Source organism: Lemur catta, chromosome 13, assembly GCF_020740605.2.
Source record: "Lemur catta isolate mLemCat1 chromosome 13, mLemCat1.pri, whole genome shotgun sequence".
Taxonomy (NCBI): domain Eukaryota; kingdom Metazoa; phylum Chordata; class Mammalia; order Primates; family Lemuridae; genus Lemur; species Lemur catta.
Window position 1 is genome coordinate 4,325,077 of NC_059140.1, and position 72,089 is coordinate 4,397,165.

Sequence of the window (72,089 nt, forward strand, 5' to 3'; positions counted from 1 at the left end):
GATATGTGCACGGGACATATAAAAAAATACATAGCAGAATTTTTCAAAAGCATCAAAAACTGGAAATAGCCAGTTGTCTATCAAGAATTGAAGGAATAAAACAGCAGGATACTCATTTAAGAGAGAACTATACAAAAATAAATATGAAAGAATCAGAATCATCTACCATGGATGAATCTTATACACATAATCTTGAGCAAAAATACAAGACACAAAGAAATATAAAGGCACCATTTGTATAAAATTCAAAACAGACAAAACTACATAATATTGTATGAGTACATGCAAAGGTGGTCAATATAAGTGGGAAAGCAATTTTGATAATGTCAGGAAAAGGGTCATTTCTGGAAGAAGAAAGGTATTGTCAGTTGGGATGTGTTTCATCAACCAAATTCCATAGTTTACAGTAGGGTCACTCTTTGTGTTGTATAATGTCTGGGTTTGACAAACATATAACGACACATATCCACCTTTACACTACCCTACAGAATAGGTCCACTGCCCTAAAATCCCCTGTGCTCTACCTATGCATTCCTCCCTTCTCCTGAATGCCTAGTAACATTCATCTGTTTACCATTTCCATAGATTAGTTTTTTCCAGAATGTCATATAGTTGGAATAACACAGTAGATCATATTTACAGATCAGCTTCTTTTGCTTAGTAATATGCATTTAAGTTTCCTCCATGTATTAGTGTCTTCATAGCTCATTTCTTTTTATCACTGAATAATATTCCATTGTCTTGATATACCACAGTATATTTACCTATTAATATTTACCTATTATAGGACATCTGGATTTATTTCAATTTTTGGTAAGTATGAACAAAGTTGCTTTTTTAAAAAATTGCTATAAACATACATATGTAGGGTTTTTGTGTGGAAATCTTTTCAACTCATTTGAGTAAATACCACAATGAGTATGATTGCTGGATCTTCTGGATAAGAGTGTGTCTAGATTTTTAAGAAACTGCCAAACTGTCTTTCAAGTGGCTGTATCACTTTGCCTTCCTACTATCAATGAATGAACATTCCTATTGCTCACATTCTTGTCAACATTTAGTATTATCAGTGTTTGGGATTTTAGCCATTCTAACAGGTGTGTACTGGTATCTCATTTTTGTTTTAATTTGCAATTTTATAATGATGTATGATATTCTGAATCTTCTCATATGCTTACTTTCCATCTGTATGTCTTCTCTGGTGAAGTGTCTGTTTAGATCTTTTGTCCATTTTTTAATTGGGTTGTTCATTGTTGTATCATTGAGTTTTTGTACATTTTGGATAATAGTCATTTACCAGAAATGTCCTTTGCATATCTTTTTATCACAGTTTGTGGCTTTTCTTCTCTTTCTCTTCACAGTGTCTTTTGCAGACTAGACATTTTTAATTTTTAAAATCTTTTATTTTTTATTGTGGTAGAATATACATAACATAAAATTTATCATTTTAACTATTTTTAGCATACAGTTTAGTGACTTTAAGTATACACATATTGTTCTGTGAACATTATCTCCATCAATCTTGTGGGACATTTTTTTATCTTCCCAAACTAAAACTTCATAACCATTAAATAATAATTCCACATTCACCCCTTCCTCCAGCCCCCTAATCTACTTCTTGTCTCTGTTAACTTGCGTATTTTAAGTACTTCATATAAGTAAAATCACGTAATATTTGTACTTTTGCACTTTTTATGGCTTATTTCACTGAGCGTGATGTCTTCAACCTTCACCTATGCTGTAGCATGTGTCAGAATTTCCTTCCTTTTGAAAGCTGAAGAAAACCTCATTGCACACATATATAAGACTATATTTTGTTTATTCACTCATCTATCTGCTGATGGACAGTTGGGTTGATAGAAGTTTTTTTAATTTATTTTTTATTTCAGAGTATGATGGGGGTACAAACACTTTGGTTATATAAATTGTCTTTGCATCACCCAACAGTTCTTAGAAGAATGGGCTCCAGCTCCATCCAGGATAATACAATACATAGTTCATCATTTTTTGTGGCTGAGTAGTACACCATGGTATACATATACCACATTTTGCTAATCCACTCATGTGTTGATAGACACTTGGGTTGTTTCCACATCTTTGCTACTGTGAATTGTGCTGCTATAAATATTAAAGTGCAGATGTCTTTTTTATGGAATGTCTTTTTTTACTTTGGGTAGATACCCAGTATTGGGATTTCTAGATCAAATGGTAGTTCTACCTTTAGTTCTTTGAGGTATCTCCATATTACTTTCCACAGAGATTGCACTAGTTTGCAGTCCCACCAGCAGCGTATGAGTGTTCCTATCTCTCTCCACATCCATGCCAACATTTGTCATTTTGGGACTTTTTGCTAAAAGTTGTTCTCAGCGTACTTAAGTGATATCTCCTTGTGGTTTTGATTTGCATTTCCCTGATAATTAGAGATGTTGAGCATTTGTTCATGTTTCTTGGCCATTTAGTCTGTCTTTTTTTTTAAAGTTTCTGTTCATGTTCTTTGCCCACTTTTTCATGAGGTTGTTTGATTTTTTTCATGCTGATTTTCCTGAGTTCTATGTAGATTCCAGTTCTCAGCCCTTTACTGGATGTATGGCATGCAAATATTTGCTCCCATTCTGTAGGTTGTCTGTTTGCTCTTGTGATAGTTTCCTTGGCTGTGCAGAAGCTTTTTAATTTGATCAGGTCCCATTTATTTATTTTTGTTGATGTTGTGATTGCTTGTGGGCTTTTCTTCATAAATTCTTTGCCTAGACCAATGTCTATAAAAGTTTTTCCAACATTTTCTTCTAGAATTCTTATGGTTTCATGCCTTAGGTTTAAGTCTGTTATGCATCATGAATTGATTTTTGTAAGAGGTGAAAGGTACAGATCCTGTTTCAGTCTTCTACATGAGGCTATCCAGTTTTCCCAGCACCGTTTATTGAATAGGGATTATTTTCCCTAGTGTATATTTTTGTCTGCTTTGTCAAAGATCAGATGGCTATATGAGGATGGTTTTATATCTAGGTTCTCAGTCCTGTTCCATTGGTCTATGTCTCTGTTCTTGCACCAGTACCATGCTGTTTTGGTTACTATAGCCTAGTAGTGTAGCTCGAAGTCTGATAAATTGATGGCTCCCAATTTGTTCTTTTTGCTTAAGGGTGCTTTAGCTATATAGAGTCTTTAGAAGTTTTTAATGTTAATGATATCCAACTTGGTTTTTTCTGTAATGAACAGTGCCTTTTGTGTTCCATTTAAAATGTTATTGAGAACTCAAGATCATTTAGTTTTTCCCTCTTGTTATCCTCTAGAAGTTTATAGCTTTGTGTTTTACAGGTAGCTTTATGATCCATCTTGAGTTTTTTGAAGGTTGTAATATGTGTGTCTACATATTTTTTTTGCATGTGGATGTCCAATTGTTTCAGCATTATATATTGAGAAGATTATCCCTTCCTCCATTGAATTGCTTTTGCTTCTTTATTAAAGATCAGTTGACTATATTTATATAGTTCCATTTCTGGGCTCTCTATTCTGTTCCACTGATTTACTTGCCTATGCTTTTGCCAACACCACACTGTCTTAATTACTGTAGTTTTATAGTAAGTCTTGATATCTAATGTTGTCAGTCTTCTGACTTTGTTCTTCTTCTTCAATGTTGTGTTGGCTATCCTGGATATTTTGCCTCTCCATATAAAATTTAGAATCAGTTTGTCAATATCCAAAAAATAATCTGCTGGGATTTTGATTGGGATTGTATTACATCTGTAGATCAACTTGGTAAGAACTGACATTTTAACAATGTTAAACCTTCTTATCTATGAATGTGAAATACATATTTATTTAGTTCTTCTTTGATTTCTTTTATCAGAGTTTTGTAGTTTTTCTCATATAGATTTTGTACATTTTTTTGTTGATTTATACAAAATATTTAATTTTTTGGTACTTATGTAAATGACATTGCTTTCCTTTCAAATTCCAATTGTTCATTGCTGGTATATAGGTAATGAATAACTTTTTATATTAATCTTGTATCCTGCAGCCTTGCTATAACCAGTTATTAGTTCCAAGAGTTTTGTTTCATTTTGTTTTTTGTCAATGCTTTAGGATTTCCTACACATCATCTGTAAAATGACAGCTTTATTTCTTCCTGCCAAATCTGTATATCTTTTATTTCTTTTTAGTTCTTATTGTATTACCTAAGACTTTCAGCACAACATTGAATAAGAGTGGTAAGAGGGCACATCCTTGCTTTTTTCCTAATCTTACTGGGAAAGCCTCTCGTTTCTTACTATTAACCATGATGTTAGCTATATGGCTTTTGTAGATGTTCTTTATGGAGTTGAGGAAATTTCACCTCTATTCAGAGTTTGATGAGAGCTTTTTTTCATGAATGGGTTTTTAATTTTATCAAATGCTTTTTTTCTGCATCTATTAATATTATATGTGATTTTTTTTCTTATTTAGCCTGTTGATGTGATGAATTACATTAATAGATTTCCAATATTGAAAGAGCATGCATACCACTTGGTCATGGTTTACAATTTCTTTTTATATATTGTTAGAAATCATACTCCTTGGCATTTACCCAAATGAGTTGAAAGTGATGTCCACACAAAATTCTTCACATGAATATTTATAACAGCTTTATTCATAATTGCCAAAATTTGGGAGCAAATGTCCTTCAGTAGATCAATGGATTAATAAATTTTGGTTTTCTAGAACTCAGGAAGAAAAAATCAAGAATCCCAGAAAAAAGTAGGCAAAGGACATGAATAGAAACTTTTCAAAAGAAGATAGACTAATGGCCAACAAACATGAAAAAATGCTCAAAATCTCTAATCATCAGGGAAATGCAAATCAAAACCACAATGAGACATCACTTATTTCCAGTGAGAAATGGCCTTTACCAAAAAGTTCCAAAACAATAAATGTTGGCAGGGATGTGGAGAGATAGGAACAGCCATTTACTGCTACTGGGACTGCAAACTAGTGCAACCTCTGTGGAAAGTAATATGGAGATACATTAAACAGATACAAGTAGACCTACCGTTTGATCCAGCAATCCCATTATTGGGCATCTACTCAAAAGAACAAAAGACAATCTATAAAAAAGACATCTGTACCCGAATGCTTATAGCAGCACAATTCACGATTGCAAAGATGTGGAAACAACCCAAGTGTCCATCAATACCTGAGTGGATTAATAAAATGTGGTATATGTATACCATGGAGTATTACTCAGCTATAAGAAATAATAGGGATATAGAATCTCTTATGTTCTCCTGGATAGAGCTGGAACCCATTCTACTAAGTGAAGTATCCCAAGAATGGAAAAATAAGCACCACATGTACTCACCATCAGATTGGTTTCACTGATCATCACCTAAGAGCACATTTAGGAATAACATTAATTGGATGTCAGGCAGATGTGGGGGGGGGCGTGGAGGGGATGGGTGTATACACACATAATGAGTGCGATGCGCACTGTCTGGGGAATGGACACGCTTGAAGCTCTGACTCGGGATTGGGGGCAAGGGCAATATAGGTAACCTAAACTTATGTACCCCCATAATATGCTGAAAAAATAATAAATAAATAAGAAAGAAAGAAAAAAAGCACCCACAGGAAACAGACAATTCAAGGACAGAAGAAAACAGCCCCTAAAGTAGTTAATATCCTAAAAGGGAAAGTAAATGATAATGTAAGTATAGGATAAGACCAGGAACAATTTCAGAATAAAAGAGAGCCATTCAAAATAGCTATTATTTCAGAAAAAAAAAAGTGGAAATATGACACTCAATACAAGGGTCTAGAGGCTAGTGGATAAAATCACACTGAAGAAGAAGAAAATTAGAAAATCAGTTCAGGTGGTAAAAAATCTAATAACAGGAGCTCGAAAATGACACATATTTAATATTTATCTTATAGCATATTCTATTACCAGTGCAAATTTCTCTATTGTTGTGAACTGCAATAAAAAGTCAACTCAAAGTTATAATGAATGCAACACAATAAAGTTTATTTCTCATTCATAGAACAGTCTGGTTTATTACCGCCTTGAGCAGGAGTGGGGCAGACATCAATCCATCACTGATTTATTCATCAGGATGGAGGTTCTGCCACACTCCTAGCAGTCAGGCTGAGCCACACAGGGCATGAAGGGCTCCTTGGCAGGTTTCTATGGGACAGACCTGGAAATGACATTCATCATTCCACTATTCCGTTGGCAGAGCTTAGTCATGGGAGTAGACATAACTGTGAAGAAGGTTGGGGAATATAATATAGCTGTATGCACAGAAGAAAAAAAGCCAGATTTTTGTTGCATATTCTTGTCCATTCCTTCTCCGTGCTCAGAGCAGACAAACCAAGTGTCTCTTTGAATGTCCCAGTGAGTCTCTGCTCTTGCTTTACCAGCTTCTTCACCTCAATATTACTTGGTAATTCAGTGCCATGCATATTACAAGATCTTGGAAGTAGAAGAGAGATAGCAAGTTCCATCTTGTTCTGTATTATAGCCATTACAGAGCAGCCGGAGTAATGCTGTCAATTTGACCCATTCTAACCCATGTGGGGGAGGTGCCCATAATGCTAAAAGAAATGAATAAGACCAAGAACTACAGAATCCCTGCGCCTGCCAGCAAACCCATACTCGAACATCTCCCTCTGTCAAAGTCCTCAGTGTATCCTGGATCTGTCCATTTTGCCCTCCCCTATTACTACCACCTTAAAGCAAGCCACCATCGTTTCTTAAATGGACCAGAGTAATAGTTCCCTAACTAGTCTACCTATTTCTATTCCTGCCTCCAGTGCACTCCATACTCTACACTACAGCAAACAGAATAAACACTTTAAGTGAATGGCTCAACCAATCAATCAACCAATAAAACAGGAAAGTACAGAGATGAAATTAATTTATTTCACAACTCAATTTTGTTTGTGTTTATAAACACACACAGTCTTCAAGCTTTGTAAATTTAAAAATATGATATGTCTCTATATGTCTAGATCTCTGTCTGTCTATCTATCCATTCCCTTGAGTAGCACTCCCAAGTAAAACTGTGAATTGGGGTAATATCTTTATTATTTCAGAGTAAGAAAGCATTTCTCAGACACAAAACCAAAAGGAAAATTATAAAGACAGTGGTAACTTCATGAAATTAAAATCTTCTATATAACAAAAGTCACCATAACTAAAATCATATGTAAACCATAACCTGATAAATTATATTTTAACTCAACACTTAAAATCAATTAAGGAGTTGTTTCAGAATATATAAAAATCACATTCAAATCAATAAGAAGGTGAAAACCAACCAACAGAAATATGTACAAAGGATTTTGAAGGATAATTTACAGAAGAGGAAATATGAACTTCTAATTACTGTATAAAAAGCTGCTTAGCCTCACTAAGGATCAGGTAAATAAAAATTAAGACAACAGTAATATGCCATTTCACAAATATCTGTCTGATTGGTGAAAATGTAGAAGAGGAGTAACAGAAACTCTCATACATTGCTTGGTCTCTGTTGAAAACAGTTTGACAATAGCAATTAAAGATGAAGAAGCACATTTTAAAAATCCACCAATTTCATTCCCCAGTGTAGACTTTGCTGAAATACCTATACGTGTATACAAGGAAATACCTACACATTTTTCACTGCAACACTGTTTACAATTAGGAAACACTGGAAACCACCTAAATGCCTGTCGCCAGGAGCATGACTAAATTGAGACTCATTCATACAACATAATACTACAGGTCAGTTAAGATCTATGAACCAGCAATGCATTAACCTATCGTCCAGTTCTCTTTATCTGTTCACCTCCCATTCAATTAGTTTCTCTCCTATTACCTCTCTCTCTGCTAACTTCAGAACTGACTTCCTGTGTTAGGATTCTCCAGAGAATCAGAACCAATATAACAGGAATTGGCTCATATGATTACGAAGACTAAGCCGTCCCACGACCTGCCGTGTGTAAGCTGGAGAACCAGGAAAGCTGGTGGTGTAATTCAGTCTGAGTCCAAACGCCTAAAAACCTGGAGCGCTGAGAAGACGGAATTCTTAGCTCAAACAGAAAACAAATTCTCTCTTCTGCCTTTTTGTTCTTTTGAGCCTCTCAGTAGATTGGATGATGCCTGCCCACATTGGTGAGGGTGGATCTTTACTCAGTCTAACAATTCAAAGGCCAGTCTCTGCCAGGAACACCCTCACAGACGGACCTAGAAATAATGTTTTACCAGCTGTCGGCCCGATCCAGCTCACACGTGAAGTTAGCCATCACACTTCCAGTTCATGCACTATCTCTTCAGTGGGGTCTGAGCCACCATGTGATCCGTCCATACATTTTCTAACTTCAATAAAACTTACAGAGGTTGTATTTGGACTTTTTGAAGAGTACTATGCATTTCCTCACATTTTTCATTCTTTACTTACTCTATGTTCCTAATCATTTCAAGAAGAGTTTTTTATAGTCTCTTAGTATTAGGAAGGAACATCTGTGGGACTCCACGACTGATCTTGATACGGAACTTGAGAAAGAAGAGGGGTAAAAGGTGTCTCATATACTTCTGGTGGAAACAACCAAGCAGAGGAAGGAAACTACAACATTCATATATTTATTATTTTTTTTTGTTTTCTTGTCAATTTTACATAATATAAAAATTTTCACACCAAGGAAAGAATACTGGGTGGGAAAATGACGAATGTGCCTGCAGCAGCATGGGCAGCCTTCTGAGCTTGGAAAGGTCTCGGTGGCACCACTCCAACGCAGGGGCAATGTCGTTCATAATGACCACTGTTTGCTCCCCTAGGATGAGGAGCCCTCTTGCCCATCAATGGCAGAATGGTCGTTGCCCTTTCTGCACGAGCAGAGAGGTAAGGCCTGTAGGAACCTGTTGGAAATTAACCTCCTGATTTTAAAATTATGTTGGCTTTTAACAAAAGACACTCATGGAAATTAAAAGAAATCCCAGCCAATCCCACTATATCCCATATAAATCAATTTGATCAATAAAATTTATTTGTGAAACCCAGTTTAAAAAATTTGTAATTAAATTTAGAAAAATACCAGGATTTTGTGGATAGTTGACATCACGTTACCTAAAAAAAATAGTTTAAAGAATTATGCATTAATTCAGATAAGCTGTAATCTATTTCATACTTTGAAAATATTTAGGCAAATAGAATATTATAAAAGGCTATTTTGTCTGGCTCTGAAGGTCAAAGGCAAAATCAACAAGGTTGAAATAAATAATAGGCAGATTTCCAGCTTAATGTAAGGAAAAAAATCTTGTAAACATATCTGTTCACATATAGAATATTCACCTTGGGAAAAACAGAGTGCTTTGTTATGGGACAGTTCAACCACATCTGAATGACATGACCATTATTTAAAACTATTTTATGGGGAGTGTCATGCTGGGTGCATAAGCCAGATGGCCTCGAAAGTGCCTCACAACTGGAGGAACCACCCCCCCCCAGAAACAGTATGTGAAACTGTTCATACAGAATTTTGCCTTTGCAGACTATAAAACACTACTTTATCTTACTCTGTCTCCACAAGAACCTCTCTGTACGTTAGCTGGTTGTTCATGCTGTCATCTTTGCTAATATGCTGGCAGTAAGCGAGAGTACAAGTTGGCCAATGTCATGTATCTAGGTGGCCATCAGTAGAATCAAGATAAGTCAACTTTAGCCAATCTCTTTTATCTAGCCCTTGTAAATGAGATTAAAAATATGTTAACATGAAAAATATATTCTTACACATGAATTAGGCTACTCGGAAATAAAAGAGACATTACCATCTCTTCTTTTTTTTTTTAATTAAAAGCATCCCATGGTTTGCTTCCATTAAGGAATTCTCCGTTCTTCAGTCTCCACCATCTCATCAAACTTCTCCTTTTTCTTTACCTTTTCCCCATGATCTTCCACAGCGCCCCTTTCACATCTTTATTACGTAATGTATATATGAAAGGATTTAGAGTCGGAGTGACGATTCCGTAGAGTAAGGCCATGAACTTGTTCCGGTCCTGGGAGGTGGCTGAAGTGGGCTGCAAATACGTGGCCATAGCTGTGCCGTAGAAGAGAAGCACCACCACCAAGTGGGAAGAGCAAGTGCCCAGAGCCTTTTGACGTCCTTCAGGTGACCTCATCCTCCAAACGGCCTGAGAAATGCAGGTGTAGGAAATGAGAATGAGAGCGAGGGGCACCAGGAGTAAAAACGCACTGACCAGGAAGAGTTCCATCCGATTGAAGGTGGTATCCCCACAAGCGAGTTCGAGGAGAACTGGCACTTCACAGAAGACATGGTCTATGACATTTCTTCCACAAAGGGGAACCTGTGTGATGAGCACAGTCTGCACCAATGAGCTGGCCAAGCCAGTCAGCCACGTCACGGCCACCAGCTGCAGACAGATGCGTGGATGCATGAGAGTGGTGTAGTGCAAAGGCCGGCACACAGCAACATAACGGTCAACGGCCATGACTGCAAGAAGGATGCATTCTGTGGAACCCATTGCCAGGGACACGTAGAGCTGGCCAACACAGCCACCATAAGTTATTGCCTTCTCTGGGCCCTGCAAGTTAAACAGTAGCTGGGGGACTGTGCTGGCAGTGTAGCACAGGTCCATTAAAGACAAGTGGCTGAGGAAGAGGTACATCGGGATGTGGAGCTGGGCATCCAGACGTGTCAAAACAATAATGGCTGTATTGCCAAGCACGGTCAGCAAGTAGAAGATCACAACGATAACAAAGAGTGCCATCTCCAGCAGAGGCTGCTCGGAGAAACCCAGCAGGAAGAATCCACCGAAGGAGCTGATGTTGGGAATGACCATTGCCTTTCATTGCATAGCTTCTAAGGTGGAAACCTGTATTCGAATGGCAGTTATGCGAGGTTGAACAGAAATCTATATCTTCATCGTGTTTCCTGGGTGCCAACCTGGAAGATACAATGAGAGCCCATTCCTTTCTTTGAACTGTAAACAATCACTTCAAACGTAACCCCTCATTCCTCTCTTATCCCCACATTAGTGTCTTTTTCCTGCCTTTCCTAGGATTTTCATTTATTTTGTATATTTACAATACCTAGAACATTTGTCTTCCATTTCTTTTTCTCTGCCTTCAAACATGTATGTATCTCTCTTATTTTGAAAATTAACAATACTATTAGAATTCATTTGTCCTCACTGTTCTCTGTACCTCCTGCTCTCACATCCTAAATGAGACTATAAAGTTATATGGCTCTAATATTACATACACTATAATCTGAAGGATCCTTCTCTCATTTCATTGCTATGTGGGATTGCATCTGAAGGTACCCTTCTTCTCATAGCATTACATTTCTTCATTACTGCACTATGCACAGTCTATTTTACTCAGCATCCTAAATCTGTTTTCTGTGCTTTTGGCTTGCTGAACAAGAACATGTAAAGCTTAGACATTATCTCTTAACAGTTAACCCAGTGAATTCAACTCACTTCCCTTCTGCCTCATTACTCTGAGCACTGAAGTATGTTAATTACCATGTTTTATTCTTTAAACTCTGTCCATTATGAAATCCTAAGCATCTTTCGTTCTTTCTTCACTCTGGAAGCATTTATCTTTTCTATATAGAGTTTTGTCTTCCTCCTCCTCCCCATTGGGGTTGCTTCTCAATGTTTGATCCTTGTTTTCTGCTCTTTTCTGCCAGTAATTCTCAACGTTTTTAGCTGGTCAGATCGCTTCAATTTGCTAATTGTCAATGATACCATTGCTACATCTTCAACCGGTTTTGTCAGTTTTGACTTTAAAACTATAGTCTAGTGTGTGCGTGTCCATGTGTCTCACAACCCTCTTATGGCGCAGCGTGCCTCACGGCGGGCCCAGGCACCCGCCACATCACACTGCGATGACGGCCTAACAACAGCGAATCGCACTTGTCACACACCTGACTGGAAATTCAGAATCATATTTGATCTTACCTTTCACCTCTCCTATCTCTACGATCCTGTCACAGGACCGTCGCAGTGACCCAGATCCTAATAACACATTGAAACATGGCTCTTGTCACAGTTCTTCCCAGATCAAAATCTGCAGAAGCTTCTCAGTTCATGAAAGATTTAGATTAAAAACTGTTTTAATGTGTGTCTTGCTCTGTGAGTGTCTAAGTTTTTGTTTTGTTTTTGTTTTGTCTTTACCAGTTACTTTGTGTTGATCTCATAGAGGCTTGTATATCAAATATTTACGTATATTCATGGTAGCTTTACCAGATGTATTGCAAGCATCTGGAAGGAAACAGCAATGAATGTGTTTCAAATGCCTCATAACAAAGTCCTGCATATGTAACAGAAATTCTGTTGAAGTGTGAGCTGATTGAATAATGGACTGTGCCAAAACTGAATGTCAATGCCTGTTATTTCTTCCTTCACCTAAATATGCATGCTCTCCAATTCTCATCCCCTTTGCTTTCTCTATAAAATCCTTCCCGTTAGTCTCGTCTACATAGCAGCGTCAGCATCATCTCCAATCAGACAATTCACAGCTACACACACACACCCCTTGCCCTCCAATCTCACATTTCCCTACACTTAATTAATTCTGAAAATAAAAAGACTTGTGTTTCCATTGTCCTTACTCAATATCATGTTAACATTAAAACAGGTCTTAGTGAATGTCACCTGTTAACCTAATATCTTGAAAGACATTACCCACCCACAGAGATTTTCATTCTGACTCCAGACGTTGCATCACGCTCATAGCCTTGTCAGAAGTTTCCATCTTCCAGTTTCTTACTGCCAAGGAGATTTCTTAAATAAGGTTGTAATGTAGAATAAGGAGAATAAAAATACAATTGGCCACTCTAAAAATTAGTTATGTTGGTATATTCACAATGAACAGATCCATATTTTACTCTCTTATAGTATTTTTAAAAAGTGGTTTGTACATCCTGAAAATTTAATCTATTTATAAATGTTCCATTTGATGCTTTTTTTTTGTTTTACAAAATAACACATTCGTACATTGAAAGAGGACAGAGTCATTTACAATGTTTGCGTCATATCCCAATAATTTTTTAAAGTTAGCACTTCCCCCATGATGTGGAATGAGTAAATTGCTAGTTTTTTATCTCTTTGCAAATTATTTATTCAATTCACATAAAAGAAACATATTTGGTAAAATACTAAAAAACTATCATATTTATTCCTCTCTTTAACCTGATTAATAACAGAACATTTTATTTAATTTAAAAAGTATTTATTTGCTATAAATAAACAAGCAACTGCCTTACTCTCCATAGAGCATTTTGCCAAGAGATTTATGGACACAAGCTCATGGAGAGGAGTATGGGCATCATTGGTATCATGCCAGCATCTTTTACCTGAGGTCGAAAACAGACACGAGGAAAGACCAAATGCTTATGCTCCTAAAAGGATAAAAATCTCCTTTTCCTCTACAATAATGAGTGAGGAAACCATGAAGAGAAATATATAGCATGCTTACTTGGTTGAGGTCACGGGGGGGGGGGGGGGGGGGGGGGGGGGGGGGGGCAGCAAAGGGGCCTGAGGGAGCAATTAAATCCTGTGTTCACTGGTGTACAGTTGGGCAGGAATCCCCTGGGGAAGGGATGCTTGTGAGGCAGAGATTTTTGGCACTCTGCTTTTATTATTTAGTAAGAAATTTGCAGTTTTTAGCATGCAAATAAGATTGCCAGGTGGAATCTGGTGTCACTTGCACTTGGAAATAAACATTTTCAAACCTCAACTGAGCATTCGTCATCTCTAGTTACAACCCAAAGTAAGTGACAGAGGCACGATTTCAATCACTGGAGGTTTATTAAGCCAAAGTTTGAGGACATGCCCAGGAAAACACAAACCACAGACAAAGCTGCCATTGCTTTTTCTGAAGGGGACTTTGGGAGGATCAGTATTTAAGAGAGATAAGGCATACAGAAAGAACAACAAAGAGCAGTTGGGGTGGCAGTGAGACAAATGGTCACATTCTTGTGAAGCCCGGGAAATCTGTATTTTACATAAGATAAGGCTGACCTTAGAAGAGAAAAGGGGAGTGAAGGAAACATCAATTATGTAGATGTCCCTGGGTAGGTGGAAGAATGTTTGATCTTGTCTCTGTCCTGCACCTGGGAAGATAAACTTGGGATCAACATTATTAGTGTGTAATTGAGCAGACTTTAGTTTTCAGAGCTAGATGGAGTCTGCAGACCCAAAGTTATGATGTGCATGTCCTTGCTTATGAGAGGCCAGCAAGAAATTTCCTTATGAATGATCTGTGGGAGCAATTGCTGTGGATGCCTGAGGCTTTTTAACCTTTCCTTGGGGATCTAGCTGACCCATAATGTTAGTAACAGCTATTCATTTGAAGGGGGTGTTGCAAACCTCCAGGCTTGACCTTGCCTTTTGCATAAGGAACTGGGGAGGTGGTCCTCAAATTTTTATTTCCTGTACACTGGATACTCTCCTAACTGCTCCAATAAGCCCAATCACTCTAAATAAAGTATGAGATGTATAAAAAGTCTTACTGGAGGACCTTATGTAGGTCCGTATCATCGGTTGTAAATGCATTAAAATAGGCTTACCAAAAGCATTTCTCAGAGACAGAAAAACTTTTTCTCTTCCTCAACAAAAGACAGATCAACAGGAGAATAACATTTATTTGTATGCATATGAGAACTAACAAAAAAAGCACCTCGCTTGCTAACTGGTTAAAATTAGAGGTTTATATATGTAATTTAGTAGGGAAAAGGGGACGGGAGAAAAGGCTTCTATCTGATGAGTAAGTAGGCTTCTTTAGGGAAGACAAATGGGTTTTTAGAAAAACAAAAGAGATTTAAAAAACTGTGATAATGTTTGTTTATGCAGATGTCAGTGTTCTTTCTGTCTTCTGCCTCCTTTCCCAGAATTGCTGCTTTTCATCAGATAAGGATGCTCTGGAGAAGGCTCCTCTCTGCCTCTGTTGATTCCCAACTGTCTTCAGCATAAAATAATCTCATGCCGACTCTCAGGTTCCAAGTGGGTCCTCACACCTTCGAAAGGAAGACAATATTCAATGGAATTAATAGACAAATTAAACTTAATTACAACTCTGAGAGTAATAAAGAAAAATCACCTCAAACAACATTGGTGTATAACTTTTGGACAGAAACCAAATAGAAAATTGATGGGGGACACATGATTCTCCACTCTATGAGAACAGTATAAATTCAGAAGTGCAAAATAGAAGAAATTCTAGGAATGATGCACGCACGTGCACACACACACACACAGAGCTTTGCTCAACTGTCACTTTCCTGGGAGACCATCCTGAGCCTCCCAGAATAGATACTTCCCACCTGCTCAGAGAAATACCACCCTGTGCGTTCCTGTCTTCTCAAATTTTTCTTGCTCTGACTCCTGGCCGTAATTATTTGACTGCAGATTATCTTATCTACACAATAATGAACTCTTTCGAAGCCATGGATGTGCACGTGTGTCTTATGTTTCAAATCTAGAGCTCTTTAAGAATTATTTTTACCTTTAATTTCAAATTTTATTGTACTGTGATCATGCAACTGGCACAGAGTAACACCTCACATATTTAAAAGTGTAAGTATTTTTAATATTATTTCTAGCAATAAAATTGTGTATAATCCTATATCAATACATTTAAACCTAAAAAAGTGGATGTTGTCTAGAAAAAAATTAAAACTTCCAAAGTTAATTGAATAATAGAGAGTCTGAGGCAAACAATTAACATTGATTCTTTAGTCAAACATCTGCCTCCACCTAAAAGCAAACGTGGTCCCCTAGAAGCTCAGCAAAGAAAGGATTTCTAGGTGGAGAGAGTGATGGTTGACCTGCCACACGCTGCTGCCACACGGAGTAAAACGCTCATGAGGAAACCGGATTCAGTGTGAAAATGTGGGTGAAGTGGATTTAAAAGCTAATGGTGGGAGGTGAATTTGAGGGAGCAAATAAAAATGACCCTGAAGAGTTTTGATGCAAAAGAGAGAGAAGAAATGAGGAGCTCTGGGGAGAGAGGTCTTGTAGATAAGGCTGTTTCTACATTAAAATTAAAGCAGAATTTTTTTATGTTGATTGAATAATCCAGTAAAGAGAAAGAAATCAATGATGCAGGAATGAAAATGAAATCCTGGAGCAACTTCCTTGAGGTGGCAAGAGAGATGTGACCTAGGCCGGAAGTGGGGGCCTTGGCTGACAGCAGGAGCAGGCAAAGTGCATTCCTCAAAGCAGCTGGGAGCACAGCGTGTGGCTGCTCGTGCTGGCAGGACACAGGCGCAGTGGCATGCCTCTGTCTCGGGTTTCTTCTGCCTGCTTGAGTTTTCCTTAAAAATACATGACATAATAAAATAATAATAATAGTATAGTCAAAAGTGTGACAGTACATCATCAAATCCAGGGTAGGGTGGAGGAAGGAAAGAAAATTTAAGAGTATTATTTACTTCATTTCTCAAAAGATGAATATTTTAATTTCTGAATGAGGATTCTGAAATAACTGTCTTAGTTTATATGCATATATATATATATATTTTTTTTTAATTTAAAACTAGAGGCCAGGCATGGTGGCTCATGCCTGTAATCCCAGCACTTTGGGAGGCCAAGGAGTTCTATAAAATAAAATAAAATTTAGAACTAATGTCCAGACTAAATTACTTCTCAAATACTGGATACATATGAAGGTTAAAGAAAAAGTTTATGAAAAAAACGTACAGAAGAAAGAACAACGATGGCACATTAAATAACAAAAGAATTAAAATAGGTTAAAGAAGTCAGATAAACCATGTCAGTGAGGCCCACAGTGGGCGCTCATAGATGCTCATAAACATGAATTCAATAAATACGTCAATCACTTACAGGATGAATGTTCCAAATAATAGAAAAGGGCAAGTCATAGGCTAGGTTAAAAAACAAACAAACCTACAAACAATATAGTGAATTAAAGAAAGGAGAGAAAAGATTAAAAAGAATTAAATTAGAAAAATTCAATAAAATTTGATTTCAAGGTAAAAACTACAAAACTAGCAAAGCAGGGCAATTTTTATTGATATTGATTAAATATTAAATCTACAATAAACATGTTGATGTACTGAAATTTTATGTCCCAAGTAAGCATCAAATTATATAATTCAAAAATTGTTTTGACCGATAGCATAAAAATTAAAATATGTTTTTAAAAGAGAAACTGAAAGTGAAAGAGACCAGAATGTGCCATCAAAAACGTGCTTCCCTTAACATAAAAATTGTTCTGAGCTGAGTGCAAGTGGGAGGAAGCAGATAAGGGTGGGCTACCTTCCTTCCCTCTAGTTGCCTAGAAGCAGGACATAGATTTACAAAGACAAAGGTGTCCTCTTTCCCTCTCAACCATGAAGGGCAAAGGTCAACCACAGAAGACAACTTCAGCCTTTTAACAGCCAGGAGGTGGGACCAGAGGAATCTACGGGACAGCTCTGCTAACTAGCCTGTATCTGCCATTTATTTGCCTTCCCACAGTTTGCTCTTCCCGGGGACTTGGAGTCCTTTTTCTTTGTCTTGTCGCATCTCTAAAAATTCACTATTCTCTTTTGAAGATGCTGCATAGCTGGAGGCGTAGGTCACGTCTTGGAGAATTGTCCACTCCTGGAGCAGCTCCCATGTGTATGTGAAACATACGTTTTAATAAACTTCTGTTTGTCTTTCTCGTTACTCTGTCCTTACAGGGTTTAGTCCCAATAAACCTAAGATGAGCAGAGGAAAATTTCAAAAGCAAAGTCTTCAACTCTATTTAAAATTTTAAACACAAATTTTTAAATGTGGTAAACATTTATAAGAAAAATAGCAAAGATTTAATAACTGTAGTTCTAACTAGTTTCTTGCTGAAGGCTGGGCAGGGTGACCAGATATCCCCTGGATGACAGTGAAAGATGAGAAACCTGATCGGATATCTGGGGTGGGGGGTGGAGTTCTGATTACACTTACTCAGCAGGATTCTAGCTAAAATAAGACAATGCAAAAAATGGAAGTTCAAAAGTTAGGCCCAGTTAAAAGAAAAAAAAGCGTTCAGAGGAGTCTAAGTAAAAATTTGGTCAGTAAAGGAATCATTACAACCTTGAGCATTGACCCTATAATAATCTTACAAATCAATGAACACATTGACTAACATGCGAGTGGTATTTAAGTCACGCTGGTTTGGAGCCGGGGCCTCGTGACGCATATGTAACTGACATGTCTCTTTACCCTGGGAGCCTCATGCCGTGTAGGCAGCTCATGCCGCCCTGCTGTAGTGTACATGTTACGTGATGGGCGGCCCCGGGCAAAACTCTGCAAGTGGTTCATGAAAATCTTACTTGTTGATGTTCTTATTGTTACAATTAATAGTGACAATTTAATTGCATAAAGCTCATGCACAGAAAACAATAAAAAATAACAAACTTTTCACTAAATTAAAAAGGATTATTTTGTTTTTGAAGTTTTTATTCTATTTTCATAATAAAATACCATGGCCCCAAAGAAAAAATTTTTTTTCTAGTGTGGCAGCCAATGTGTTAAGAGTCTTGTTGGACTAAACTATGTAAATGTGAAATAATGTTGGTACTGTTAGTCATCTTTCTTGTGGAAATTTAAAATAAGGCAAATGAAAAGAAAGAAAGAAAGTAAAAAAAAAAAGAAAGAAAGAAAGATGGTAGGAAGAAAGGGGGAAGGACGGAGGAAAGAATAAAGTCTGATTTGCCACAATGCATAATTATGAAGGAATAAAATTACAAAATAAATTTCTAAATGGGAAAATAAAAATATCTACATGTGATATAATAAAAAATATATATATATATTTGGCCTCTTTTCCAGTTCCAAACACCTAGCAAAGAGCTCCTAAAACCCTAGGAATTTTCTGAGTAACAAAATTGTATTTTGTTATTCACAACAAGCCCCTTTTGACCCTATCTGAGTTTATGCTAATGAGATCACTCAAGGTGGTTCCCTCAATAGTTTCAGGATGGGACTGGTTTCCAGAGAACCAACAACATGGTTAGAGGGTTTGAAATTTCAGCTTTACTCCTGACCAAGGAAGAGAAGGGTGCCAGAGATTGAGTTAAATCACCAATGGCCAATAATTTAATCAATCGTGCCGACATAATGAAATTTCTGTAAAAACTCACGAACACCCAGACTCAGAAAGCTTCCGGGTTGGTGAGCACATGCAGGTGCTGGGAAGGTGGTGTTTCCACAGTGGGCATGGGAACTATGGAACGTTAATGGTCCCAGAATATTTAAAACAATATTTTTTAAAAAGAACAAACTTGTGCACTTAAACTGCCTAACTTTTAAGATTTACCGTAAAACTGCTGTAACCAAGACAGTGTGGCAGTGATGTGACTATGAACACCATGCGATCAGTTTTCAACACAGTCATAAAAACAGTAGAAGTGGGAGAGGAAAGTCTTCTCAGTAAATGGCTACATTTCAATGTGAAAAGAAAAGTCAAGCAGGACTACTTTACACTATTAAGCTCAAAACGTTAATTTGAGATCCATCATAATTCTAATTGAAAAAGCTAAAACCTTAAACTTTAAGAGAAAACTATAGGCAAATATGTTCATAACTTGGGAGTGTGCAATGATTAGGTAGAACACAGAAACCAAAACATTAATAAAAATAATTTATAATTTCAACCTCATCAAAATCATAAATGTCTTCTCGTTAAAAGATCCTACAACAAAATGAATAGGTAAACCATAGACTGGGAGAAAACATTGGAAAAACTTACATCTGACAAAAAACTTGTACCAGAGATAAATAAAGAAACCCTACAACACAATAGCAAAAAGATAAACAAACTGATAAGAAACAGGCAGAAGATATATAAAAGGTCAATAAACAGATGAACAGTACTCAATACTACTAGTCATCAGGAAAATACAAATAAAGACCACAAAGTGATACCACAACACACCCACCACAATGACTAAACTTAAATAAAGGGACAAATATTGGCAAGGGTGTGGAATAACCAGATCTCTCATAAATTGTATGTGGGAGGGAAAAATGACACAATCACTGTTGCAAAAGTTCTGGCAATTTCCTATAAAACTAAACATATGCCTACCCTCTGACCTAGTTAAATCACTTCCAGGAATTTACTGAAAAGGAATAAAAAATATGTCCACAACAGCACATGTAAAAGTATGTTCATAACAGGTAGCTTATATGTCTATCAATAAGAAAATGGATTCGCAAACTGGTATATTCATCCAATAGAATCATTTTTTTTTAAAGAAATGAATTCTGATATAGGCAACAAAATGGGTATGTCTCAAAAACCTTATGCTGAGTTAAAGAAGGCCACACAACAGAATCTGATCCCATTTACATGAAGTTCTAGAATAAGAAAAATTTATAGTGGAAAAATCAAAAGGGAGGTTGCCTCTGTGCAGAAGCATGAGGATGAGTCTACTGGAAGAGGCATGGTAGAGCATTCAGCGTGATTACAGAGAACAAAGATGTATGCATTTTTCAAAACTCAGTAGATGTGCATTAAGAGTTTTTTTTATTTCATTGAATTTAAATTTGACATCAAAAGAAAAATTAGGAAATATTGAACTATAGTTATGGTGTGAATGGTGAGGATTTAAGATGGGAACATCCTAATGTCTACAGTTTAATCTGAAATGGCTCAAATAATTAAGATGGATTGATGGATGGGCAGTTGATGTCTCAGTGTTCTTCAAAGAACCATTATGTATCTATCTATCTAAACTATCTATCTAGAGATTGTGTAATTGGCTCACACAATTGCAGAGGCCACGGTGGGCCTTCAAACTGGCAGTTGTGGTAAGAGCTGATGTTGTCGTCTTGAGTCTGAATTCCACAGGGCAGTGGTCTGGAAACTCAGGCAGAGTTTCTATGTTGCATTCCTGGGGAGAATTCCTTCTTTTATGGTCTGTTTTCTATTAATGTCTTCATCAAATTGGATGAGGCCCAATTATGAAAGAGATTTAATCTGCTTTACTCAAGATCTATTGATTTAAATGTTAATCACATCTAAAAAAAAAAAAAACTTTCACACCAACATCTGGACAGGTGTTGGACCAAACAACTGGGTACCATAGCCTAGCCAAGTTGACACCTTTGACAGTTGATAGATAAAATTAACTACTATAGTCCATCCTTTGTCTACTTGACACTCATACATATCTCCTTAAACCACACAGAATCTTTGAATAAAGGAAATAACACATGATATTTATTCTTCTCCTTGATGTCCTATAACTTAAATACTGTGATGTAAAATTAATACATCATATGTTATATGATAAGGCAATAAAAGAAGGAAGTAATCAAAGATATTTGCTTAATATATGTGTATACATATGCATATATGTACATGTAACACATAAAGTGTATATGTATTATAATATACATATGTTTATATACACAGATACGTATATATTAATATTTGTATATATATGCATGCCCACAAATATATTCACAACAGAATAAAGAAGAAATATAACAATTACAGTCCTTGTTTCTGTAACTGGTCACATGGTTGTAGCTAGTATTCTGTGTTCTTTTTGCCTTCAGTAGGCACTTCAGCTGTCATACTTCTTTACCTGGTGGGGTAACCCAAACCTGTATTCCTGAAGGCTCTGGGCCCTTAATAATAGTCCTGCCAGAATTGGGTTGTTGTAGTTTTCTGTTGACTTTAATCACAGATTATGGTAATATGACAAGATGTCTTAAGCCTTAAGGGACTTCCTGTATTGCAGGTATACTCTTCCTTACCTTCACTTTGGAGTAACAGTCCCATTTCTGTTTTTCAGTCAGTATCAGTTACCCTTACCACTACAGTAATTTCCTTCTTTGCCTGTTGATTCAGAAGAACAAAGAGCCCAAAATGGCCAAGTGGCAGTCTTAATTTCCAGATTAATAGAAATATTATTTTGTCTCCTGGTCTGCGCATTACTCTCTTTGGAAGTAAGGCCCCTAGGCCACCAAAGCTTAAGGTCATGGGGACAAAGAACAAAAATTTTTGCCAGTTGATCACTAAGAGTAATAGTGAGTGGTATCCTTCCAATTTCCACCCTTTGATTCTTGGACTCATGAATCTTCACTATGTGAGAAGCATCATGTATTGGACACAGATTCAAAGTATGCACAGCATCCTGGAGAGGCTTGTCTCAACCCTGCAAGGTTTTGTCACCTACCTGGTACTGCAACTGAGTCTTCCAAAGGCTATTCCACTGTTCTAACAAGTCAGCTGCTTCAGGACAGTAGGGACTACAGTAAGTAGAGTGAATTCCATGAGCATGAGCCCATTGCCACATTCCACTTGCTGTGAAGCGAGTTTCCTGATCAGACACAAAGCTATACAGAATACTATGATGGTGGATAAGTCCAGATGGCAGTTTTGGCAGAAACATTGTGTTCAGAGAAGGCACATCCATACCCAGAATAAGTGTCTATTCCAGTAAGAACTTCCTTTCATGCTGGAAGGGTACAGTGCCATCAACCTGCCACCTGGAAGCTGGCTGATCACCCTGGGAATGGTGCTATCTCAGGGCCTCAGTGCTGGGCTCTAGCTAATTGGACACTCAGTGGTGGCCATAGCCAGGTCAGCCTTGAAGGGTGGAAGTCCCTGCATAACCTCCGTCCCTGCCACCATGGCCCCCTGTTCATGAGCCCATTGGGTGATGACAGGGGTGGCCAGGGAAAGAGTCTGACTGGTATCCACAGAATGTGTCATACTGTTAACCTGACTATTAAAAATCTTCTCTGCTAAGGTCATTTTTGAGCATTCACATAACAAAATATCTTCATGTTTTTAGCCTATCAGGAGAGTTCTATCCACTTAACTCTTCCCCAAACCTCCTTGCCACCAATTTTCTCATCATGTTCCTTCCACGTCCCTCACCATCCACCAAACTATTGGCCACAGCCCATGAATTGGCATATAATCACACATTTGGCCATTTTTTTCTCCAAGCAAAGTGAACAGCCAGATGCACTGTTAGAAGTTCTACTTTCAGGGAGGATTTCTCTTTACCACTGTCCTTTGGGGATGTCCCAGAAAGGGGTTGTACGGCTTCAGCTGTCCATTTTGGGGCAGTGCCTGAATATCATGCAGCACCATCTATGAACCAGGCCCAAGTTTTCTGCAGGGCCTGTCAACTTATAGTAGGGACCATATGAGGCCATAGGTGCAGGCTGGGAGAGAGAAGGGAGTGTAGCATGGGTGGGGGCCACGGCATTGAGTCACTTCTTCATGTGATTTACTTGCAGCTTCAGGGCCTGCTTAAGCTCAGTTTCATACCTCTTCCATCTGATGGTGAAGTGCTGCTATGTACACCCCACTTCATGGCTTGCTGGGTCAGGCAGCACCCAGTTCACAATGGGCCATTCAGGTCTCATGGTAATTTGGTGACCCAAGGTTAAGCGTTCAATCTTTACTGAGGCCCAGGAGGAGGCCAAGAGCTCTTTCTTAAAAGGAGAGTAGGTATCTGGGGAGGATGACAGGGCTTTGCTCCAAAATCCTAAGGACCATCACTGTGATTGACCTAGAAGGGCTTGCCACAGGCTCTAAATAGCATCCCTCTCTGCCATTGACCCCTCAGGAACCATCAGATCTGCTGGACTACATGGCCCAAATGGCAGAGCAGCTCCCATGGCAACCTGCACCTGTTGCAGATCTTTCTTTTATTCTGAGCCACACTCAAAGGTGTGGCACACACAACTGAAGAATGTGCTGCCCCCAAATCTAACGGGGTCCACTAGATACTGTGCCTCTTTTTTGTTGTAGAGGAAACCAGATGCAATGACTTATTCTTCACCTTAGGATATCTCAACATGCCCCACACCACTTGACCCTAGAAACTTCACTGAGATGGAAGGCAGGTCCTGAATTATCGTCACATTTATTTCGCACCCCTTGGCATGCATATGTCTTCTCAATAAATCTGAATGCCAAAAGAACGCCAGAGAGTTCCAGCATACTACTAGAAGCTGGGAGAGGTCCATGGAAACTCTCCCTTAGAGCTCTCAGAAGAAACCAACGCTGCCAACACCTTGACCTTGGACTTCTAACCTTCGGAATTGTGAGAAAATAAATTGCTGTTATTTAAGCCACTCACTCACTGCTTTGTTAGGGTGGCCAGAGTAAACTGATACACCCGGATATTCAAGTATATTTAAAGCAGCTTTCTTCAAAACTGTAAATACCGCACATATCCATCAAGGACTAGATTAACAAATTATAGGATAATATACCTACACAGTGGTATACTATGACAAATAAAAAGATGTCGACTACTGACAGACGCAAAACATAGATGAATCTCAAAACTATACGAAATGAAAGAAACCTTACACACGCGAAATAAATGGTACAAGTTTCAATTTCTGTGACTCTCCAGAGGAGGCAAATCTGATCTACAGCTATAGAAAGCAGACCGTTGGTTGCCAGGACTGGGGAAAGAGACAGAGAAAGAGCAGAGAGAGCATCTCTGGGATGATGCGCACACTCCATCCCGATGGGGGAGGGGAGGTCACGTGGGTGCATACGTTTGACAAAAGTCCTGTAACTCTGCCCTTACTGTGGTTGCATTTTGTTGTATGTAATTATACCTCAGTAAAATTGCTTGAAAATATAAATAATTTCAAATTTTCTTTTTTTTATGTTTGGTGTTTTTGTTAACATATAATGGATTTGTTATAACTTTCATGAATAAGTATATGTTTTTAGTTTTTCAGTTTTGACTCTTAGATGATAAATATTGATAGCTATAACCCACTTAGATAGTAGCTCTTTGGGGTATTACTTTATTTTTTATTCCAGCTTATTATGGGGGTACAAAAGCTCAGGTTATATATATTGCCCATGTCCCGCCCATCCCCCTGAGTCAGAGCCTCAGGTGTGTCCATTCCCCAGACAGTGCGCCTGGCACTCACCATGTAGTCATACCTCCATCCCCTCCCCGCCCCCCCACCTCCCCAAGTCAGCACCTTCAAACATGGGCATTCCCCAGAGGGTGTGCAACGCACTCATCATGTAGGCATACACCCATCCCCTCCCCCACCCCCCCGTCTCAGTCTGATATCCAATTGGTATCCTTCCCCGATGTGCATTTAGGTGATGATCAGGGAAACCAGTTTTCTGGTGAGTACATGTGATGCTTGTTTTTCCATTCTTGGGATATTTCACTTAATGTAATGGGTTCCAACTCTCTCCAGGAGAACCAAAGTGATGTCGTATCAGCGTTATTTCTTATAGCTGGGTAATACTCCATGGTATACATATACCACAATTTACTAATCCATTCGTGAATTGATGGGCATTTGGGTTATTTTCAAACATTCATATGCATAAAAAATAAACAAAGCTTTAGAAAACAGTTTACAGCAATGATGTTATTGTTCTTCACAAACATATAAAACAGTTATAATTTTAAAATTCTACTTTGCTGAAAAACTGAATCTCAGAAAGAAAGATTAAGCAGTCTCCCCAGGGCACAAGTCACATCCATGCCTTTGTACTGCTGTGTGCCTTCTAATAAACAATACTGTCCATCAATCTATTGCCTGCCCCTTCTCCTACAATTCCAAAATGTTACATGAATTAAAATTAATCTTATTTTAAATATGATATTTATTATATATTAAAAATAACTACCAAAACATACAGAGAGTAAATAATTTTGTCAGTTTTCCCTAAAACTGGCTGATTTCTACAAGCCTGACATATTTTTGACATGATGACATTTTTAGAATTACACGATTGCTATTAAGTTCTTCTACACACTAAAATCACCGCACGCAAGCACAAGAATCAGTCAAGTGTAGAGAGTCAAACTTGGATACAACAAATAAGTTAGCTCAAATCTACCTATTGACTGATGCTTGTCAATGATCAAAAGGTCAGTACAGGTCAGGGAATACCTAATCCAAACATCAAAAATCTGAAATGCTCCAAAAATCTGAAACATTTTGAGTGCTGACATGAGATAGTAGCACCTTTGCTTTCCAAAGGTTCAATGTACACAAAATCTGTTTCGCACACATAATTATTAAAAATACTGTACAAAATTACCTTCAGGCTATGTGTATAAAGTGTATATGAAACAAATTAATTTCATGTTTAAACTTAGGTCCCATCCCCAAAATATCTCTTTATGTATATATAAATATTCCAAAATATTTTTAAAACTTCAAAATTCAAAACACGGTCATAAGAATCGCGGATGAGGGATGCTCAACCTGTATATTGTAACTATACAGAAAAATATATCATGAGTGTTTTGTCACTTAAGGTCCTTGGGTCCTTACTAAGAAGTTGGCATATCATTTTAAAATTCCTTGGGAATGAAAGTATCAGCAGATGGATTATTTACCAATTTGCATGAATTTTAAAACCAGAAACTATTCATCCTCCTTCAGTGGAGGTAACTAGTTACAGTTTAAATTAACTAGTATGTTGTGAACAAAGCTATAAGCACACGTTTTTTGTATTTGTTTGTTTTTTGTTTTTTGTTTTATTTTTTACTCCTCTTTGAACAGAATCCTCCAATTTATTACTGGGTGACAGAAAGGCAATGATGGGCAACTATATTTGATTCATTTCATCTTTTTTTTTCTCTTGTGACACTTTCAGTTTCTCTTCTCAGAAAGGCAAATACCAAAAACTATTGATTCTTGAAGTATTACCGCAAGTCTATAACCAAGAATCTCCAGTATGTAGAAAAGGCAAAATTGAAGTAAATATAAAGTTAGCAAAGGGTCTGGTCAATAGTCTTAGGTTGGTTTCTTTGTTTGTTTTGAGACAGAGTCTCACTCTGTTGTCTGGGCTAGAGTGCCGTGGGGTCAGCCTAGCTCACAGCAACCTCAGACTCCTGGGCTCAAAGGAGCCTCTTGCCTCAGCCTCCCAAGTAGCTGTGACTACAGGCATGTGCCACCATGCCCAGCTGATTTTTCCTATTTTTCTATCTTTATTAGAGAGTGGGTCTCGCTCTTGCTCAGGCTGGTCTTGAACTCCTGACCTCAGGGGATCCTCCCATGAGCCACCAAGCCTGGCCAATAGTCTTGGGTTTAAAAAGTTTATTTTGTAGATTACACCTCAAAAACAAAATAGATAATTGGAAGTGGAGAAGTTGGCATTTGAAATATGAAGGAGAGGGTTGGAGTTGAAGGTTCTAAGGCATGTACCTATGTATGCTTGTTGTCCTCAGAGGGTTTTTCACCCACTCCATGTCCTCAAACTTCACAAGCAATAACATATGGAATACTCTAAGTCATTATGTCAATTGATACGGTTTTGCCCAAACCACGCAGATGCCAGGTTTCAGAGTTGCCCAAGGCTGTATAGTAAAGTGATATAATTGTTCGACTCTGGCCAGAAGCGATCATCTCATGAACCACTGCGAGTGAAGGTCTCCCCTGGAGTCTGCTGTGCCGTATCATCTCCACTGCTGGAGATGATGAGGCAACTTGAGGGTTTCAGTGTGGAAGCACGAGTTCATAATCATGCTCCTGCGTGCAGGAGGAAGGCCTCGTGACAAAAGTCCGAACAAGAGCATATTCCGTCTCTGATCCTTCTCTAAGCTGTCTCACTCTCCTTGTGATGGAGTCAATGTTCTCATAGCCATCATCATTGGAGGTCAGGGAGGGCTTTGGACGGGGAACGTGCTTAATGACAGTGTAGCACACTTCTTCAGAACCACTGCCATTCTCACTTTCCTGCCAAGCACAAAGAAAAAAGAAATCAAGGACCCAGGGTCATCCATCACATTGAACTCAGTGCCCCACCTTCCTCTCTTCTTGGCTTTGTACCCTGATGGTGCTTTTATACCTCAGATATCCACAGCCTTTGCTCCAAGCCCTGATGGCTTAGAGACCTCATTTTAGCCACATAAACTGCTCCAAGCTACTATTCATTCTGCTTTCATTTCTCCTTGAATAATAAAAGAAAAAAGAAGGAAGTTCTTATTCCTCTAAATATCTAGAAAAAACTAGTTGTATATTTTACATCACACATATTAAGGTCCGATGTATGCAGCAATCAGACCGCAGTGAGTAATGAATCAAGTCATATAATGACAAATTTTTGTAAGATAAAATACTAATAATAAAAATTAGAGTTTAAATACCTTTTTAATTGCATAGACAGTAAAGAAAAAATAAAACATTAATATATACTAATTAAATCAATAAAATGCTTATAATGTAGTACTAAATGCAATAAACATTTTTCCATACATCATTGATTTCTACCATGTTTGTAAATATAAATGCTAATTTCTGGACATAAAGACTGAAAAGGAATGTGGAAAGGTAAAAAGAACTACTGTGTTTTATGGTAGTCAGATTATAAGGGTAAATTTACTTGGTATCATTTGTTTTTGTTACAATAACTTTGAAAATTAAAATAATAGACTTCAATAGCTTTGGGACCAAAACAATAAGAACTTGCTAAATATCTAAATCAGTTAAATTACTTTTTAATTTTTGATTTCCTTCCATTTCTGCATTAAAATTACCAACTAAATTATTTCAAGTGTGAAAAATTTCTATAAGTCCACTTAGCAATTGCAAATAAAGAAACACAGATGCCACCCTTGAATAAAATCATCTACATTTTGACATTTATCAGACAAATGTAATGAAAGCTTATTTGGGTTTTTTTTGGGGGGGTAGATGGTTTTTTAATTACCTGATTAAAAGTGGATGTAACTTCTTCAACTAGAGGATAAAAAAAAATAAAAGGAAAGCAACATGAGACTTTCAGATCTTCACAAGTTGAGGAAAAAGATGAAGAGGATGCAATGCAGTGACAACACTTCAAAGAGGCCTGTTATCTCGCATTATTCTATCTTATAATCTATCGTATAATTTTCGAGGCTAAATGACAAGATCAAGGAAGAACATGTGTTCTGAGGCAGCATCAACACTATGTTCTCTGTGTAAATATTGCACACCAAGTCTACTGAAAAAAGTGGATTTTGGAACTTGGTAATAAAGTACTGTCTATAAACATACTATGACAGTGAAGTATGGCAATTATAAAGAAAGAATGATTATAGCGGCAAATTTTAGAAATAAATTTTACATAAATAACACAGGAAAATCATATAATTCCTAAAAATGAACAATCATTGTATAGACAGGAACAAAAATAACAAGAGTAACTATTTCAAACTCCATACAAATATTCAGATTCAAGTTGATTCCATCTGTGAACACTGAAGCAATTTATATGTGTTAGTCTTAAATCTTCTACCAATTTCTGTAATAAACAAGCTAAAATTAGGGAGGTCACCAAACACTAAATATGGCAATCATACTTATTTATAAGAAGAAAATCGACTGATTCTGAAATCTACAACCTAATAAGCTTGTTAGTGATTCTTAGCAAAATTGTAGACTATATTAAACAAATTAACAGATTCTGTGAAACAAAGTAAGCTAAGAATTTCTAATAGCTAACCATTCTTCACAAATAAAGTCACGCTCAATCCACTGATTTCAAATACAGAATGTACACACATCCATATAATCATATATCTTTATTAACATAGCCACATGTAATAATTTAATTAAACCAATGTATTGATTTTCATATTGTTTTATAACCATAAACTAAGGAAATTGTGTAGCCTCAATACAATTCAATTATAGCATTGAAAACAATGGTTTGGAGAGCCAAGTATAAGCGTGAAGGGCATGAAGAAATCAAAGACCACTGGCTAAAGCGGTTGCTGCTATTGATGCCGAAGTTGTTAAAATACTTAGGAACAATCATATTAAGTCTCAGATTGAAAACACAGAACATACCATGACTATGCTAAAGGCCAGTTGAATGAACATCCTGAGTAGACTTAACGTTTGAAAATAGGGCCTTGATTGGGAAAGAATGTGAACCTTAGAATCAAAATGAAAATATCTCAGAGAATTTCTGACTTAACTACCCTGGATCCCAATCTCCAAAATATCTCCCTTGCCATATGAAGTACTTCCTGTGGTTTTGGATAATGAGGCTCTTCCTTATTGCTTGAAAACTCTAAAGAAGTCATCTTGCAAAGCAAAGCCAATTATTATTAATGTATCATGCCTTACCAAGAATATATCATTATATTAGACTGAAAATGAAAATCAGTTTAAAGCAAGCTCTTAAATTGGAGTAGATTATGAAAGAAAAAGAATATTTACATTACTAAAATCACCTACCAAAATCAAGCAAACAAAAGTATAAATTCCTCAACATGATATTATTGAATAGATTGTGTGGGTCCTAGACTTAAAAGGAAAGCATGTATATTTTATGGGACTGAACATCTTCATATGATTACAGTATACTTACCAGAATGTTTGAGCTCAATATTGCAGCTTGGAGATTTGAGACCATTTCTAATTATTAAATAGAGTGGCTGCCTAGAAACAGATATCAGTAATGGGTCATATTAAATGTCATTGGTGTTTTAGGTTGTATTAGTCTCCTTTTGCTGCTGTAACAAATTATCACAAAATTGATGGCATAAAACAATGCAAATTTATTGTCCTACAGTTCTGGGGATTGGAATTATGAAATGAGTTTCACTGGGCTAAAATCAAGGTGTTGGTGGGGCTGCAGTTCTTCCTGGAGACTCTCAGGGGAGACTATTTACCTATTCCAACATCTAGAGGCTTCCTTCATTCCTCAGATCATGGCCCTCTTCATCTTCAATGCCAGAGACGTAAAGCCAGCAATGTCTAGTGAAGTTTTCTCATGATGCATCACTCTGACAGTTTCTCTTCTTTGTGTCTCTCTCACCTTCTAGGACCTTTGTGATTGCATTATGCTCACTTGGATGATTTAAGGGAAATCTTCCCACCGCAAGATGTTTAATTTAACCCCATCTGAAAAGTCCCTTCTATCATATTTAAAAAAAAACATATTCATAGGCTCTGGAGATTCAAATTTGGATTTTGCGGGGCACTTCATTCTGCCTACCACATTTGTATGCCTTGTTATTAAAAAAAAATAAGAAAGTACCTAAATATGTAGGAGTATATGAATATTGAAGTCAATACATTAATATAGCTAGCTAAATGGCAAAGAAGACCCTCTTTTCTCCAAGTTCATGAAATACACATTCATGAACATTGCATTGTTTTCTGTAATACAAATGTATCTTGTTTGTTTTTTAATAAATCTGGTAGCCCTATTATGATTTGTAAGACATTAGGACCCTGTAATGTCTTTTCTGCAATTCAACCTGGGAATTGTGACTGAACTGCAATAGTTGGTGCCAGGAATGGTTGAAAACAATAAACTCTCAAGGATGTGAGGATCTGGCCTTAGTTATATCACCTGGCTTGGATTAGAGGTCAGGCAGATACCAGTAGCATTAAAAGATGGGACACAAATGTTCCACAGCACACATGGCAAAGGTTTATTAAAGTCTACCTGTGGTCGCCTGAATCAAAGATGTCAGGCTTCATCTGACTCCTCCAACAGACCGTTACAGAAACAGTGAAGAATGTAAAGTCTGACTTATGATCTAGTTGCTTCTAGGGCACATAAACAGAGAACATGGTATAATCATGACTTTAAATTTGCGGTTCAAGGGCTGAGCAAAGCACCAAAAAACTGCCCTGAAAGAATCTCCTTTGTACATTTGCTCGTTAATCAGAGTACAGAGACAGATACAGTTCTTCCCTGTGTCCAGAAGGGTCCAGAAACATATCCTGTGAATTGCACTGGGACTTGAAATAATGGGTAAAATAGATACGTTGACCAACAGTCAGCATTATCACACTGATTCTCCTAATTTATTCTGCTGTCATGGTCCAAATGAAATACAAATAAGCAAATAAACTAAAAGCAATATAACTTCCCTAAAGAAATCAGAAAATTACTTATTTGAATATCAAGAGCATGCCAAAGTGGTAATTTTGGTTACATTCCCGTTTAGTTTCCCTTTTGGCCACGTAAAAGATGACTGGGTCTACGATAGTTTCACAAACTTGATGAGATGGTAACTTCAGTTGCATTTACTATTGCCAACGAGGTCTCTTTAACTGAATTAAAGCAACACAATGGCGGGCATATAATACGCATGTGCTTTCGTATGGAAGGACAGCAGCAGAGCTTCACTGGACACTAGCAGGGCTTCATGAATTTCTGTCTTTTAGTCAAAATCTCCTTTGCAGGAAGACTGATCATTTCCTGTATCCACAGTACATAATATGGGTCTATTACCCGTAGGACATAAGGTTGATAGATCCCGGTAAACAGGAACGAAGAGACGCCAGGCAACTTCAAACCCACAGCACAGCAAAGGAAAATAAAAGGGCCTGCACCTCCATGAAGTTTCTGTGGGTTTAGGGGTCTGAATTATTTCAGAATAACCCCATCCAAATCAAGTTTCAGTGGAAAAGCGGCACAATATTTGGCGAGCCTCTTAAAATCCGGGTAAGCCAACTAGAGTTGGGCCCAGGGAAAGAGACTTTCCTGTAAAAGGATTAATAAAATGCAAAATGTGGTCCCATTAAAAATATCAATAAAATGAATGAACTCTAGTACAACTGACCAATAAAATAATAGATGGAAAGTACACATGTGCAGGCACACACGTGTGCGCACACGTACACAGGAACAGTGCTAGGAATGAGCAAGAGAACACCATGACAAATCCTGCAAGCAATAAAAATATGGCAACACAGTGAACAATTTTAAGGACTTTGAAATTTTAATTGAAAGGACAAATTTGATAAGAAACATAACTTGCAAAGCTGACAAAATAAAACAAAAATATGAATATAACTACAAAAACATTTGCATCTATACATAAAAAATGTTCTTCACAGTAAATGTCACCCTGCCAAATGGCTTCACCAAAAATTATACCAAAGATTAGCAGAAGAAGTGAGATCAAGCAAACATAAACACTTCAAAAGAGCAGAAAAGTTCCAAGCGTGATCACTAAGGAGCTCTATCGTTTTATGTTACACCCAAGAAAATATATTGTCAGGACGTAGTTGGCAAGTGGCCAGCGACTGAGCATCTAAACAGTACAGTGCCAAACAAATCAAGGAAGGAACATTTTCACAAGGTAGATTTGAGCAACACTTGTGCTAGACAAAGGCAATTCAGATTAAGATTGAAAACTGTCCTTTAAAGTCTGAAGTCCAGAGTTACCATCAGGCAGAGGTATTCGTTTTTTTGAACATGACCCACAGTTAGGAAGGTATTTTATACCATGGTTTAGTACAACCACACATACATACACACACGCAATTGAAATCCTACTGTCATGTAACAATTTTATATGGGATGCACTCTGATGCTTTTTAAAATATGCTATCCTATGTATGATCATGACGATGTTTGGTGAAACAAATTTATTTTGAAGCACATGGGATTTGCTCAGTGGAGTAGCAGTACTGGAAGCAAGTTACTGGGAGCTGAGGTGTGACAGGGAAATGCAAAGTTCCTAGCAATGAGACTGTACAATTCTTTCAAGAATCATGAGAAGACAGTTGAAGCAATATCAGTAACAAGGTGAATTTCTTTACCGAAGCAAAGAGTAGAATTGCGGTTGCCAGGGGCTGGGGGCTGGGGGAAATGGGGAGATACTAGTCAAAGTGTACAAACTTTCAGTTATAAGATGAATAAGTTCAGGGACTCTAATGGACTGCATAATGACTATAGTTAACAATACTGTATTGTTTACTTGACATTTGCTGAGAGTAGATCTTTAGTTTCCTCACCCTCCCCCAACATACACAGAAAATGATAATTACGTGTAGGGATGGGTATGTTAATTAATTTGATGTGGCAATCACTATACAATGTATACATGTATCAGAGCATCACACTCTACACCTTGAATATATACAATTTTTATTTGTCAGTTATACTTCAATAAATCTGGGGAATAAAAAAAACAAAAAAAGTTGAGTTTCTTTTAGATACACTTGTCCACAGAGACTGAACACTGTAATTGGTTACTTTAAGTAATTACATGATTACTACACCTATATATTTAAGCAAACGGAGCAAAAAAAAAAATTCTTTAAGAGATGGGGTCTTACTATATTGCTGGGGCTGGACTCTAACTCCTGGGCTCAAGGAGTCCTCCCATCTCAGCCTCCTAAGTGGTTTGGGACTACAGAAACAGAACCATACCACCATATCTAGTTTCTTGGCAAATTCTTTTTTGTTTGTTGTTCTTTTTGTTTGTTTGTTTGTTTGTTTGTTTTGAGACCGGGTCTCACTGTCACTCCAGCTAGAGTGCAGTGGCATCATTATAGCTCACAGCAACCACAAACTCCTGGGCCTAAGTGATCCTCCTGCCTCAGCCTCCCGAGTAGCTGAGACTATAGGTACATGCTACCATGCCTGACTAATATTTCCAATTTTTGTAGAGATGGAGTCTCACTCTTACTCAGGCTGGTCTCAAACTCCTGATCTCAAGCAATCCCCCCATCTTGGCCTCCAAAAGTGCTAGGATTACAGGTGTGAGCCACTGTGCCTGGCCCTTCTTGCAAATTCTTGAGCAAAAACAAAACAAATAAAAGCCCACTTTTTATCACCGGCTAATATTCAAAGTGACCCTAATTTAAAACACCCAAGAAATAAAAATAAAATCATAAGGCCCCCAACTGACTCCCTCTTGGCCAAGGGGACCCCAGAAAAACCTTGAAACTGGAATCGTGGCCATGACCGGGTGGGAGGTCAGACGTGTCTCATTATACCCTTTCTGTTAACCACCGTTAGGCTTTCTTCCCAAAGGACTGAACAGAACCAGCCCTTGAAAAACTTGCTCCACTGCTGATTTCAATCAACTGCCTAATTCTGCTCCTCCCCTTTTGCAGTTTGGACACTACCACTGACCAGCATGCCTTCCTGATAAGGGACCAGTGACCACGGAGTGGCTCTGACCAGTCTATGGAGGCTGCGCAGTGAGGGTGTTTTGTCTGCTTCACCTTTCGACATTAGAGGGCCAAAAACTCCACCCCGGATCATACTAACAGGGCCATTTTTGTACATGTGACCTACAAAGGGGCAAAAGGCTCAGCCACACACGTGTATGTTTCTCCTTTCATAAATATTTGTGACTCCTCGCATGGCTTGTTAAACGTGTTCACCGGCCACCCTGCCCAGCATCGATGCCCATTCCCTGTGCAGTTCCCTCTGAGTACACGTTCTCAGCTTCTGCCCAAGGCTATCGTTCCCAGCCTGGCAGAATGGCCGCCTTGCAGGCTGCCACCCTTCATGAGAAATGAAGCTCTCCTTCCCAAATTCATGAACCTTGTCATTCCTCAACTGATACACCAATATATAAATTCAAATCAGAAGGATTTTCGTTAACTGCTTCCCAAGTTAAGTGCTGCTTAAAATAAACCATACACAAATATCACTGTGATACAAAGGATGATGTGATCAGTTCTATGAGAGTTTAGGGACTCTAAGCAGCATCTTTCCAATCTTATATTAAAATAACATTAAGAGCATGTCTAATCATTTGGATGTTTCAAATTTACACTTCCCTAGTATGAAAAATATTGTAAAACAACGACTTACTTTTCTTACCATGACTTTGACCTTGTCTTTCAACTGTAGTCATTTCCTGCCTACAAGGAAAGAGATAGTAGCATGAGATACTCCACCTTCTCAGAAGCTGAAAATGCACTTTAAAGAAGCATTTGGTTGCCCTTAACCTAAGGCCATTTTAGGTTTATAATGCAAATGTTAAACCCTGCTTACTCTAGTCCTTTCTGAAATACTCAAAAAATCTATGAAAACAATGAAAAGTGGAGAATAAAACTCTATATATCCTGAATCTAAGGAATTACTAGATTATCAGACCATGTGTAGTATCACATGTATGGAAAACACATGTGTAATATAATGGAATTTAGAATAATTTAAGGGAGAAGATTGAAAATCTCGAAATTTATTTCTCAGCTGTTCTTGATGACAGTGTATAAATCTTTAAAGGTAAATGAGAGGGTCCCACTATTCTAACTATAAACTTAACAGTGACAGACATTAATAAGTGTGGGTCAGAGATGAAAGAAATAGAGATTATCTCAATAGGGACACAATCCCACACCACAACAGAGAGGGGCCAAAGCGGGGGTGAGGCTGCCAACACATCGCCTTTTATTTCTCTGTCTCTTAGACTCTAAGTTGCAGGGGAAATGTGGAGGAGACAAAGGACACACCCTGTAATGACTCGCCTACCGCACACGTGGCCAACAACACAGAACAGAGACATGTCCAAGCAGAGGGAAGAAAAGTACTTGGTGAGAAGGTATTCTAAAACAATATACCAACATCAAAGTTGGGATCTTAGCTTATTTCTCTTCTGTTCCCTCCTTAAACATACACACATGTGCATGTGCACATACACACACACACACACACACACACCACACACACACACACACACACACACACAATTTTATCTCACAAATGATCTGCTTCCAGTCCAAGTATGAAGCATAAAGTTACAAAGCACAAAGATGAACTGGATAACAAAAAAACAAAAATAAAGCCAAAAAAGCAGAAACAATGTTTCAAAGGCAGATAAATAATATCTGTTTATTACTGTTAATAATTAGTGTTAATAAAAATATCAATGGAGACTAAAAGTGGGCTGGCCTAAATCAGGAAAACAATAGAGAGGAATGATAAAATCTTTAGAGAAATTAAAACAACATTAAAAGTATCAGTAAGTTCTTCCAAAAACAGAGCAGTGGTATGCAAAGTATGCCTGAAATGAAAATTAAATGAAAATTAAATGGTAGAAAACTAGGAGGTAGAATGCTTAGAGAAGGATGATAATTATAAAAAATGAAGGTTTAATATACATATAATTACTATGTCTAGAAATGAGAACCAACAAATGAAAGAAAAGTATTCAAAGATATAATGACAGAAAAGTTACAAAATAAAGACTTGAATCCGAAAATTGATTTCACAGGGGAGAAAAGATTATATGAAACACTGAGATATAGTGACTATGGTTAGTAGTAATGTATCATATACTTAAAATTTCCTAAGAGAGTAAATCTCAAGTGTTCTCATCCTCCCCCACAAAAAAAAAAAAAAAAAAAAAACTGGTAACTATTCCATCCAGTTATCCCACTACTGGGTATCTACTCAAAGGAAAAGAAACTAATATATCAAAAGGATATATGTACTCACATGTTTATTGCAGCACTATTCACAATAACAAAGACATGGAATCAACCTAAGTGTCCACCACAGATGAATGAATAAAGAAAATGTGGCATTACACACAATGGAATACTATTTGGCCATAAAAAAGAATAAAATCACGTCATTTGCAGTAACATGGATGGAACTGGAGGTCATTATCTTAAGTGAAATAAGACAGGCACAAAAAGGAGATATCACATGTTCTCACGCATATGTGGGACCTAAAAAATTGAACACAGGGCGGTAGAGAGTGGAAAAATAGACTGGGAAGGCTGAGTTGGGGGTAGGGGACGGGATGAAGAAGAGAGGGTTAAAGGGTGCAAACATACAGTAAGATAAAAGGAAGGACTCAGTGTTTGATAACAGAGTAGAATGACTATACCTAACAAAAGTATATTGGACTTGGGAAGGGACACCCTGAATACCCTGAATTGATCACTACACATTATATACATGTAACAAAATTTCTATGTATACCATAAATTAGCACAAATTTAAAAAGGTAATTGGATGAAATGATAGTAGGTGTATTAATTTTTAACATGTTTGATTGTAGTAATCATTTTATAATGTATACATACATCAAAACATCATCTTAAATACATACTTGTGGGTATACCTTCATTCTCTAGCTGAGAAGTCTGGGCCATCGTAAGCCCCTTCCACTAATGACTTGGTTATGCATATATTTTCCCCATAGGTTTTAAGGAATCATATTCAAAATATTTAGAATCAGTATGAAGCAAAGAAAAAGAAAACATGAAAGGTAACTCAAACAAAATAGTAGGTTGATTTCTCTCCACTGAAAACAGGTAGGAAAAATAACAGAAAATATCTAAATATATAATTAATAAAGTTTCTCTAATAGATAAATTTCAAAATTATGATCCTTTAACAAAAGACTACATAATATATTTTCAAAATCCATGGGCATAAGAAACATAATGATAGCTAGTATTTATTAAATGCTGGTACCACCCAAACACAATCTAGAGTTTCACAAACACAATCTAGAGTTCTAGTATTTTAAGACAACTTTACATGTGAAGAAGCCAAAATTTAGAAAATGTAAGTAATTTGTCTCAAAGTTGATATACATGACAAAGATGACTTTAATAAAATTCACAAAACAGAAATAACACAGACCAGATACTGATAACAATGAAATAAAATTAAAATTGTATTTAAGAATATAACATAATGTTTGAAATAAAAAACTACTGAGACTCAAGAAGAAATTAAAAGCAAAGTTGCAAAATATTGGAAAATAACGGTATTTCCTTTAGTGACACATAGCATACAGATAAAATATTACTTAGAAGAAATTTTATATTCTTATATGACTCCATTGTTAAACAAGAAAAATTGAGAACAAAAAAATTAATTTTTGAGCTCAAAACAACTAGAATAGCAAGTCTAAAAAAACAGGGGAAGCAAAAATGAGAATTCAGTAAAGATAAACACAATGATACCATGACAGCCTGAAAAGGCAAAACAGAAATCCGATCAGTGGCTCCTGGGGCTGAAAGAGAGGCAGGGCTGATGCAAATATTCTAATCTTGATTGTGGTGGTGGTTACAAGACTGTGTATGTTTTTCTAAACTTACCAAACAGGATACATAAAAAGGGTGAATTTTACTGTACTATGCCTCTATAAACCTGAATGTTAAAAGCTAAATGATTTGAAAGAGCTCATCCTGTCCTTTCTATAAATATGTTTAAAGTTATGAATTAAATGAATGATGTTCTGGTAAAAATAAAATAACCAGAATTGACTCAGGAAGATACATAGAATGTAACTTTATACAAAAGGCATCATCTTGTGAAATCAGCCAAAAAGCAAATGGACTTCAGTTCTAGCCCATGGAGCACGTACACATTTTACTGCAATCAACTAAGATAGTCAAACAGTTCAGCTCTTCCTCACCACGCCGACTGGTTAAAATTCCATGAGTCCCACCCATAAAATTTCCTTGGGTGGGAACACCCTAAAGATATTTAATTTCTCTTCATTTAGTCATTGTTTGTAAGAAAGACTTGCTGGCATTTAAAAATGTTAACACTTCTTTAATAGGAAAGAATTAGAGAATAACTTCCAGTGCAGATCTCGTATTAGATGTGATGAAACAAAAGCTTAGTTTAAATGTCTAATTGATGCCTAAATTAAATGCCTGAGTAAATATTTACATTATATGCCTAATTTAAATGCCTAAATTTAAAATCTAGTTTTAATGACACTATACAGAATTGATTCTGATAGCTGCCTGAAAGGAGATTAAGAACATCACCAGATCCAAATCATATCATACAGGAGGGTGACAAAGAGTCACTGGACAGGCATAGCCTCTCCGCTGTCCCTGAGAGTTGACAAATCAAGTGAAATCTTTCCTTTGTGTGGAGAAAATCTGGTGAAACATTTGGGAGGTGGCTGATATCTGCAAATATCGTTTTGCATCACCAACAAGTACACAGCCCTTGTCCTCAATCCTCCACCCCTGCACACAAGGTAAGAGAAGACCGTCTTGATTTCTATCTTCTCAAAGATAGATGAAATGATCAGGAGGTTGAGTGAAAAGATATGAAAAGCCCACAGTTAACGAACAAGGGAGGGTTGTTCCGTCCATCTAAGCTGGGGCAAGATATCAACGTCTAAAGATCTGCTGGTTTTCCACTCTTTTTTTCTTTTTTTCCACTGAGTATCTTGCAAGGGTTGGGCAACAGATATACACTAGCAAGTGAAACAGACATGGTTAGTGCCTTAAAGAGTATGTAGCATATAAAGGGAGATAGACTATAAAAAGCTAAAATAAGACATAGAGTTACAAGTTGAGATAAAGGCCACAGCAAATATAAGCAGGGTGAAGCACCGGGAAACCATGGAGGGCAGAAGCAAAGTCCCTCCATAATCGGTCAGGGAGGTCTTTTAGAGGGGGCACGAGCACCAGCACCTCCAGGAGACACTGCCCATCAGTCCAAGCGCGGACAACCACGGGAAGGACTGTGCAGTGAAAGAGCAGCATGTGCCAATGCCCTGAGGTGAGGCTGAGCTTAGTGGCCTGAAGAACATAAAATGAGAGCAGAACACCTGGAAGAATGTGGGCGCAGGTGGAGGGTGAGGCCTGAGATTGGGGAGGTACGGAGGAGTCAATCCTTCGAGGACTGCAGGCCCTGGTGAAGAGTCTGGAGTTCACTCTGGATACAACGGAGAACCACAGAATGGTCAAACAAGGAAAAGACACGGTGAGACTTATGTTTTCCAAAGATTATTCTGGCTACTCATGAGGCATAGGTTGGAAGTATGGCCATTGCAAACAGCCAACCTGAAATAAACCTTCTTTGATCTAGGTCTGGTCCCACACTTGCTGTATACAGCCAGTAAGAAACAGAACATGCACACTAATACCGTCTCTCTTGTTTAGATACAGTCACGGTCTAACCTGCTGCCAAGTCATAGAGGTCACCCCCAAAGAACCCTATCACTGTGGCTCTAAGAAGTCTTACTTCTCACAGGACAGAGATTCTCAAAGTAAATCTTGGAAGAAAAAGTTCCAGTATGCTGTGTTCTTACCGTTTTCCTTCCACATCTGGGTTTACCTTCTCGAGCTCCTTTTGATTCCCTCCCAGGCAACTACATGGAAACACACAGGAAGAAAGAGAGATTGTTACTGCCCTCCAAATTGTTGCCCCTTCTTCTCCAGCTTTCCCGACCATTAAAACCAAACCTGGATTTTCTTTCTGTCAAACTTCTCTTTCCTTCAGAATCGACAGGCAGTCACAGGTACACAACACATTTCAGAAATCAGCCACAAAGATCAGGCTTACAGTGGGACAAAATGCCTGTAGTCTGACCTTTGATTCTCTCAGTCTGTAGTTAACAATCAGGAAGGCCCCAGGCTTTGGATGTATCATGCTCAGGCATGCAGACTTCCTGAATCTCCACAAGAGGTGAGAGTCCCAAGAAGGAATAAAGACACTAACAACGGGGAGGCGCAGCTTCTCCAGCAACCATAGACAGGACCAGCAGCTCGTACACAGCCTTGTGTTTTTTGTTTTTTGGTTTTTTTTGAGACAGAGTCTCACCCTGTTGCCCAGGCTAGAGTGAGTGCCGTGCGTCAGCCTAGCTCACAGCAACCTCAAACTCCTGGGCTCAAGCGATCCTCCTGCCTCAGCCTCCCGAGTAGCTGGGACTACAGGCACGCGCCACCATGCCCGGCTAATTTTTTCTATATATATTTTTAGTTGGCCAGATAATTTCTTTCTATTTTTAGTAGAGACGGGGTCTCGTTCTTGCTCAGGCTGGTCTCGAACTCCTGACCTCGAGCGATCCACCCGCCTCAGCCTCCCAGAGTGCTAGGATTACAGGCGTGAGCCACCGCGCCCAGCCCACGCCTTGTGGAGAATGGGGCTGTGAAGCTTGGCCCCCTGAGCTGAAGTAAGCCTCTCTGGACCCTGCTGCGTGTGGTCATCCGCGCACAGATAGGGTGCTGCAATCTTTACCCACACTCAGAAAAGTTTACCTTTTGCATGTTACTCTTGCTGTTTTCCCATCAACTATCATCAGCCTTATGATAATTAAGCAAACACTAAATGAGAAAGTCAGAGAAATCAAGTGATTTGCATGGTTAACACAACAGTAACAGACCAAAGCCTGTGACTTGATTTACCAACTTTCTACTCCACCAGTTGTCCAAACGTAGCATTTCTTTGCGTGATCTTTTCCCTCTATCCTCACATCCCCAACACTGGTCTGTCTTCCTGCTTCTACAAAGGTCTGCGTGTGAAATATTTCGGACTGTGGGCCTCACTCAGCCTACCAGCAATATTCAGGGAAAGCATTTGGAACCAACACTGAGGAAGTGCCTTAACAGGGCAGCAGAATAGAATCTATTAAATACACAGTAAATTACATTTACAGAGAAGGGACCCTTTTCAAAGGTTGAGTTCTGATGTAGATACTTTTATATAACAATCACAAGCATGTCAAATCTAGATGTTAGCAATTATCTGATTGTGTAGACTGCAAATCAGGTAAACTGTAATTTCAATGTCCCCTGCCTTCTCTTCTTTTTCTATTTCCCTGGAGTCCAGTTTTCTTATGATTCTGTCATCCTAAACTGGTCTATGAAGAAAGAATCTGGTAAAATAATTCTCCTTGAGGTTATTAATGAGTCACTGGCTTATTCATCCAAAGGATGTTTGTATTTTAAAGTTAAAAGCAGGACAGGAAAGTATTAATACTTAACATTAGTAGGGACCTAATAGGAATTCCATGTCATTAATATTACTGAACAGAACTGAACACTAAATTCCACCATATATAAAGCTTTTTCTTAATCACGAAGAATTCAGATAATGTCAGGCCATAGGTGATCCACAAAAATTTGTAACTGAATTAATAAACCAGCTAATACTCTATTATTTTAAAGAAAAATAGTCATTATATTAAGTTTTAAAATGTGTCTTGGCCAAAGTATTGAGATTACAGGTAATTTTTCCATATCTTCTGATTTTTCCTCTTTTCTTAATTTTCCAAATGTTTGAAGTTAACTTATGACTTCATAACTCCACAAAGAAAGTCTTAATAAATACCCCTCAAAATCAACAATTTGCACACTATTTCTCCATCAAGCAGTAAAATTAAAAATCAATAAAAAAATTATAACTAAAAATGTACATGCCTAGGTACAAGTAATATACTAAGTAATCCTTATGTTAAAGAAGGAATCATAAAGGAACTTCCTAAAAACAAATAATAAAATAATAACACTAGCTACACAAGACTATTTGAAGGATAAAATGAAATATAAAGAAAATACCTTCATAAAAAAACACATATGATTAATAATGACAAAGTAAGCATTTATCTTAAGTTTGGGAAAAGGAAAAGGAAACAACAAAAGTTGTGGGTAGAAATATATGTGACAGCGAACCAAACATTCGCAGAGAATAATATCAGTGAGATGGCACAAGTTTGGCAAAACCAATTAAGGAAATAGGGAAGGGAGCCAAAAATAAAACGAAAACAGAAAATTCAGAATAAGTACTGCAGACCTAAAGCAAATATTATGAAAAATTATGTAATAAACATGATGGCTTAAAATGGATAATATCTTGGAAAGAATATAATAAAATGCGCACATAAATATCATCAGTAACTCAAAAAGTTCTAGCTCACATGGTTCCATACGTAATTTTATCAAACTTCAAGTGACAAACACACCCTGTGTCATACAAGATGTTCCAGAAAGTAGAAAAAATGTAAACTGATTCCAAACCCATTTAATGGGATTGGTGTACTTTCATTCCAAAATTAAACAGAAGACAAAAAAATCACCAGCCCAATTCAACCATGAAAATAGATGCAATAATCTTTAATAAAATATGAGTTAACTAAATCTAAAAGCTCAGTAGAAATAACACACATCGCAAGCAAGAGGTTTTTATCCCAGAAATTCCAGGATAGCTCCTCAGCTTTAAAACCTATTAACATAATGAGCCACTTTAGAAGTCTACAAGAATTTTGAGGTTATCTCAATAGCTAAAAAAAGGCATTTGGTAATATTTAGCTCCGATTAACAATAAAATCCTTGGGCGCCGGCTCGTCCCTGGGCCGCGGCGAGGGGCGCCCGGGCGGGCAGAGGCGGCAGCTCCGTCCCGCCCGGGCTGCGGGGACCCGCGCTCGCCTGGCGCGCCGCGTGGAGCAGCCTCGGCCCCGCGCCCGCGCCCCGCGCCCCTCCCCGCGCCCGCGCCCCTCCCCGCGCCCGCGCCCCTCCCCGCGCCCGCGCCCCTCCGCGCGCACCTCCCCGGGCTGCCCGGCCCCGCGCCCCTCCCGCGCGCCCGCGCCCCCCCCCGCGCCCCGCGCCCCTTCCGCGCCCGCGCCCCGAGCCCCTCCCCGCGCCCCGCGCCCCCCCGCGCCCCTCCCCGCGCCCCGCGCCCCTCCGCGCGCACCTCCCCGCGCTGCCCGGCCCCGCGCCCCTCCCGCGCGCCCGCGCCCCCCCCCGCGCCCCGCGCCCCTCCCGCGCCCGCGCCCCGAGCCCCTCCCCGCGCCCCGCGCCCCCCGCGCCCCGAGCGCCCGGCGGGGTGGCGGCGGCCCGATCGGCGACCGCAGCAAGAGCCCGCGTCTGGGATGAAGTTCAAGGCCCGTGGGGAGCCGGAGGGCGAGGTGCGCCCGCGAGCAGCCGTCGGTGCCCGCCCCGTGGACCGTCCCGGGAACGGAGACGGGCAAGCCCCGGGCGGTGCCCCGTGAAGGGAGTTCCTGCGGAGTCTGGAGTCAAAGGGAAATTAGGCAGACCCCTGGGCATATTTGAGAAGCAAGACCGAAAGCACAGAACAGAACGTACGTTTATGTTCTGCAGGCACTGAAATAGTGGAAGACTGGGAAGATTCTGTTAATGTCAGAAGAAGAGACAGTCGTTCAAAGTAGAAGGTGCAAAGTTCTCCAGTGTCACAGACCTGGACGTGCAGAAAGTCTGGAAAAGCTAAAGCGGGATTTAAAAAAAAATATAGTTTTAAGATATTTTAATAAGCCAAAACCATATGGAATTTTTTTAGATGCCTTAACTGTGCCCCTTACCTTGTGTTATTTATTTATTTATTTTTTTGAGACAGAGTCTCGCTCTGTTGCCGGGCTAGAGTGAGTGCCGCAGCGTCAGCCTAGCTCACAGCAACCTCAAACTCCTGGGCTTAAGCAATCCTACTGCCTCAGCCTCCCGAGTAGCTGGGACTACAGGCATGCACCACCATGCCTGGCTAATTTTTTCTATATATACTTTTAGTTGTACAGATAATTTATTTCTATTCTTACTAGAGACGGGGTCTCGCTCAGGCTGGTCTCGAACTCCTGACCTCGAGCGATCCACCCGCCTCGGCCTCCCAGAGGGCTAGGATTACAGGCGTGAGCCACCGCGCCCGGCCCCTTGTGTTATTTTGGTTATCATTTTTCACAGTGTTTTTTTCAGTTACTTGTGGGTATATTTTCCCCCATAATTTTCTTACTCACATTATTAACATACTCAACAAAGCCTTCTGTGGTGGGAATTAATGAAAAATAGTCTTAATACTAAAGAAATACATCCATCCCAATCTTGTTTTATAGGACCACAATTTTAATTGAGAAATTGTATATTTGGGCTATTTCTGTACGATCCAGTAACTATTGTGTCAAAGGATTTAATTTGCTATTTTCGGGAATTTGTCAACTCGTCTGTCTGAATTTTCACAACTACTATGTCACTAGCTACCTGATATGACTATTTCTCCTTTAACTCAATGGTAGTCTAACATAAACTGTAACTGTATACAGTTGGTGACTTTTAGGGGAATTTTAGCAAAATGCATGTGGTAAGTACATCTTCTCATGAAAACTATATTCATGGAATTTGATTTAGCCAATTCCCATTATCTGTAATCTCTCTTTACACAGTGTACCTTGAAATCATGTTTCCCTCAATATAAATTGCTCTTAATACATATTTTCAGTTTTTTAATTTAGTGACACCTCTTCAGTTAAACTCCCATGTTTACCAATAATCACAGGAGTGGAGTCTAACCTTAAATGCCAGGACTGAAATACAGTTGAGTAAAATGAACTTCTTGCAATTTTAAGATTTTAAGATTGTTGATTTGTGACGTAACTAACTTTTGAGGCACTGGAACATACCTAAACTGACAATTATTTTGTCTTACGCTTGTCTTTATACTCACTTAAAAACCAAGAATCCCACCTATCTCCAGGTAGTGAAAGGGATGAAGAAATAAAGAAAAAAAAAAAAGAATCCCATCTAAAACACATAGGTACCTTGTCTGAAACTCTTGCCCTTCCCCAGCCAGGTCAGAAATAAGGTGGAAGGAAAAACCTTTGACTAAGATGTAGGGTGAGAGAGATTGAAAGAACATTTTTTATGTAAACTTTCGCCTTTTGTAAATATTGTAACTGGTGAGCATAAAATAGAAAATATCATTAAAACATTTGTTCTACAAACTATTAACCTTTAAAAATATAATTGCTGCTAAAAATAGAGTGCTGTTACACTTAAGGAAAATTATTGTCATTTTGAAAACGAGATCTCGTGCCATAAATACAGCTGAGCTAAATAATAAACATTGCCCACAAATGAATGCTGTCAAAGGCATGAGTAAAGTAGAAAACCTTTTAACCAAGGACATTTCATTCTAAATTATGTAGTGTGATCAAACATGACCATCCAGAATTTTTGTATTCTTCCTTGTACAGAGCTTACGTATTCTGGGTTTTTTTTTTTTTTACTGGGAGCACTTTAAATCCCACAAACTGACACTTTCTATCTTCAATGGACTAAGATTTTCTTGTCAGTAATCTTTGAAATTTATTCAAATCACATACTTAACATAGCAGAGAAACTGGATTGTTTTTGTATATGACTGCTTCCACCTGAAATAATGTCACAAGTACTTGGGGGTGGGTTATCTTGTACATGATATTCTTAGAGGTAGTAATGCATGGACTTATTTTACAAACTCTTGGACTATATGTCTTACATTTGACATGTAAAATATGTACAGTATAAATGTCAAGCATCTCTTAAAAGTTAGCATATAAATATCGTTGTATAATTTTCCTTGGTCAGAAACATTTGGACTAAGTAGTGCCACTCAGGTTAGGATTTTCTTCATTTAGCACACCAACTGTCTTTAGTCTATGCAACTAGCAAAATTTTGTACAATGCAACGGAATATAGTTTTCACACTTTTAATTTCATGTGAAGCATTCTTCACTATTATTCAGGAACCCAGTCTAGCAAGATTAGAGGAGAGGCCCTAAGGAGATGTATTTTTGTTAAGAGAAAAATCCAGCATTATCAGGCTAAATAGTTGAATCTGCTAAAGATACCAAATAGTGTCTACTATCTCAACCCTCCGAAGTTTACAGTGTTGAGACTGTCACGTGTGATTTTTTTTTGTGGGGTAATGGAATAAAATTGAGCAGCTAAATTTTTCACTTCCATGTGCCTCCTAAATGAAAAATACAAAATAAGTAGCTATTACAAATTGACTTGCAGACAAAGTAGAAACTGTCTTACATGCTGTTTTTTTGTAAACAGAGGACATTTTCCAACCAGGCACAAAACATCCAATTTTGTAGTTCACACTGTTGTATTAAGCGAAAGAACCTAAGGGGAAAAATGATTATTGTACATACTAAATTGCTTGGTGTGGTCTCATTTGAGATAATTGGCACAAGAATCTTGAATTTTTTATATTTGGAAACATCAAATAAAAATGGAAATTAAAAAATTCTCACAAGAGCTGGGTGCAGGGGCACCCACCTGTAGTCCCAGCTACGTGGAAGGTTGAGGCAGGAGGATCACTTGAGGCCAGGAGTTGGAAGCTGTAGTGTACTATAATCATGCCTGTGAATAGCCCCAGCACTCCAGCCTGGGCAACATAGTCAGACCCCATCTCTAAATATATACTTTTTTAAAACTTGTTATAAAATGGAATTTCTTTATTTTGACAGTATGTCAAAAATACATGGCAAACTTAATGGAAACGATTTAGAAAAAGTTTATTAAGATCAGTTAAGACAAGAATGCCTAAGTATTCTAACATTGTTAAACATAATAAGATATGTTAATAAAACAAGAAAAGGTACTTATAAGAATTGTAAGAAATGAAAAAGGATTGAAAAATCTTTAATTTTATAGATGACATATTAACTATATAGAAAACCCAGTGAAATTTTAAAAACCATTAAAATAAATGAGAAATTCAACAAGGCTAGTAGATACAAAGTCATCTTATAAAATGCAATAACAGCAGGCTAGGAAAAAATGCAGTTCATAATTTTATTGTTGTTGTATATGGTATGTAGAAATCAATCTAACAAAAAAAAGCAAGAATAACAAAAATAAAACCATGAGAATGCATTAAATAAGATTTTAATAAATGCAGTTATGAATAATTGTTTTGATTAGAGTAGTATATATGCATAAACATAGTACTTAGCCCTCAAGCTAATCTATATATTCACAATGCTATCCCAATCCAAATTCAAGCTGACATTTTTGATAGCATGCACAAATACAGTTTTAAATGTATATGGGAGGATAAAGTCCTCAAAGTACTAGCTCAATGTCGAAATAAACGCTAAAGAGGGTGTGTGCTGGACATGTTGATGGGCAATGCCAAGATCCATTTCACCCTTGCCGGGCGGAGAGGCTGGAAAGCAGCAATGACCTGCCCCTGACTCATTTGCAGCTAGTAACAGGGGGCAAGTTAGGTGCTGCCCAGGCTTCCAGGAGGCCTTTGCTCTTCCTCTGATAGCAAGGTCAGAGCAGCAGGAACTTTCTCTGCATCGGTGTTCTAGTGTCCCTTCTCCAGCCTCCTCGCACACCCCAGCTGTGATCTAAATGACTAACAGAGACTGAGATGACCTGTTGGGAATGCATTTACTGTCACTGAGTTTTCTTTTCATTTTGGTTGTTCCTGATGAATTTCAGCTCTTTACCATCACTTCGTTGGGGCTCAGAAAACATCACCTCAAATGAAGGCCTCAGAAGCAGATGTCTCTGACTCTCCTACCCTCTGTCTCGGGCCCCTCATTCTCCCGCAAGGCTTGCCGTAGAAGCTAGAATCCCTCTTCCCCAAGGTGGGTCATAGGACCCCCTTTCCCCACAGCCAGCCATAAAACCTAACAATATTACTCCAAGTTTTCCACCGCCTGTGTGCATAAAACCTGACCATAAAGAAATTATCTGACTTACCTTGTTTGGCTGCAGGCCATAAGACCCCCATTCCAGAGAGGGCCCCGCCCCACACAGAGAAGGAAAGATGCTGCTCAGAGAGGCCAAGAAGAATCTAGACAGGCCTTGCTGGGTTTCCCCACGCAGTCTATTAGCACTAGATCACACCTTTTGTTCAATCATATGTCTACACGGCTGTCCATGCTTTGTTGAACCTCAGCATAGAAACAGACAGTTTCCCCTGTATCTTTGAGTCCTCATTCTGAGGCTCCTGTGTGACACGAAACTATGATCAAATAGACTTGTGTGCCTTTTCTCCCATGGATCTGTGGTTTGTCAGCAGAAACATTAGCAGCAAGGCTTTGAGGGCAAAGGGGAAGTTTTCTTTTTGCCCCTACATCTTGTTTGGTATATTTTAAGAGCTTGTTAGCTTTATCTATCTCTCTGCCATTCCACCATACCCGCTGAAGACAGACATTTCTTCCTAAAATATAGGCCACTACATTTTTCTCTGGCTCAGAAATGTTCACTGCCTTGCCACTTCCTATGTGCCTTTGAAGACCCTTCCTCATCCAACCCCCAATCTCATTTTCAGTTTTTCTCCTACTAGATCCATCTTTGAACAATATGTTCCAGTTATTGGCAATGAATTTTCAATTCCTGAAAAACCATACCCTTCAAACTCTTACACATTTTTCCAGGTTGTACCTTCAATTTCGAAAGTCTTTTCCCATTTTGGTAAGTCTGCCTAACATTTATAGCACAATCCAAATGGCAGTTCCTCCACCATGCCCTTCCTGCCATCCCAAACCAGAATTAGTCATTCCTTCCTCTGGTTTCTACAGCGCATTGCTTGTGTTTCTAACTGGAACACATCAGTATCTGCCTTATCTGACAAAGAGGCCTGTGTGGTGTACTGGAAATGACAGATGACTTGACATTATAAATTACATGCTAGTGTCATCACTTTATAGCAAACGTGACCTTGACAAGTTTTAATCCTCTCTCAGCTCTCATTATCGCAGATATATGATCTCTATTTTTTTACAGCTATAGCACAGTGGTTAAGTGCAATGTTCTTTGAAGAGACCTATCCTTTTTTTCCCCCCATCTATTTTTAAAATCTGCTTCCACAGCCATTTTCCCTCTGTGTTTAATTTTTTTCTCCAGGTCAGACCATTGTCTCACATAGGCTTTCCATAAACAAATAAAATTAACTTTAAAGGGAGAGGAACACGTTTCATCAGGACACATGTTTGAATTCAACTTTCAGCACAATTCTGCCATTTTTCCTCCATCTACTACCCTCAGAGTCATTCCATCCTAAACTTTGATGGCCCTTCTCTACCCATGGACCCTTAAGCTCTTTAAGAAATCAGAGGGTACTGAATGACTAAATGGGTTGGGTGCGGTGGCTCACGCCTATAATCCTAGAACTTTGGGAGGCCGAGGCAGGAAGATAAGATTGCTTGAGGCCAGGAGTTCCAGACGAGCCTGAGCAAGAGCAAGATCCCATCTCTACAAAAAATAGAAAAATTATCCAGGTGTGGTGGTGCACACCTATAATCCCAGCTATTTGGGAGGCTGAGGCAGGAGGATCGCTTGAGCCTAGACGTTTAAGGCTGCAGTGAGCTATGATGACACCAGGGCACTCTAGTCTGGGCAAAAAAAACAAGAGCCTATCTCAGAAAAAAAAAAAAAAAAGACTAAATGGGGAAATCAAGGGACAGCAGTGAATCTTTAACCAGGCCAAGCAAGACAGCATGACCTCTCAGGTGTGGAGAAGACAACCTGCAAACTTATAAAGACAACTGCTCTGACTGTGGCTGGATGATCGAGTGCATCTGCAGTGCAGGCAGGAATGACCTACCGGATCGAGTGATTTTAGGTAGTGATGGAAGTACAGAGATTGGAGTGGGAAAGCTCAGAACCACCAGTGGTGGGAGGTGGAGTGTCATGAGGTGACCCAGCCGCTCTCATTGACCTCTTGTCCCACTCACCTCCCCCTCTCACTATTCACCATGCTCAGATCTGGCTCAGGGGCTTTACCTGCGGTCTCTCTGTCTGGAAGCAAATTCCCAAGATCTTTGCCTAACCTGTTCACTCTCGTTATCCAGGTCTTTCCTCAGAGGTCAGGTCTCCACCCTTGATACCTGTCGGCCACACTCCAAGCCCTCCCTCGGCTCTATTTTATTTAAAGTATTTATCACAATCAGAATTGCATACTTTTTGTTTGTTTATGCCTTCTCCCTGCTGGAATAAACTCCATGCAGTAGAATTCTTCCATCTGACTCTCAATTGTATCTGCGCTGCATCTGAATGAGCTCCTTGCGAACCAAATACTTCCCATGAAATGAAATAGGCTACAGCAGGGTGACTATAGTTAGCAACAGTGTGTTGTGAATTTCTAAGTAGCAGAAAGAGTTTGAAATATTCCCAACACATAGAAATGGTAAATACTCAAGGTGATAGATATCCCAAATACCTGGACTTGATCATAACACATTCTGTGCGTGCAACAGAATATCACATGTACCCCATAAACATGTACAAATATTAGGTATCAATAGAAAATATCGGCAAAAAAAGAAATATATAGCTTAAGAATCTGAAAACAAAGTCAACTTCAGAGGACTAAACTAGTTAAATAATAGCTATCACTGGTTCATCACCCACTATGTTCCCACTGACATCTATGCACTGTTTTGTTTAATCTTTACAACTAATCCTAGAATCCGGCAATATTCTTATTCCCGCTTTGGACATGGGACAGTGAGCCAAGGACACAAAGGAACTCGTCCAGGATTACAAGAAAAGCAGGACCATGATCAAACACAAACGATGCAATTCTAAAGCCCAAGCCCTTCACTACTACTCTAGATACTGCGGCCGTTGCAGGCAGCCCGTGTGGCAGGTGTGGAGGGAGTCACCCACCTCAACACCTACGCCCACCTGCCCCAGAGCGATCTCACCCCACCAAGGGCCAAAGTCTGTGTACTGAGAAAGGACTTAACCGACCTCTCCTATGGAGAAGGGAAGTCCGCAAAGCTGGCACTTGGCAGTGTGTGTGCAGCACGGTCCCGCGAGGGGAATTGCAGGGCACAGAAATAGAGTCAGGAAGTCAGACTGCCGGCCAGTCGATGAGCACGACCCAGCCCCTCGGCTACCTGTGCACTAGGGACACTGAGTCTGAAACATTTTGCAGCATGTGTCCCAAGGAGTTTTTATTCTAGTACAGGGAGAAATACATTAAAGTATATACAATTAATAAATAAATGAAAGTAATAATAAGCTTATGCAAGAATGGTAAAAAGAGGGTGGCATTTGTTCTGGAACAAATTAATTTGGCTTCATGATTTTTTTTTTTGCTTTTTTTATTTCAAAAAATTTAGTGGGTACAAGTGTTTTTGTTATGTGGATAAAGTGTGCCGTGGTGAAGTGTACCCATCACCAGAGGTTTCAGGATTTCTTAAGTGAACTTCTCATCAGAGTAGATCTCAAGTGTTCCCATCAGCAACAACAACAAAAAAACTATGTGAGGTGATGGATTGGTTAATTAGTTTGATGTTGGTGATCTTTTCACAATGTATGTATGTATCAACACATCACGTTGCAGCCCTAAATATATACATTTTTATTCATCAATCATACCTCAATAAAGCTGAAAAAAAGTATCTAATGTATTCAAAAAAAGAAAGAAACTGTCTACTGTATTTTTCTCTGCTCGATCTCTAAGCAGTGTTGCTAACCTGCCTTCCTGAATTTGTTGAAACGCGGCGTGCTCCCAACAGAAAGCACTTATATTTTACTACTGGGAATAAAATCTCTCCCATGACCAATTAATAAATGCAACCAATTATGTGGTCTATTTACTACTTAATGTTGTATTTTTCCAAGCTCATAGTAAATGAGGATAGCAATAACAACAACTTCATAGGGCATTTATGGAAAAGTCATGAGATAATCCTGTGAACATCTTACCACTGTGCCTGGCAGAGGAAACCCTAAGTTACTTATCAGCTGCTATTAGTGCAAACTGAATACTTTGCTAAGCCCTGACAGTTTCTTGAGTCCTACTGAATCTGGCTGCCTTGAAGTGTGTGAATATGAAGAATGGGGAAAAGACCCTGAGCTGTGAAGGTTCACTCATGGATGCCATCTACAAGACCTTCTGAAACGATGTCCTACTCTTTCTTCTTCCCAACTTCCTGGATTTTAAAACAAAGTCAAAATCCAGCAAACAGGCTTCTCCAGAAAGTGAAACGTAGGAACCTAAGCAAGATTAAGAACTGAAGACTAGAATGAGAAGGGGTCTTTGCAACCACTGATTTTAGCAAACTAAGACATTTCTATCTCTCTGAGTCTAAATGTCTTCATTTACAACATGGTTGAGTTGAATCTGCATCCTCTTGCTGCTTTAACTTTTATAAAGTATGTGCAGTTCATGTTTGTTTCCAAAATATCAGAACATGGTCACGGTTATAAGTGGGGATCTTAAAAATCAATGCAGAGAGGGAAACAGCTAAACACCGAAAGCTCCTTTAAATCTCAGCAATCTAAAGATTACTTTATTCTCTCCTTCCCTTGATTTCAATGAGAATTACATGTTCTTAAAACCAGAGGGGAAAAGAATTTCTCAAGAGCCTTCTTTCTGCAGAGCATTAGCAAGGATTGCAGGAATTTCAAAGAATATAAAATACATGGTCCTTGTGGTCAAAGAATCCATAATATAAAATATTTATACACATGACACTCATGGATGGAATCATGGCAGTAGGCAGAATATGTCTGGAGTCATTAATGTATACAAACCATCTACAAGTCATAAAATACTGAAAGAATAATTTCTGGCAGCAGTCAGAAAGACGTAGCATTTGACCAGGGCATTGCAGAATGAAAATTCTGACAAGTAAATGTAGCTGAAAATGAACTTTGGAGCAACAGGTCTGTTAGCCAAGGCACACAGGCTTGAATTTAAAACACTAGTAATTGGTCAGGTTGAAAAGGGTATAAAGATCAAACAACATAGGAGGGCTGCCTGGAAAGTATCCAGCCATTGTTAATATAATAAATGTCTCTATTTTTCATATTACATGCCTGGATACTTTCTGGACAGCCCTCGTATTTAATTAAACTAACTGAGCACATTCTATAAATCCCTGTTTGATGATGCGCTCTAGAGAGGCATAGGGGTTGCAAAGACACATTCAAAGCAACATGTGCTTTTGAGAGACTTACTGTCCAGTTAGCAACACTTAATTAGAGTGCCAAGCAAGATGATGGGGGCAATGTTCAAAGTGGTAAGACAACAAGAAGGGAGTAATTTCTCTGATTACGTAGGGCCTTATAATCCAAAGCAAGTGGTCTGCGCTTGAGGTGTTAGCTAGTGGGGAGTGAATGTACCCACGGGGACACAGGAGTGCTGTGATGAGTTTGTGTTGGGCCGATCAATCTAGTCATGCTGCTCGCAAGACTGTCTGCAAGGGGTTTGGGAGAGCGGACGGAGGAGTGGGGTGCTGTGCAGCAATCATTTAAAATTAAGCAAGATGGCAGAATAACGGCACCTGTTGTCTGTATGTGTTCTACGACTTGCAAAGCATTGAAGAGCGTAGAGTTAAACATTGCCAAGGAAAGGCATGACTCAAAGTGAAAGCATCTGAGTGCCTATTCTGCAGCTGTAATTTTCAAGAACCTCACTGTTCAATCTCATACTGACCCATGAAGCTGACGGTGGGGAAAGTAAACCCTACACCCAGATGAGGAAAAAAAGGAGCAGAAAGATTCATGTGACAATAGCCTCAGGGTGCCAGATAAAATACAGGATGAGCTGTTAAATTCGAATTTCAGGTAAACAATGGATACCTTTTTAGCATAAGAATGACTCACGCAATAATGCCCTAAATATTGCATGAGGCATACTTACACTAAAAAAAAATGTATTTGTTTATCTGAAATTGAACTTTGACTTGGCATCCAGTATTGTTATTTTCTATGTCTAGCAACCTGACGTGGTCCAAAGCAAGGCCCGAGAAGGAGTCCACGCGGCGCTGCTCTGTGCTCTTAGAGGATGCCGTCTTCAGGCTCAGCCTTCTCAAAGCACAACCTGCCTCACGGTTATGAGCGCGTACACCCAGACCCCTTATCCCTCTTCGCTTTCTCCCAAGAAAGGCAGTGCCCAGAGTCAGGACTCACCTGAGTTTTCTCAGGAGATAATTTCCCATCCTTTCACAGGGACTTGCTTTCTCGGCTCCTGAGTTTCACTCCACTCAAGGCAGTCTTGTCCGAAGCACCAGCAGTCACAGTGCACACGGCGGGACGTTGCATCTGACCACTGGCTTGTGCTCCTGCCAGCCGCGAGCTGCCATGGGACTGGGCATGGGGAGAAGGCAGAAACCGCCCTCGAGGGGAGGGGAGAGGGAAAATGTGTGTTCGTGCATGTGTGTGCGCATATGTGTGCACAGCAGGGGGAGTCAGGCTGAACCGAGGGACTAAATCTAACACTCCAGGTCCACTTTGTTTCCAAGTAAATTTCAGTATTGCAAGACTTGATAGGGTAGGGACTTCCCTATTTCTCAGAAACCTGAGATCTCAAGACTCTCAATATGTCGTCCTCTTCCAAATACTCAAAGAGAAGGCCCCTTCTCAGGAAAAGAAAAAACAAAGCTAGCAATAAAATTTCTCTGCATGGCTCTGGCCATGATAATTAAATCAAATGTCAATGTTCTTTCCTCAGAGGTCTGGTACTTCCAAAGACAAGATGGGAAAGAAAGAGAAAAAAGTATGAGGGTAGAAGGTTGTTAGAGGTAGGTTAAAAAGTCTGTTCTGGTTGTCAGCCCCAAGGCCAACCTGAATGGGGAAGGATGCAGGGCCTGACAGACCCACACGCACCATCTGGTCCTGCACTTCCTCCCCCACCCCACCCACCAGAGCCGCAGAGCGCAAGCTGGCTCTAGCGATAATTTCAAGACCACAATATCAGGGGCAGAAGATTAGGGAACAGCTGACTCTGAGCTGTTGCAGTCAGGAGGGTGAAATAGCTTATTCATGATGCCTCCCACCCGATGATGTGCACCACAAGTGGCTGATTTTCTTTAGTTTCCAACCAACATGAAATCTGTTTGCTGGATTCTGAAACTATATGCTCATCTGTCTATTCCAACTCTTGTTTTCCCAGTGTGGAAATCAGGACTGAGAAAGGACTGTTAACCTGCAGCAGAACTCAGGGGTCTAAAGTGCTTTACAGTCATTTATAAACTTTGTATTATTTATTTATCAATCATACAGATGAAAATAACATATTGGAAGCAGGAGTGCCACACATCCCATTTCAGGTTTATGCTTTACCTAATTCATATTTGATGACTTGTGTACCAACATGCTGCTTCGCAAACTTCCACATGTACTTGCATCACCTGCGAATTCTGTTAACACACAGATTTAGAATCTGTTGAACTGGGCTCAGCGCTCTGCCTGTCGAACAAGCTCCCAGATGATTCCACTCTGGCCAGTCCACTGAGTAGCAACGCATGAAGCTGGCTGTTCTGCAATTGTAGTCCCTGTGTGTGTGTCACTGAGAACCTGTTAAAAATGCAAATTCTCAAACACCACCTCACACCTGCTAAATCACAAACTCTGAGGGGTGGAGTCCTCTTGTTGCCTGCTAAAATTTGAGAACCACTGGCTGGGTGGGTATGGTGGCTCGTGCCTGTAGTAATCCCAGCATTTTAGGAGGCCAAGGTAGGAGGATTGCTTGAGGCCAGGAATTCAAGACCAGCCTGGACAACATAGCGAGACCCCCATCTCTGTAACAATAAAATCAACAGAGTAAACAGACAAACTCCAGAATGGGAGAAAATATCCACAAACTATACATCCAACAAAGGACTAATATCCAAAATCTATAAAGAGCTCAAACAAATCAGCAAGAAAGAAACAACCCCATTAAAAAGTGTGCAAAAGACATGAACAGAAGTTTTTCAAAAGAAGATAGACAAATGGCCAACAAACATATGAAAAAATGCTCAACATCACTAATCATCAGGGAAATGCAAATTAAAACCAAAGTGGGATATCACCTTACCCCTATCAGAAGGGCCATTTTTAATAAGTCAAAAAGCAATAGATGCTGGCATGGATTCAGAGAGAAAGGAATGCTTGTACGCTGCTGGTGGGAATGTAAATTAGTACAACCTCTACGGAAAACAGTATGGATGGAGAGTCCTCAAAGAACTAGAAATAGACCTACCATTCAACCAAGCAATCCCACAACTGGGTATCTACCCAAAGGAAAAGAAGTTATTATATCAAAAAGACACCTGCACTCGAATGTTTATTGCAGCACAATCCACAATTGCAAAGATATGGAATCAACCTATGTGCACATCAACTGATACATGCATAAAGAAAATGCGGTATGTATATGCACAATGGAGTACTACGCAGCCATAAAAAGGAATGAGATAATGCCTTTTGCAGCAACTTGGATGGAACTGGAGACAATTATCCTCAGTGAAGTATCTCAGGAATGGAAAAACAAATGCCACATGTTCTCACTCATAAGTGGGAGCTAAATGACAGGTATATGTGGTTATAAAGTGGTATAATGGACACTGGAAACTAAGAAGAAGGGACAGAAGGAGGGAGATGAGGGATAACCAATTACCTATCAGATACAATGTATGCTATTCTGGTGACAGGTACACTAAAAGCCCTGACTTCAGCATTATACAATTCATTTTATGTGACAAAAAACACTTGTACCCCCTAAATCTATTGAAATTTTAAAAAATAAATTTAATTAAAAACCTCTGTGGAAAGCAATATGGAGATACCTTAAACAGATACAAGTAGACCTACCATTTGATCCAGCAATCCCATTATTGGGCATCTACCCAAAAGAACAAAAGACATTCTATTACAAAGACATCTGTACCTGAATGTTTATAGCAGCACAATTCACAATTGCAGAGATGTGGAGACAATCCAAGTGCTCATCAATACATGAGTGGATTAATAAAATGTGGTATACGTATACCATGGAGTCCTACTCAGCTATAAGAAACAATGGGGATATAGCATCTCTTATGTTTTCCTGGATAGAGCTGGAACCCATTCTACTAAGTGAAGTATCCCAAGAATGGAAAAATAAGCACCACATGTACTCACCATCAGATTGGTTTCACTGATCATCACCTAAGAGCACATTTGGGAATAACACTAATTGTGTGTCAGGCAGATGTCGGGAGGGGGAGGGGTTGGGCGTATACCTACATAATGAGTGCAGTGAGCACCGTCTACAGGATGGACACACTTGAAGTTCTGACTCGGGGGGAGTGGGTGGGGGAACAAGGGCAATATACATAACCTAAACTTTTGTACCCCCATGATATGCTGAAATAAATTTAAAACAAAAATTAAAAATTAAAATAAATAAATAAAAATAAATTGTAAAAATTAGCCAGGCTCTGTGGTGTGCCTGTCATCATAGCTACTCAGGAAGCTAAGGGGGTAGGATTGCGTGAGCCCTGGAGTTTGAGGCTGCAATGAGCTACCTGTGGTGCCCCACTTTGAGACATACTGCCTTTTCGAGCCAAGCCAATGTACACTTTCTTCCATGTATTGATTTATGACTTTACATATAATTCTTGTCTCCATGAAATGTATAAAACCAAATTGTAATACAGCCACAGGGTGTCCACTTGCTCAAGGCTTCTTGGGCATGGCTCTGTGTCATGGGCACATGTATTTGGTTCAGAATAAACTTCTTTTAATTATATTACAGAGTTCGGGTTCTTTTTTGTTGACAAGATGGCACCCAACATGGGGCTCATGGGAGACTTAGGACCTCCCAAAGGAGTAGCCTGAACTCGGCACCAGATGCCAGAATGGCCCCCCTTTGGTCCCCTGATTCTGAGCTTCTCCTTTGTCAGAACTGGTAAGCCCTCCTGAGCCCTGGACCTCCCACTCTTGACTGGTGGTCCTGGTTTATTCAGAGCTGTCAGTTCTTTTCCCAGGAAGTTGTTGTTTGGGATCCTATTTGGAGGTGCATTCTGGAGGGTCTTCTCCGTGGCCTCTTTCTCCCCAAATTAACATCAGTTGGCTTTTTCTGCACATTTGTGAAAGAGGAAATCAAACTGTCCTGTTCATAGATAAATGAGAGACTTGAGTTACTCAGCCCCAAAGAGAAAGAGCATTTTATTCCTCCCAGCCAAAAGGCACCCATGGTTAACCAGGAGGCCTGAGTGGGAGTTGCCTGGAGCAACTCCCTGTGGCATGAGTGGTCCTATAGGAAACTCCCCAACAAAATTAATTAAAAGAAGGCTTGACCAAGAAACACATATAAGAGCTGCTCACTCAGCATTTCGAGCCTTCTCAGAGGTGGTAGATGCCTGAAGAGAGGAACTGAGACACATAAGAAGGTGGGAACGACTCAGTGGGGAGACACTGTGGAGTCCCACCCACAATCAGCACACTCTGATCCACTACACTAAACCCCAAACTACACTTCAGTTGCTTCTTTTCAAGAAAAATCGGGAACAAATCCTCTAAAAATGAAGAAAGACAAGGAGAACAACCTCCTCTGGTCCCCCAGTTGCTTTATGGCACCTCTACTTGCAAGTATTTGTGTAAATGGAAAGGTTCAAAGGAATGCCAGGTTTTCTAGGGCTCCAGCTAGTTATGGCCAATTCATGTGCACATTTTAACTGAAGGGAAAATTACATTAAGGAACACTCAGCTCAAATGGTTGACCTGCCACTATAAGTTAAAACGTTGAATCTCTTAAGCTTTCTATCTGTCTGTTTTCTTTTCTGCCTGCACGGAACTTGCTAGCTTTTTCTACCGATGTTGAGATAAACTCAATGTTTATGGTATTACTAATTCAAGACAACTTGGAGATCTTGCAGCCCATTTTAGCTAGAGTGTAAACATTGAAAATTCATCTTAAACTGAAGGAAAAAAAAGGGGAAAGAAGTTTTTAAAAATCCAACTGCCAGCCGGGCGCGGTGGCTCACGCCTGTAATCCTAGCACTCTGGGAGGCCGAGGCGGGTGGATCGCTCGAGGTCAGGAGTTCGAGACCAGCCTGACCAAGAGCAAGACCCCATCTCTACTAAAAATAGAAACAAATTATCTGGCCAACTAAAATATATATATAGAAAAAATTAGCCGGGCATGGTGGCACATGCCTGTAGTCCCAGCTACTTAGCAGGCTGAGGCAGGAGGATTGCTTGAGCCCAGGAGTTTGAGGTTGGTGTGAGCTAGGCTGACACCACGGCACTCTAGCCTGGGCAACAGAGTGAGACTCTGTCTCAAAAAAAAAAAAAAAATCCAACTGCCATATGGAAACAGTTTTACCCAAAGCTTTGCTCCACAGGCATTATTAGATTATCTATTAGGGCAACTGAAGTTTAGCCATGTGAAAAAGTTCCAGTTTTGTCAGAAGAAATTTAGATCTAGTCATCTTTTGTACATTGGTGAGTTTGTATTATTGTCTTATGGCTCTAGAGTGCTGAGCTAAAAGCTACTGGAAGTTTGTGTGCATGTGTGTGAGTATATATATTTAGATATGTTTTATATATGTACATGTATTATATGTTGTGCCTACATGGTTTATAAATAAGGGAGTATTCATAAATTAATTAAAGAAAACCAAATGCTTTTCTAGTTCACATGAATTTAGTAATCTTTGGTAAATAACTTTGGTGTTAAAAAGAAAAAATGTTATTGGTAAAGTAAGAATAAAGATACTTTTAAATTGTCAACATCCCTTTTTTGCCTGGGTTTTACTGGATATTTTTATTCTTATAAGGTGTCAGGGTTTGACACAAAGGTTACAAAACTATAAACCCAACCAAAGATAAAATAATCTGAGTTTGTATGATTTTTTGATAAATAAGGCAAATTTAATGTTTTTGGTCTAATGATAATAGCTAAATCTCCTGAGTTATCAGCAAAGAAAACCCATGTGTTTAAGATTCTTAATTAGGTCAAAATATCAACATGCCTAAACAAAAATGTGTCAGTAAATTAGAATAAATAAAACATCGACTACATCAGAGCATGAAACCAGAAACTTATGGTCAAAGATTTATGAAAATATTTTGGTTTTGGTCTCTTAATCCTAGTTGCACATGCAATTTTTTCCACCACTTTCAATGTCGATGGAAAGGGACACATAAAACGTGTTTCTGACTCATTCTTTCTATCATCTGATATTAACAGTACTGTTAGGGATTCAAAGCTGTCCTAGAAATCTTAGTTATGAGAGCTTAAATTGGAAGCTTTAGTTTTCCCTTTGGTCTTGCCCACTCTTGATTTGTTCTTTTCTTTACAAGCTAGCCAGTTATGTGTACAGTATGTTGCCATAGCAAAGTTTCTGCCTAGGCAAAAAGAACGCGTAAGGCTGTTAATTTTTGTATAGTAATTTATTTTAAAATAAACAAAATATTTATGTAAAATCTGAAGAGAATCTCAAAACAATCTTAGGCTTTGGAAGTACTACATGTACTCAAGTTTATACTAAAGTTGGAAAAGGTTTTCAGACTACTTAGGTTGTTTTTACAATAACTTAATCTTGATTCACATGTAAAAAAATATTACAACTTTGTGTCATTGTTTGTTGCTAAGGATTGGTGTTGAAGATTTTTTCAGTCTACAGTTAGGTGATACCATGTTGATGGGGCTCAGAAAACTACCCTAAAATGAAGGCCTCAGAAGCAAAATTGTCTGACCTTCCCTTGTCTTGCTGTCTCTTGGTCCTGTTCTTCCCTGAAGCTGGCCGTAGAAACCAGAATCCCTCTTCCCCAAGGCGGATCAGGTCATAAAAGCCAGAACCCCTTTTTCTGAAAACCAGCCATAAAACCTAAAATTATCCTACGTAAAAACTGGCCATGAAGTAATTATCTGACCTACCTTGTTTACTATTAACAAAACCCATTCCAGAAATTCGGGCACTGCCCACACCCAGAAGGAAGGAATGCACACTCCAGTGTCCAAACGGAATCTGGGCAGAAAGGCCTTGCTGAGTTCTGCCACCCTGCCCGTTAGCACTAGATCACACCCTTTTTGTCCCATCGTATTTCTACTCGGCTGTCCATACTTTGTTGAACCTAAGCATAAAAATGGACAATTTCTCCTGTACCTTTAGGGCTCCCATGTATAAATTGTAATTTTTCCTCCTATAAATCAGTCTGCCTCCTGTCAGTGATTTTTCAGTGAACCGTTATGGGGACAGGGGCCCTTGACCCCTACAGTTTGGCTAAACTTTGGGGTTCCAGGACCTTTGATCCCTACAATGTCAATAGATTTTGGTTTGGGATGTTGGGGCTTTGGAAGGATCTAATTAGTTAGCACCTTTAAACAGGATATATTCTAAAACTTCTGCTATATTTATAAAACTAGAAAAGATGTTACATTGTTGAAAATAGCAAGTCTTACTAGAATACTCATGTTTGTTTTCTTGGTAGGATTTTTTGAGTGTAAAAGCAGTAATTAGAGCTATATTTTGATTCCTGGTCTGTGTTATGTATCTAATTTACAGGATGTAAAACAGGGTAGCAGAAAATAACCTAAAATAATAACTAGAATCTAAGTACACTGCTAAGATAAATAAATAAATTAGGTAAACAGGTAAGTATAAATGGTATAAAACTTACAAATAAAATTTTTATGTAACTTAGAATCTCAAAGTTTCATTATTTTAAATAAAAGGCATTAAATGTTTGGGTCATTTCCAATTAACACAAAAAAATTACATTATAATAAAAAACATGTTTTTCTAAAAATTATATAATGGTTCTCATATATATAATACTGACATATTACAGATAATTCATGATTTCCTGCCTCTTAGGTTTTCACTAAAATTTAATGTTACTAAAAATAAGAATTCTACTCAATACATGTGAATCTATATGTGAAGTGTACAAAAGGGTAAGATGTATTTTGATAAGAAAAATTATAAAAGAGGCATAAAATGTGTTTTTATTAAAAATTATATATAATTTTATCTAATTTGGAGGTTATTTAAATGTTGATACAAAATACAGATTTAGGAAGAAAATAAAAGCAAGATAGAAAGGGACAAGTAGAGTAAGAGAGAGAGATATATAAAAGGCTATGAATATAAAAATGTTTTTGATAAGAAAGGTTAAACAGAAGGAGAATAATGTATGATAAAGGATCTCATATGGTAAATTTTGGTCCTAAAATAAAATAACTGGTTATTTAAGAAAAGGGAAATTTAGGACAAAACAGAAAGTTTAAGTATGTTGTAGATGGTCTGTGTAAGTCAGGGTAAGATTCATACAAGGGAATTTATGAAGGACTTCTGTATGTGATCAAGTAGGTTATAATCTAAAAATAAAATTTTAGTTAAAACAACAAAGTTTTTTAAAAATGTATATTTGCTCTTAATGAAATTACATGACATTAATTTTAATTCTATAACCTGTTTCCTTCTTAATTAAAAAAAAATTTCTTGGACTTATATCTTAAAAGCTCAAATTCTTCTATGTCTTACTGGTTTCAGCTTTTTCTCCCTTTAGAAAGGCTGGGATGCTAACTCTCACCTCCAACTTTTTGTCATCTCCTGTAATATTTTTTTCACCTTCTGGTTCCAAGTCTGTTGTTATGGCCTGGTGTTAGAACATTTTTATCATAAACGCTTGAGAAAACAATGTTTTCCTCCAATATAACTTAATACTATACTCCTAAACTTTCTTGATATGTCCAAATTATTTAATATAATCGGAAAACTTCTCATGTTCTTGATAAGAGTCATTTGTTCCCCTATTCGAGGTGCTAGTTTTTTTACTCACATTCCTCTATAATAAACTGCACAGTCCTGACCCTAGACACACCCTTGCTGTGTCTGATTAATTCAAGTACCCTTTTCACTGGGTTTAACTTCCAAGTTATCTAAATGGGCTTCCCATAAAAAACAAACAAAAAAACAATCACACTACATATTTTCTTTACCTTTTAGCTAACTGGCCTAAACACAATAAAGATTTTATGCTTTATCAAGATGATCCCTGTGTTGTCTTTATTAGGTTTTTGACTAAGCAGAAAAACTAAACTTTAAAATGGTTAAGGTTTACACCCATATAACTTTCTATATATTGCCTTTAAAATCTTTTGATGACTATTACTCTTGATTAAATAAACAATCATCATTTTACAGTGACTTGTGATTTTATTTTTAACAAAGATTTTAAATCTTTAATATTTGACAAATTTTCTAAAAGCAAATTCTAAATTCAGTCATTTTCACCTCAAGCTAACTTTTAAATAATAAAGCCACTAAAAGTTCAAGAGAGACATATCAGGCTTATTTGGTATGTTAAAACCATACAAAAAGCCTTGTCAAATATGAAATGATGTTTAACTTTCTTTGACTTATATTTGTGTATGTGTATACACATATATATGTGTATATATGTATATATGTGTGTGTATGTATATATATATATAATGAATTTCTATTCCAAAACTGTATGAGATTCCTAAAATTCTAATATGTCTTGGTATATATTAATAATAATTATAATTATTATGGTAAATTGTCATGTGCTACAGAAATAACCAAATCTCCCTTGCAACTTTAAAGATGTACTATTCTAAGACTTTTATCATCCACAGACAGTTATTATTTTACTTTGATTCTTCTCAAACAACAGTTTATAATCAGCTACAGTCTTTAAGAAAAAGTCATGGAAAGAACTAAAATAGTTTTATGACTTTTTATTTAAAACATTAATGGTTCTTTTTGTTTTGTTTTCCAGAGTCAAGTGAAGTGTTAAATAAATAGCAAAGTTTATCTGGTATCTCCAGAATTTAAAAACTATTCAATCCTCCTGGCCTCAACCTGTTTTCCATTGCCAACACCCTGCTGCTAAAACCACAAACATCCTCCCTCTAAGCCCAGGGACTATCCCAGAAGATGGGGCGTGTGAGATTGAAAGGGTCAACTTCAAGGGGTGAAATTAGTTCAGACCCTCCAGATCAAGGATGGGTACACAGATGCCTAAACAAATTCTAAATAAAAGACTTTGCCGATGGAGGGCTGAAAGATGACAGAGTGGTGGTGACCTCCTGGATTCGTGCTCCTGGAGAGGAAGGCATGGATCTCAGTCTGCCACAACGCTAGAGGATCACTCCCCCACCAGAACAGCGGTGTGAATCCAGGGAGAATCAGTGTGGGACACAGAGAGCAAGAAAAGACTGAGGTGAATGGGAAATCAGATTGCGAAAATCTGGAGAGTGCGGGACGGACAATAGAGAGAGGAGCGTGGGACGGCTGTATCCGCCTCACCAGCGAGTGATGGGGGTTCAGCCCCACGGGAAAGCGGCCTGTTTCCCCACTGACTGCACACTCACTCAATCAGGGACCTGCCTGAAGCCCGTGCAGATTCACCGTGGGAGACGTGGGGCTCTGTGGAGAGGAGACAATAGCGGGGGGCATTTTGGTCCCCGGAGCCCTGTGGGCGGACTGCGACCTGAGGGAGAGGGTTCACGCTGGGCTGCAGCGAAAGACACCTGGGGGATGCCGAACTGTCTCCTTTAAGCGGGCGGCTGGGCTCCCACAATCCCGGCTCCCCCAGTCCTTCCCGGACCCTGAACATTTGCCCCCAGTGCTGGCAACCAGCGGGCAGGCAGCTGCCATTGTCGGGGTCACAGCCTAGCAGCTGCAGAGTGATTGGGAACCGGGTGGCTCCATCCCCTGGTCCGCGGTCCCCACTAGGAGCTCCGCCTTTGCGTGAACACTGAGTGCTCCCCCAGTCGTGAGGGAGCGGAGCGGGGACCTTACGGACATTGGGGCAGGCAGACCATCGCCCCCGGGAGCTGCAGCAGCCGGGGCACTGGGCAGACGCAGGCACCCTTTCCCCCCAGCCGCTGTCTTTCCCCACAGAGAGAGGCAGAAACCACCTCAGGAGAGGAAGAGGCAAGGAAAAGGTCACTTTCTGTCTGCAATGAAATCAGCCCAGTGACGGGATTCTCAAACTGGTTTCGGGCCAAATCAATTCTCTGGGGCTGGACCCAACAGGAGCAGCCCCCCAGCTGAGGCAGCAAAATCCTGAACAACACGTGAAGGGCTCCCCCTAGTGACAGAGGAGGCAGCTTACCTGGGCTGCTGCACAGCCCAAGATCCGCGCGCACAGCGAGACTCTGTCCAGCCTAAAGCTAGCTGAAAGAAGGGACCTAAGGATTGATCCAGATGGGAAGGCCTCAGCGAAAGAACTCTGGGAGTATAAAGAATCAAGCTGAAACCTCGCCTTCGAAGAAGATTACTAATTCTCCACCAACTGACACAAACCAAACTCGAAATACCAATATGTCACAGGAAGAATTTCAATCATGGATCATAAATAAGCTGAATATTATGCAAGAAAAAATGGATAACCAACACAAAGATACCAAAAAAAAGATCCAGGACTTGGAAGAATAATTCACTAAAGAAATCAAAATATTGAAGAAAAATCAAACTGAACTCCTGGAAATCAAGAATTTATCCAGAGAGCTACAAAACACAGTGGAAAGTCTCCAGAGCAGGGTACATCAAACAGAAGAAAGAATCTCAGAAATCAAAGATAACACTTTCCAATTAAATAAGGCAGTCACAGAGATAGAGCAAAGAAATAAGAGTAAAGACCAGAGTCTACAAGAAATGTGGGATTATGTGAAGAAGCCTAACGTGAGAGTTATCGGCATTCCTGAGGGTGAAGAAGACATTAAGCAAGGGTTAAAAAACCTATTTGAAGACATAACTGAGGAAAATTTCCCAGAACTCTAGATATACAGGTTCAAGAAGCTCAAAGAACCCCTGGGAGATTCATACCAAATAGGAAGACACCATGTCATGCAGTTAGTAGACTGACCAAAATTTCCACTAAAGAGGCCATTCTACGAGCTGTTAGGAGAAAGAAGCAAGGTACAGACAAAGGAAAATCCATCGGAATTACGCCAGATTTCTCAACTGAAACCTTACAAGCAAGAACAGACTGGGGCCCCATTCTCACTCTTCTGAAACAAAATAATGCCCAGCCTAGGCACTTATACCCAGCTAAGCTTAGCTTTATATATGAAGGTGAACTTAAGACATTCTCACATAAATAAAAACTCAGAGAATTCACCAAGACAAGACCAGCTCTCCAAGAAGTACTCAAAACAGGGCTACACACGGACCAGCAAAAGAAAGACTCATAAATATAAAACTACTCAAGAGACGATAAAAACTCAGTTATCACAATGGCTTAAGTGAGAAAACAGAATAATGAAATTCAACCCAATATGAGGAACAGAAATCAGTCTCACTTATCAATTCTCTCATTAAATGTGAATGGATTGAATTCCCCACTCAAGAGGCATAGACTGGGCCAATGGTTAAAAAAATACAAGCCAAGTATCTGCTGTCTTCAGGAAAGTCATCTAACCTGCAAGGATGCATTTAGACTGAAAATAAAAGGGTGGAAATTGATATTTCAAGCAAATGGAAGCCAAAAGAAAGCTAGCGTGGCAGTTTTAATCTCCAATAACTTAGTTTTTAAATCAATAAAAGTAATGAAAGACAAAGATGGTTACTATATACTGGTGAAGGGTACAATTCAACAAGAAGACATAACTATACTTAATATATATGCACCCAACTTAGGTGAACCCAGATTCATAAAGCAAACCCTACTTGATTTGAACAAAATGATAGATAACAGCACTTTGGTAGTCAGAGACTTTAACACGCCTCTGACACTACAAGATGGATCCTCCAAACAAAAAATAAACAAAGAAATAATGGACTTAAATAGAATGTTAGAACAAATGGGCCTGACTGACATCTACAGGACATTTTACCCAAAATCCACTGAATACACTTTCTTCTCATCAGCCCATGGGACATTCTCCAAGATTGACCATATCCTAGGACACAAAGCATGTCTTAAAAAATTTAAAAAAATAGACATTATACCATGCATCTTCTCAGATCACAGTGGAATAAAAGTAATAATGAACCCTAACAGAAATTCTCATTCCTACTCAAAGTCATGGAAGCTAAACAACCTTCTCTTGAATGATTACTTTATAAATGAAGAAATCAAGATGGAAATCAAAAGATTCTTTGAATTAAACGACAAGGGACACACAACTTATCAAAATCTGTGGGACACAGCTAAAGCAGTCCTGAGAGGAAAATTTATTTCCATAAATGCCTATATCAAAAAGACAGAAAACTTACAAATAGACAATATAATGAATAGACTCAAAGAGCTGGACAAGGAAGAACAGACTGACCCCAAACCCAGCAGAAGGAGAGAAATTATTAAGATCAAATCAGAACTGAATGAAAAGGACAACAAACAATCCATAAGGGAGATTAATAAAACAAAAAGTTGGTTCTTTGAAAACATGAACAATATTCACACACCTCTGGTTAGGCTAACCAAGAGCAGAAAAGAAAAAACTCTAATAACCTCAATGAGGAACATGAAAGGAGAAATCACGACCGATGCCACAGAGATACATGACATCATCTATGAATTTTACAAAAATCTTTATGCACACAAATTGGAAAATGAGGAGGAAATGGACAAATTTTTAGAAACACACAGACTTCCCAGGCTCAACCAGGAAGAAATAGAATTCCTGAATAGACCCATATCTACATCTGAAATAGAAACAGCAATAAAAAATCTTCCCAAAAAGAAAAGCCCTGGACCAGATGGGTTCACACCTGAATTTTACCATACCTACAAAGAAGAACTGGTGCCCATCCTACATAAACTATTTTCCAATATCGAGAAGGATGGAATTCTCCCCAACACATTTTACCAAGCCAACATAATTTTGATACCCAAACCAGGAAAGGGTGCAACAAAAACAGAAAACTACAGACCAACATCCCTTATGAATATAGATGCAAAAATTCTCAATATAATCCTAGCAAATCGAATCCAAGTGCTTATCAAAAAAATAATCCATCACGACCAAGTAGGCTTCATCCCAGAGATGCAGGGATGGTTTACATATGCAAATCTATAAATGTAATTCACCACATAAATAGAAGCAAAAATAAAGATCATATGATCCTCTCAATCGATGCAGAAAAAGCATTTGACAAAATTCAACACCCTTTTATGATAATAATGCTTAACAAAATACGCATAAACGGGACCTACCTAAAAATGATACAAGCCATATATGACAAATCCACAGCCAAGATCACACTAAATGGGGAAAAATTGAAAGCATTCCCACTCAGTACTGGAACCAGACAAGGCTGCCCACTGTCCCCATTACTTTTCAACATAGTATTGGAAGTCCTTGCGAGAGCTATCAGGCAAGAGAGCAGAATCAAGGGTGTCCAAATAGGGACAGAAGAGATCAAACTCTCATTCTTCGCTGATGATATGATGTTGTATCTGGAAAACCCAAAGGACTCAACCAAGAGTCTCCTGGAATTAATTAATGAATTCAATAAAGTCTCAGGTTACAAAATCAATACACACAAATCAGAGGCATTCATATATGCCAATAACATTCAATTGGAGAACCAAATTAAGGACTCAATACCCTTCAAAATAGCAACAAAGAAAATAAAATATCTAGGAACATATTTAACTAAAGAGGTAAAGGACGTCTATAGAGAGACCTATGAAACACTAAGGATGGAAATTGCAGAACACATAAATAGGTGGAAAACCATATCATGCTCGTGGATTGGAAGAATCAACATTATTAAAATGTCTATACTACCCAAAGTAATCTATAGATTCAATGCAATTCCTATTAAATTACCAACATCATTTTTCACAGATTTAGAAAAAATAATTATACACTTTGTATGGAATCAGAGAAGACCCCATATAGCAAAAGCAATTTTAAGCAATAAAAACAAAATGGGAGGTATTAATTTGCCAGACTTCAAACTATACTACAAGGCTGTGGTTCTTAAAACTGCCCGGTATTGGCACAAGTGCAGGGCCCAGACCAGTGGAACAGAACAGAAAATCCAAATATAAAACCATCCTCATATAGCCATCTAATCTTTCACTAAATAGACAAAAACATACTCTGGGGACAAGAATCCCCGTTCAATAAATGGTGCTGGGAAAACTGGATAGCCACATGTAGAAGACTGAAACAGGACCCACAGCTTTCACCTCTCACAAAAATCAGATCACGGTGGATAACAGATTTAAACCTTAAATGGGAAACGATTAGAATTCTAGAAGAAAATGTAGGAAAAACTCTTACAGACGTTGATGTAGGCAAAGAATTTATGAAGAAAACCCCTAAGGCAACCACACCAACAACAAAAATAAACGAATGGGACTTGATTAAATTAAAAAGCTTCTGCACAGCCAAAGAAACAGTCACAAAAATAAACAGACAGCCTACAGAATGGGAAAAAATTTTCGCATACTACACATCAGATAAAAAACTGATAACAAGAATCTATTTAGAACTCAGGAAAATCAGCAAGAAAAAATCAAACAATCCTATCAAAAAGTGGGCAAATGACATGAATAGAAATTTTTCAAAAGAAGATATAAGAATGGCTAACAAACATATGAAAAAAATGCTCAACATCCCTAATCATCAGGGAAATGTAAATCAAAACCACAATGAGACACCACTTAACTCCGGTGAGAATGGCCTTTATCAAAAAATCCCAAAACAACACATGTTGGCATGGATGCGGAGAGACAGGAACACTCATACACTGCTGGTGGGAATGCAAACTAGTGCAACCCCTATGGAAAGCAATATGGAGATACCTTAAACAGATTCAAGTAAACCTACCATTCGAACCAGCAATCCCATTATTGGGCATCTACCCAGAAGAACAAAAGTCATTCTATAACAAAGACACCTGTACCCGAATGTTTATAGCAGCACAATTCACAATTGCAAAGATGTGGAAAGAACTCAAATGCCCATCAATCCACGAATGGATTAGTAAACTGTGGTATATGTATACCATGGAGTATTACTCAGCTATAAGAAATAACGGGGATACGACATCTCTTTGGTTCTCCTGGAGAGAGTTGGAACCCATTATATTAAGTGAAGTATCCAAAGAATGGAAAAACAAGCATCACATATACTCACCAGAATATTGGTTTCCCTGATCATCACTTAAATGCACATCGGGGAAGGATACCAATTGGATATCAGACTGAGACGGGGGGTGGGGAAAGGGGATGGGTGTATGCCTACATGACGAGTGCATTGCGCACTGTCTGGGGAATGGTCATGCTTGAAGGTGCTGACTCTGGGAGGTGGGGGTGGGGGGAGGGGATGGAGGTATGACTACATGGTGAGTGCCAGGCGCACTGTCTGGAGAATGGACATGCTTGAGACTCTGACTCAGGGGGATCGGCGGGACATGGACAATGTTTATAACCTGAACTTATTTACCCCCATGATGAGCTGAAATTAAAAAAAAAAAAAAAGACTTTCCCTTTTTGACCCATGTGGTCCAGACATCCATCCCAACCATAAAGAATTTCCTGCTTCCCATAGACTTAAAAGACAATTACAAGGTGGATATCAAGATATCTGGTGACACAGCTTCCTGGGTATAGTTGTTCCTAGTTATGGGGTTTATGCAAATAGACATATAATAAATTTATTGGATATGTTAGGACAAAATTACTAAAATGACTGCAAAAATATATTGCCGTATAAGTCTCTAAATTCCTTAGCTTAAATGGTTAATAATGTTTATGTTTTACATAACCAATTGCTACAAGTTTGCAACTAAACCCAAGAATACAGTAGCTCAACACCTATAGATAAATTAATTTTGTAAACTTGCCTTTGACATTTTGGTTTTTACTCTTATGTTACCTAGAAGGATTTAAGAGGTTGACGGGTGCTTGTCCACCTCTAGTTCCATCTAGCCTAGACATTTAATTGGTTGTAAGTTTTTTTGGCTCTTAAGACCCCTTAGCCACGAGGGTCCCACTGAGGGCCTGGATGGACCTGGGGCAGGTGGCCATACCACCCTGGCAGTGATGGGCCAAAATAAAAGCTTGGCCATTGATGTTGCCTCTGGCAGATCTTGGTCAAAACAGGGGGACTGTGAACTAAAATAAAATCTTAAGCCTTCCTAGCTGGCTGAATGGACCCCCTCTTGGCCAAAGGGACCCCAGAAATACCCTAAAGCTGAGTTGCTGGCCATGAGAAGGGAGGTCAGACATGCCTTGTCATGCTCCCCTCTTTCTTGGT

General features: G+C 38.8%; 1 protein-coding gene across 1 annotated transcript; it reads right to left on the reverse strand.

The window, feature by feature from the left end:
- Positions 1-27,002: 27,002 nt before the first annotated feature.
- Positions 27,003-55,282, reverse strand: GCSAML (germinal center associated signaling and motility like). The gene is made up of 5 exons (XM_045567428.1): positions 55,055-55,282; positions 40,711-40,770; positions 35,499-35,548; positions 28,644-28,672; positions 27,003-27,670 (listed from the first exon to the last, which is right to left on the reverse strand). The coding sequence occupies exons 1-5, from the start codon at positions 55,081-55,083 to the stop codon at positions 27,431-27,433; spliced, it is 408 nt and encodes a 135-aa protein (XP_045423384.1). The 5' UTR covers positions 55,084-55,282; the 3' UTR covers positions 27,003-27,430.
- Between the last annotated feature and the right edge of the window lie 16,807 nt (positions 55,283-72,089).

Coding starts and splice junctions, on each gene's coding strand:
- GCSAML (XM_045567428.1), bottom strand. CDS start 55,083: ATGGGAAATTATCTCCTGAGAAAACTCAG. Junction 40,771..55,054: donor TATCTCCTGAGAAAACTCAG/GTGAGTCCTGAC, acceptor GTTTCCATGTAG/TTGCCTGGGAGGGAATCAAA. Junction 35,549..40,710: donor CCAGATGTGGAAGGAAAACG/GTAAGAACACAG, acceptor CTTTCCTTGTAG/GCAGGAAATGACTACAGTTG.